General features: G+C 39.1%; 2 protein-coding genes across 4 annotated transcripts; one reads left to right on the forward strand and one right to left on the reverse strand.

Annotated features, from left to right (window-relative positions):
• The first annotated feature begins 11,198 nt into the window (after window positions 1-11,198).
• Window positions 11,199-15,144, forward strand: LOC104231540 (calcium-dependent protein kinase 11-like). Its single transcript, XM_009784552.2, has 7 exons — window positions 11,199-11,910; window positions 12,422-12,565; window positions 12,695-12,847; window positions 12,931-13,046; window positions 13,766-13,933; window positions 14,099-14,323; window positions 14,829-15,144. The coding sequence occupies exons 1-7, from the start codon at window positions 11,355-11,357 to the stop codon at window positions 14,967-14,969; spliced, it is 1,503 nt and encodes a 500-aa protein (XP_009782854.1). The 5' UTR covers window positions 11,199-11,354; the 3' UTR covers window positions 14,970-15,144.
• A 561-nt stretch (window positions 15,145-15,705) lies between these two features.
• LOC104231541 (uncharacterized membrane protein At4g09580-like) lies at window positions 15,706-21,184 on the reverse strand. Of its 3 annotated transcripts, none has more exons than XM_009784553.2 (4): window positions 20,543-21,184; window positions 17,063-17,333; window positions 16,785-16,955; window positions 15,706-16,199 (listed from the first exon to the last, which is right to left on the reverse strand). In XM_009784553.2, the coding sequence occupies exons 1-4, from the start codon at window positions 20,812-20,814 to the stop codon at window positions 16,068-16,070; spliced, it is 846 nt and encodes a 281-aa protein (XP_009782855.1). In that variant the 5' UTR covers window positions 20,815-21,184; the 3' UTR covers window positions 15,706-16,067. The 3 variants fall into 3 exon arrangements, with proteins under 3 accessions (XP_009782855.1, XP_009782856.1, XP_070028148.1); XM_009784554.2 differs by having other exon boundaries at window positions 20,678-21,177; XM_070172047.1 differs by lacking the exon at window positions 15,706-16,199 and adding an exon at window positions 16,236-16,366 and having other exon boundaries at window positions 20,543-21,178.
• Window positions 21,185-72,089: the final 50,905 nt, after the last annotated feature.

The raw sequence follows: 72,089 nt of genomic DNA on the forward strand, positions 1-72,089 counted from the left end.
GCTGCATTCATGGACCTCATGAACAGAGATTTCAAGCCATTTCTTGATACCATTATTATCGTGTTTATAGACGATATTTTGGTATATTCTAAGAGCAAGGATGAGCATGATGAACACCTTAGGATAGCCTTGCAGACCTTGAAGGAGAATGAGCTTTATGCCAAATTTTCAAAACGTGAGATCTGGTTGTATTCAGTGACATTCTTAGGCCATGTGGTATCTAGTGAAGGCATAAAAGTAGACCCTCAGAAGACAGAAGCAGTCAAGAACTAGCCTGGGCCGACAACGCCAACCGAAATCAAGAGTTTCTTGGGGTTAGCTGGCTACTATAGAAGGTTTGTAGAGGGGTTTTCCTCACTTGCAGCTCCATTTACTAAGTTGATTCAGAAAGCAGTTAAGTTCCAGTAGTCGGACGCTTGTGAGCAAAGTTTTCAAGAGTTAAAGAAGAGGTTGACCATTGCACCTGTGTTAACCTTGCCGACATGTTCAGGTGGGTTCACAGTGTATTATGATGCCTCCAGAGTGGGCCTTTGTTGTGTTCTTATGCAAAATGGAAAAGTTATTGCTTATGCTTCCAGGCAGTTAAAGAATCATGAAAAGAACTACCCCACACATGACTTGGAGCTTGTAGTAGTGGTGTTTGCATTAAAGGTATGGCGACACTACCTTTATGGCGAGCATTCTGAAGTGTTTACAGATCACAAAAGCCTCCAGTACATTTTCAAGCAAAAAGAATTAAATTTGAGACAGAGAAGGTGGCTCGAGCTATTGAAGGATTATGACATCAATATCCTTTATCACCCGGGTAAAGCTAACGTGGTAGCAGATGCACTTAGTAGGAAGTCAATGGGTGTCTTGGCCCATCTTGTAGTACAAAGGAGAATTTTGGGTAGAGAAATTCAAAAACTAGCAAATGATGGAATTAGATTGGATGAGACCGAAGAAGTAGGTATAACTGCTTATGCCTTAGCACAATCCTCCCTTGTTGTGCATGTTAAGGCTAAGCAAGACGAAGATCTGTACTTAGTGAAGTTAAAAGAAGGAGTCAGAAACAAAGAAATCACCGCTTTCACTCTAGGAAGTGACAGAGTTTTGAAGTTGAATGATCAGTTATGTGTGCCTGATGTAGATGGACTTAGGAAGGCCATAATGGAAGAAGATCACAGTACGAGGTACTCTATCCACCCAGGTGCTACCAAAATGTATCTAGATTTGAAAGAATTGTATTGGTGGAAAGGCATGAAGAAGCAAGTAGCAGATCATGTGGCTAAATATTTGAATTGCCAACAAGTCAAAGCCGAGCATCAGAGGCATGGTGGCCTAACTCAAGATATAGAGATAACACAGTGGAAGTGGGAGATGATTAATATGGATTTCGTAGTAGGTCTACCTCGAACATACCGTAAGCATGATTCAATTTGGGTTATTGTAGACCGACTGACAAAGTCCGCACATTTCCTACCTGTAAAGATGACAAATTTTGCAGAGCAGTATGCGTAGTTGTACATCAAAGAAATAGTCCAATTGCATGGTATTCCAATTTTAATCATATCTGAAAGAGGCCCTCAGTTCACGGTGCATTTTTGGCAAGCATTTCAGAAAATATTAGGTACCAAGGTCAATTTAAGCACCGCTTTCCATCCACAGATCGATGGCCAGGCAGAAAGGACTATTCAAACTCTCGAAGATATGCTGCGAGCATGTGTTACAGATTTTGGAGGTAATTGGGATGATCACCTGCCACTTATAGAATTTGCTTACAATAACAACCATCAATCCAGCATTAGTATGGCTCCTTATGTAGCGTTATATGGGCGAAGATGTAGGTCTCCAGTGGGTTGGTTCGAACCAGCAGAAGTGCCTTTGATTGGTCCAAATTTTTTTTGTGAGGTCTTAGAGAAAGTCCAGCTAATCAGAGAAAGACTAAAAACGGCTCAGAGTCGTCAGAAATCCTATTCTGACAAGAGTCATCGTGACTTAGAGTTCATGGTTGGTGACAAGGTGTTTTTGAAAGTTTCACCAATGAAAGGAGTTATGAGGTTTGGTAAGAAGAGGAAACTTAGTCCTAGATTTATTGGACCTTATGATTATAGAAAAGAAGGGAAATGTGGCTTATGAGCTAGCACTGGCCGTTGAGTTTTCCTATGTTCATCCTGTCTTTCATGTGTCTATGCTTAGAAAGTACATTCATGGTGAGTCGCATATAATACCTGCCGATATCATAGAAATTAAAGAAGGCTTGACTTATGAAGAGGTACCTATAGAAATTCTCGATAGGCAAGTAAGAAAGTTGAGAACAAAAGATTTAGCATCGGTAAAAGTTTTGTGGAGTAATCATAATTCGAAAAAGGTTACGTGGGAGGTCGAGGAAGATATGAGGAAGAAATATCCATATTTATTTGAGTAACAAGGTATGTGAACCTAGGTTTGGCTTGACATTTATATTTCATTTATTAAATACAAGTTAGCAAGTGTTTATGTCCTTCCTAGATTATACTTAGTTGTTGTAGTAATTTAGTTTATGTCATAGTATATTTAACTCATTAAAGTGATTTACTTGTGCTAAAGTGTTGTGCTTTAGATTCTTGTTAGTTATTGTAGTACCTCCTTGCCGGAGTGTGAGCAATTAATTCATGAGTTGTGTATGGTGCCTATGAATGGCCTGTTATGATATATTTGGTTGTTGTTAGTGGAGTTGTGGTATTTGTGCCAGGGATATTTTTTTGGATAATCCAATTTACAAGGGAAACTCTACCGAAATTTTTGAAAATTTAGGGAGTTAGCCAAAATTTTGAGTCCCTTGGAAGAGTGGGTAGTGCTAAGAAAACTTAAGAGGTTCAAGGACCTAAGGAATAATTTTAGCTTAAGAATAAGGCCCTAGCAACATTCGATGACGAATGTTTTTAAGGAAGGAAGATTGTAACACTCCTCAAATCTATAAAGTTTCAAGACCCGCTAAATATAGAATTTAATTTTTATAATCTTAAATTATACTTCTATTACGGATTAAAATCCTTGTGATTGATTTTGAGTTGCTTCTCTATTTATAAATAAATGTATGTACAATTAGGGGAATATTAATAATTTTAATATTATTAATTATTAAAAGTAGGAATAATTAAATACTAGTTAAGTCAAAAGAAAAAAAGAAAAAAAGGGGAAAACAAATAAAATAATAAAACAAAACAAAACAAAAGCTTAAAGCCTTGGAACGAGAAATACGTAATTCTCATTCAGAAGGGCAGAAGCCTTATTCCACTAAAACAAAACAAAAAAAGGCTTAATGCCTTAGAGAACGCATAAACGCAGACGCACGGATCGAACAAAGGCAGCTTGAAATTGCTCGAAAATTCTAGGGTTCTTCATAACTCACTTATTTTTAAACTCAGGTATATAAAATTCCCTATTGTCAATTATCCTATAGTAGTAATAGGCAAGAATTGAATAGTTAATTCCCTTCTTCCTATGTATCAGCAGTAAGTTCCATATCTGGGTGTGAAACTTTGAAATTAATCCAAATGCACTAGTTGTTGTATAATCAATTGTTTGACGAGTATAAATTGGACTGGGGCCTACGTATTGGCTCAAGTAGTTTTGAGGTGAGTTGATATACCCCTTTATTAAAGTGGTTTAACTCACAGAAGCATGCATACAAGGTGTTTGATGAATTGCATAAAAGAGCTAATATATACTTAATTGGAGTGAGTAGGTACCTATTAGCTTAGAATTATTTTATAGCTAAAGTTTAGATGATTATTTTGATATATGTGCATAAATTTTCATATTTTTATGTTATTCTTATATGCCATTTTCATGTTGAAAATTCATGAAGAAGCAAGAATCTTTAAAAATAATTTTGAATGTTTGTTTCATTCTTATACCATACCTTACCTTTAAGGATTCCATAATAAGTATGTTTGAAAGATTTAAACTTGAAAAGTCACAAAAAGAAATTTTAGAAAGAAAAGATTTTTGGGAGTATCCTCTATCTGAGAAGGGGTCATCGTTCAGGCCGAGGGTCCTGACCAAGGCATTGATTTCCTAAAACTACTTGTGCCAAAATAGGGAGCACACGAGCCGAGGGTCTCGTTGCTGAGAATTTTCCTAGCCAAGCTAAGGTATGGTACATGAGCGCTGAGAACCATGAAGCGAGTGGAACCTCGTGGATTGGGCCTATTCGATCAGGTTGGGATCGAACCCGTGGCAATCAGACGGTGACTAAGACAGAAATAAGTTAGGATAGTTGGAACTCCCGAAGCACGAAGTAAAGTATTTTTTTTTTAAAAGAAAAAAAAGAACTTCTTTTAGAATATTCATAAAGTGCTATTATGCAATTATTTTAGAATTCTTCTTAGAATCTTTATGTTTACCATGCATTTAGAGTCTTTGCTCGCAATGTATATTTTATTAAAGTTTCGTCCCCTATCGTTGAGACTCACTGAGTACAATGGATGATATTGACGTTCTCTTTTGGGAACCTACGTTGGTCTGTGGTACAACGTATGAATCGGTTTTGCAGGCGGGCAGGCTACAGTTTATGACTTTCCTCCCTTCCAGTGCTATTGGTGAGCTCCGCTTTTGTTCGTAGAGTATTCCTTAAAGTCATTTTTATTTAGTTATTTCTTTGTTTACTTAGAGAACTATCCAGGAAATCTCATGTCCTGAGCAGTGCGTCAGTTTATCTGTAGAGGCTTCATAGACACAGTCGGTCGGTTAAGATTCAGATGCTTTTGGATAATAACTTAGTAGTATTTCAGTAGTTACTACGAATAAAGCTTTGGAGTTGATTCATTTTAAATATTTAAATTAATCAAATGTACTTGATTAAAGTATTGCCTTGTTGCATATAAAGTTTGATGATAAAATAGATTTGATAAGCACAGATGGTTCGCTCGGTCATGTTTAGTGATCGGGTGCCAGTCACGGCTTGTCCAGAAAATGGGTCGTGACAGAACTACTCTTTATTTTTGTTGTGAGGGCATATGATTTGCAAAAGGAAGGTAAAGTCTTTGGTATTTGGATTAGAGTAAGTGAGAAGGTTTTGAAAAAGCACGTGATGCTTGGGAGTGGGGTTTTAGGGCTGAGTGGTTACAGTATGGTGCTTCATTTGCTTTAATTATTTTTGGCATGATGAGTCAGGGAGGTTGTTTGATGAGAAAGTTGTCTCTATGTGAAGCGTAGTTTGATTGCTCGAGGATGAGCAATGGTTTAAGTAGGGGTGTTTATGGTAGGATAGAAACCCATATATTTAGTCGTATTTTGCACTCTAATTACTGCACTTTACTCGTGTTTGAGCTTAAATGATGGTGATTTGTATTTATTACGTGTTTTATGCATGCAAGAAACAATTCCGAGTTAAGAAGATATTTTGGAGCTAAATCAAATAATTAGGAGCTTTAAAGTTTGAGTAAAAGCTCAAGGAATTAACCTAGGATTGCGTTCGGGGTTGATGACCAAGTCTAGATATCAAAAAGTGAGAAAAAAAAGTCTACTCTGAGAACTTTGCACTACTGCACTGCATGGGGAGCCGCGAGGCACGACGCGGTAGTGCAATGGGCCTGCCTGACAAGAAACCTGCTCGCTGAACTTCTCCACTGGCGCGCACCCTGCATTGCACCTGTGCAATTTTGTCAGAGTATTTTTCCACTTAGGCTTGAAAAGGGTAGTTCCGTCTGAACCCGCATTTACATGATATAAATACATCAAATATATGATTTTGAGGGGACTTTTGACCCACGAAAGATTGGAAGAGCATTGGAGACTCGAATGCACAAGGATTCATCATTATTTCCTCAACTCAACACCCGAGTTTGGATTAAATTCATGTTTTCTTATTCTTTAACTCTATTTGTGGTGACTTTCTCCGTGATTAAGAAGTATTTTACTTTACAGTTTAACAAATACAGTATTTTGATTGATTTTTGTGGATTTTAACTCTAGTTATTTTGCATGAATTCGTTTATGGAGTTTTGAATTAATTGCAATTTTGTACACAAAATTATTTAATCAAAAGAGAAATATTTTGGGTGATTATCTTTGCATTATTTAGTTAGGTTTTAATGTAATGATTCTTTTAAGTAATCGAATTAGCTTGTTAAGTTGTTGATTAAATCAAGTTAGATAAATGTAATGACCCGACTAGTTGTTTTGTGTAATGTAGTCATGTTCCCCAATTTATTGCTTTTTCTATGTTCATTTGTAGTTATGTGACTTGCCAGGGTGGCTGGATTGGTTCCGGAATGGTTTCTGAGTGAATTGGGACACTTAGTTCCAAGGTTGAAAGAGTTGATCAGAGTTTGACTTTTATGTAGATGACCCTATAATGGAGTTTTGAAGGGTTCAATAGCTTTGTATGATGATTTTGGATTTAGGCATATGTTCGGATTTGGATTTGGAGGTCCATAGGTTGATTTGGTGCATTTTGGCGAAAGTTAGAAGGTTTGACCGAGAGTTGTCTTTGTTTATATAGAGGTTCAGATTTCGGTCCCGAGAGTTATAGTAGGTTCGTTGTGTCATTTATGACTTGTGTACAAAATGTGAGGTTATTCCGAGGTGTTTAGGCTTGTTCGCCATTAGTATTGATTTAGAAAATGTTCATTAGTTTATTAGGCTTAAATTGGAGTGTGATTCGTAATTTTGGTGTTGTTTGATATGATTTGAGGTTTAGAGTAAATTCGTATTGTATTTTAGGACTTGTTAGTATGCTTGGATGGGGTTCTAGGGGCCTCGGGTGTGTTTCAGACCATTTCTCCAAGTTTCGAATCGCTGATATCTGATGTCTGGTTTTCTCCTTCGCGATCGCGAGGAGTAAGACGCGATCAAGTAGAGTGTTCTGGGTGGCAGGCAAAATGTTCTCCACGTTCGTGAAGCTATGATGTGTTCGCGAAGCTTTGCATGGCAGTGGTCTTCGCGGCCGCGAAAGGGCGTTCGCGTAGTAGAGTGAGTTTAGCCGGGGTGTCAGGCATAAGCCTTCGGGATCGCGATGTTGTTTCCGCATTCGCGTAGTTCTAGAGCGTGTGGTGCTTCGCATTCACGACTCTGAGCTCGCATTCGCATTGAATCTTTTGGAGGAGCTAGAAGTTGTTCTTCACGATCGTGAGGGACTGTCTGCGGTAACGAAAGGCAAAATGCCCGGGCAAATTGTTTTTAAGCTCTAATTCGAGGGTTTAGTTATTATATCACATTTTGAGTTAGAAAGCTCGATTTTGGGCAATTTGGAGGGAACTTTTATGATTTGGATTGGAGTAAGTGTTTTTGACTCGGATTTATCCAGTAATCATGATTCCATTCATGTTTTTATCATTTAATTGGTGATTTGAAGTAGAGAAATTGGGGATTTTGTGAAAACTTTTCAAAAAAGAAATTTGAAGATTTGAAGGTCAATTTGAGGTTGGAATTGGATGATTTTGGTATGATTGGACTCATAATTAAATGGGTTTTCGGAATTTGTGAGTTTGATTGGGTTCCGAGGTGTGGACCCGAGGTTGACCTTTTGGGTTGACTTTTTGATTTTGGGTTAAATATTTTATTTTTATCATTTGGATTCTATTCGTATAGCTTTTATTGACTATATTAAGTCATTTTGACTAGATTCGGCTCATCCGAAGGTTGATTCGCGAGGGAAGGGCTTTTTGGAGTACTAATTTAGCTTGCTTGAGGTAAATATCTTACCTAAATTTGGTTGATGCACTAGTTGCCTGAGTTATTTATGATAGCTACGTGTAATGGGTGCACAGATGTGTGGGGTCTGAACCCATATGCACACACCCGGGTAATTATCCATGCTCAGGATAGTGCTTAGACTATGATATTCCTTGTTTTGACTGTTAAGCTTGAAGATGTGATCTTTCTCATATTTGTAACCTTGGTGTGACCTATTTGATCCATGTTTGAGGTTGCATAGTGGCTAATTTTCTAAACGAACTTGATGATTGCCATTATTGTGATGAAACTGCCGATTTGAGCTATGATAGCACACATATACTTGCCTACACTTTAGCATGTTATGATACCAGTCCATGAGCATAAAATTGATATTCATTCATCATATACATGTATTCTTGTATATTTGCTTCTGTGTGATATGATTTGGACTGGATGCTTGTGACCATGCCGGGCGGATTGTGATATTGGACTTGTGACTGTTCCATACAGATTGTGATTATTGACACGTGAATTGTCCATGCATCACGTGAGTTGTCCGTGCGAATCCATATATTAATATTATTGGAACGTGAGTTGTCCGTACAACATGTGACTTAGCGGTTGATATTATTGGCATGTGAGTTGTCCATGCAGCACATGAGTTATTCGTATGGTTGATATTATTAGTACGTAAGCTGTCCGTGCAGCACATGAGTTATCCATGCAACGTGTGGATATGGATCCATCCCCTAGGGTAACCCTCTCATTTTTCTTGCTTGATGGTGTACACCCGAAATTGAGAAACCTGATTAGTGATCTAGTGCGGATATGGAAATATGGAGGAAATCTGACTAGTGTTTGTTTTGGATATTGCATTTCATCTTTATTTGCAATTTCCGTGGTTAGTTATCTGATTTATTTGCATATCATCTTTATATATCATTGACTGAGTAGGGAACTTGAGTAATTGTGTACACATAGATGGTTCTTTTTGTGCTTTATGATTTGATCACATTGTTGTTCTGTACTTGTTATATTGATGAAACTGTACAGGTTATAACAAGTATTATTTATAGTTCTTGCTTCTTTCGCCCTGCTGAGGTTAGCTATGATACTTTCTGAGTACACTGAGTTGGTTGTACTCATACTATACTTTGCACTTAATTGTGTAGATTTAGGTGTCAGACCCAGTCATCAGTAGCCGAGGCTAGTGGCAAAGTTGACTGCTGAGGGATGAGGTAGAACTGCATTCTTGACCGCAGTTTTGGCGTCTCATTTCTTATGTAATGTTGTCTTTATTTCAGACATTATTATATTGGTCATTTCAGACTTGTATTTTTTTATTAGAGCTCATGACTCTGTATTTATCAGTTCTGGGAGAAGGGGGGGAGGGGGAGTTATCTTGTATTAGCACTATTATGTTATTTGAGGATTCAAATTTATATTATTTTTATAATTTCTGCTATTTTGGTTCTTTATTGTTATGTCCGGCTTGCCTTGAAAGTATGTTAGGTGCCCCCACGGCTGGTTGGGTTTTAAGTCGTGACAGAGAATATTCGAGAGACGATTTCCTAAAGACTAGTCCATTAACATGTTCTTGCATACCTTCATTGTGCTTTATATTAGTTTACCTAGTAGAGTTAGAATTTATAGAGAGAGAAATCTTGACTATACGATTGAACTAATCATCGAGTAAATTTGTGAGAACCATTAGAACATTAGAAGTGAATTTAACTAGAGTTAGATCCAAAATAGCTATCTTGCACCTATTCTGTCACGACCCTTATTTCTTCTGTTGATTATTTTTGTGTTTTTCAACTCTTGTGTTTCTGTAATTAATTGTTAATTGCTTTAGTTTTAATATTTAATTTTAGCTCATAATCATTTCAACCAAATTTTTAATTATCCTGAATAATGTCTAAGCCAGAATTACTTGAACATTATTTAAATTTAATCCCTGTGAAGACGATAATTAAACTATACTATCTTTGGCTAGAGAACATCAATGTCGTGCTGTGTTTTGTGCTCGTCAACCAATATGATTCATACTTTCAAAAATATGTAGATTTCCACTGTTGGTTGGTTCATAACCAGTAAAATTTATATCCGGCTGGTAACCCCTATGAAAGAAATACGAATTATTATTATTATTATTATTATTATTATTATTATTATTATTATTATTATTATTATTATTATTATACACATAAAACAACTAGTTATACTACAACAAAGTAAGTTGCCATTTACCACTCAGCCTATGAATTATGTAAACTTGGCAACCCTTCATGATGTTGCATTGGCGAGAATTTGTGTCCTTGCTCCTCGTTAATCTGTAGAGATAAGTTTAGACAAGGTCAGACTCTTTCATACGGAGCCTGTTAAGATAAAACAACTCCAAAAATACCTCCACATAATTGAGTGTTAGATGTAGTTTGCGGAACATTAGTCCTGTTGATGTCTTCGGACTTTACGTATATTTCTAACATGCTTATCACAAGAACATCCCAATGTTCATTTGTAGTCCTCAAATAATCTTGCAGAGTTTCATCATTATCGAGGTTAAACTCGGCATAATAAGCTATACCTTATGGAGTAAGCCAATACAGACATCTTTTGATTATCTTAAGATAAACCGAACGTTTACTCACACTTATTCTTTTACAAATCAGAGCTCCTAATGTGTGGTATTTTAATGTGAGTGGCAACTTAACAATGCACTGTGGAGAATAGCTATATTGTATTAAATTATTCACCACCACAGTCTTGCCGCACTAATATAATGCAACCCTAACTCTTCACTCATCAGACATTGCTGAAAGATTCAAAGAGAATTTTATATAGATTGATGATGATGAAGACGTATAAAGGATGCCGAAGAACAAAGTAAATTGGTTCAAATTCACTCAAGAATAATCTTTTCAAGTATGAACATTCGACCTTAAGCAAGCAAATATAAGTGCCTTTGGCACCTGAAAAATGTCGATACAAATAAGTGCTTGTCGTACAATTATTAGAGTTATCATTTAAAAAGTTAAAAAAAAATGAATATATAGCACATGTAATAAATGCAATATGTGTATAATGCATGTATTACATGCGTTATACTAGTGAATTATCATGACAGTCATTACATGCAAAATTGAAGTGCTTAGCACATGTATTACATGCGCTATAACGTATAGTATACGTAAAAATATGCGCTATGTATAAAATGATACACAATTTTTTTTATGCACCTATTATGTTCTCTTGAGTCTAAAAAGTTGCTACTTAAGTTCCAGACTCACACTAAAGTATTTAAATTAAAATTTGTAACTAGAATATATCTAAACTCTACCTTTTCTATAACGAAAAGTATACTTTCACATTTTCTCAGATAAAAACAATTTCCGATACAAAATATATACACAAATTATTTAAATAGTATACTATTCTTTAGATATTTTAAGTACAGTCAAACTTTTTATTTGTTACCTCACACGCAAATAGGAATAGGAAAAGAAAACAAAAAATATAGTGATTGATAATGGGACGTGACTCCCACCTAAACTGCCTTCCAATAAATAACACGACCCCAACCCAAGTCAACTATAGCCACCACATTCCACGCCAGAAAACCATTAACAAAGATCAAGAAAATAACAATTTTTCTCGTAATTTCCAATATCAAGAAACAAAAGCAGCTAGACATCAAGAATATTCATTCAATGGAAATCCCAAATAGCACAACAGAAATGAAGAAAGGTAGGGCATCTCAGAATGTCCTGCCATACGAAACAGCAAGAATAGGGGAAAAGTACACTCTTGGGAAGAAACTAGGGCAAGGGCAATTTGGGACAACATACCAATGCATAGAAAATGCAACAGGGGTTGAATATGCGTGCAAATCAATCCCAAAAAGGAAGCTATTATGCAGGGAAGATTATGAGGATGTGTGGAGAGAGATACAGATAATGCATCATTTATCTGAACACCCTTATGTAGTGAGGATTAAAGGGACATATGAGGACAATCTGTTTGTCCATATTGTTATGGAATTGTGTAAAGGTGGGGAGCTTTTTGATAGGATTGTTGAAAAGGGACATTTTAGTGAGAAGAAAGCAGCACAATTGATGAACACTATTGTTAAGGTTGTGGAGGCTTGTCATTCTCTTGGTGTCATGCATAGAGATCTCAAACCTGAGAATTTCCTCTTTGATACCTCTCATGAAGATGCCAAGCTTAAGGCTACTGATTTTGGCTTGTCTATTTTTTATAAACCTGGTTCGTTTCGATCATACTTTTCTTATTTTTGTTGATTGAACTCTGCCATTCACCTTCTATCAGATATAATACAACGCTCCTTCCTATATGTCGTTCATCTAAAATTAAATTTGCTGAGCACCTATTATTCTTAGGTGATCATGTCCTGTTTCCATTTTAGAATCGGATTTTTCGCTATGACTTCTTGTTAAATTCATTTGCTTTGTCTTTCAACAATGTTTTGAGATGTAATTGGAGCAAAAGCTTATATGCAAATTAGCAATGTAGTGGAAATTCGGGAGAAAGGAACCCTTACGTGAGTTAAACAATAGGGACATAAAGTCAACTGCATAACATTGAACCAAATATAAATTTCTTTATGAACTTTGTGTTAATTCAGTCTCGTCTCAAACATGGCATCGTTCCCTTTCAATGTATGATTCAATCATTTTTAGCTGATCGTCCGTGATTGTGGTGTGATATTGGACTATTTGAATGTGCTCTAACAACATAAACTAAATTTTTTTCGCAGGGCAGTATCACTCGGATGTTGTCGGAAGTCCTTATTATGTTGCTCCTGAAGTATTGCACAAATTCTATGGGCCTGAAATAGATGTCTGGAGTGCTGGAGTCATCCTTTACATCTTATTATGTGGGGTTCCACCTTTCTGGGCTGGTAAATTTTGCAATGTTGGTAATTTTGTATCTTCTTTCTTTATTAGACAGGAAGATCGAATGCTGATTGTCTACTTCTCTCTATCTAACTAAATTCCTTGATTTTCTTTTCTCAAATTTTGGCTTGCAGAGACGGACAATGGTATATTCCGACAGATATTGAAAGGAAAGATAGATTTTGAATCAGAACCTTGGCCTCACATTTCGAATAGTGCAAAAGATTTGGTAAAGAAGATGCTCACCAGGGATCCTAGAGCACGAATAACTGCACATCAAGTTCTATGTGTGTTAAGCTTTTAACGGAAGTTGCAAAATCAATATATAATTTCATCCTCAGCATGTTTATTTAATTTGTTCGTTGTTTAGGTCATCCTTGGATTGTGGACGACAACGTTGCTCCAGACAGACCCTTGGGTTCTGCAGTTTTATCGCGCCTAAAGCAGTTCTGTGATATGAACAAACTCAAGAAGATGGCTTTACGAGTGAGTATTCTTTTACTAGATTTCCTTCTTTTCTCTCAGTTAACTTTTTAGCTGTAATTTTTTGTTCTGCTTTAGTATATTTGATGCTCATATGCCGAGATTCTTAGATTTGAATAGAAACATAAGTATTGCAGCACTAGCAGTGGTATGAGGATATGTCGGGTTATTAATTTGGCCTCTTTATGTGGATTATGGATCATGTGTAGATATGCAAGTTGTTTGTGTTCGTCTGTTGTCAAGATAATTCCACTTGTGAATGGATCAACATGCTTACTCTATTTTATGATCTGTTCAACGTTGAAAGGGATGGAATTTGGATCGTGGAACTTGCGCAATGCTGTTCTGCACAGGGTACCTAAAAACAGCTTTATCATCTGCTGTTTGGGTTTTCCCAAGTGCGTTATCATTCGGGAATCTGAACTTGGTGTCTGTTTTCAATTAATGAGCTAAAAAAATGAATCATGAAAACTTTTGGACTTTAATGTGTATCTTGATATTGTAGAAGAGATCATGCAATCTGAAATATATGCAACTCCTATTGAAAAACCTGGTGCCATCAAGTATATTGCCTATTTCTGCATGATTCAGCAAGGAATCTACTTGAGATTCTTGGGACCAAACAAAACTAAAAACTATCTTTTATGAGTCAATTACTCTATAATACATGAAGTATACCTAGCTCAGACTCCGCATGCGTACACTGATTACTATATAAACAGGTCATAGCAGAAAGGCTTTCAGAGGAAGAAATAGGCGGCCTAAAGCAATTGTTCAAGATGATTGACACAGACAACTCTGGAACAATCACATATGAGGAACTAAAACATGGTTTGAAAAGAGTAGGATCTGATCTAACGGAGTCCGAAATCAGGGCCTTGATGAATGCGGTACTTGTTCTTTATTCTATCTCTTTATTTAACTCCATATCGACTATTCATGAAATTCCTTTAGTAGGTTTTGTTCAGTAGATAAAGGCAGGATTAGTTATCTCCCCCAGGGATTATAGTCCATTCACATAAGTGGCAAATGACATGCCACAATGTTTTCTGTAGGCTGACTTTGACAACAATGGCACTATCGATTATGGTGAATTCATAGCTGCGACATTGCATTTGAACAAGATGGAGAGGGAGGAGAATCTTCTTGCTGCATTTTCCTACTTTGACAAGGATGGTAGTGGTTACATCACCATTGATGAGCTTCAACAAGCTTGCCAAGATTTTGGCTTTGGTGACGCTAAATTGGAAGATATTATCAAAGAGATTGATATAGACAATGTAAGTCCCCATAACTCTAAACCACTCTTTTATGATATGACAAGACGTTAATGTGTTTGATTCTCAAGAGTTGATATATAATCCATGACTATAAAAGATATTTTATTTTTTCTTGAAACTCGATGGATAATGTGCTTGCCCATTTATCCTATCCATTTAATTATGCCAAAACATTTCATGCAAATAGAAAATTGGACAACTAATGTCCCAATTATGTGCAAAATTGGACAAATAAAAATATAAATTATGTCCATGCACTTCTTTAAGTGTTAATTAACCCATCGAGTTCGATGCACCCTCCCTCCTTGGGACCATGTTTGCAATTCTAGTTATTCCCCTAACACCCTAGGCTAGTTGACCAAAGAAGGTAAAAATCAGGATTAATTGTGAAACTATTCCAATAACTAGAATGTTAAATGCAAGAATCCAAACTTAAAGAGTGGGTTTTGAGGATTCCCTAGTTAATAATCTCTCTCTCTCTCTCTTTTTTTATATGGTTTGGCAGGATGGACGCATAGATTATGGGGAATTTGCAACTATGATGAAGAAGGGAAATACAGGACTGGCAGCCAGAACAATGAGAGGCAATTTAAATTTCAACCTCGCAGATGCTCTTGGAGCCAGTGACAGTGTCAAAGATCAATAGGAGATTGCTCTTCATTTTGTAATAATAGCTCCTTGAAATTTTAAAATGCAACACAAGCCTGGTATTAAGTGGAAAGGATAAAACGACAGGTTCATTGTCCACCGAATTTCGAACCTTGTGCCAACGACCCTCAAAGATTTCTTGATTATTAAAAAAAAAGAAATTTTAAACCCAATGTTTTTTTGTTTTTCAAATTCTACTTCTTATGATTCAGAAGCTCAAAGTCGGTTAAAGGAGTTAGTTATATACATAATGGATATTACCAACTTTATATTTGATTTGTTTTTCAGATATACTTTTTCCATACTATGGGGGTGTAATGTTTACTTCTTTAATTGCACCTTGTCAAATTAAGAAAATATGACGTGGATCATAGTACTTACATTCCTAAGAAAAAGCTTCATTTTTATCTTATTATTTCATCTAAGAATAATGATTTTAGCCTAAATCACAACCATATTCTCCTTTAGTATTGGATTCTCATGAAATAGACGACACAACACAAACACTTTACATCAATATTAGTGGCGATTCAATCATTTGGAGATGTTCAAATCTGTTACATGCATAATAATAAAGCAGCCATAAAACAAGCAACTGAGTACAATCCTTAACAAGCATTTTAGAGCATAAAAGGGATGTAATGAGCTCCTTGGCCAGTTGCTGCCTTTCACAGCTTCATGCATTTGACCAAATTTTGCAAACTTTATTGATCTATTTATCGAAAAATAATCCATAAGATCAAACAACACCGTGTTCCACTATGAAGGTAATTGCAATGACAATGTTTTCATCTTACAATCAGAATCTATTTACTGTCTGTTACTTTTGGCATTGCAGTAAATAGGGAGTAGTAGTATATTCTATCACTTCGGCGTCAACCGATGACAGGGAGTAAATGGTTAACATAAAAAATGGGCGAAGAACACAGTATATAACAATTATCAACCCTCCTGATTAAACCTGTCATCACATGAAACTGCCTTTCCACCGTACTGGAAAATGAAGGGCTGTACCTCGGTCCTGCCTCAAATTTGCTGTGAAGTCGTAATACATATGTTAAAGTTCCTTTACAAGGTGATCTGCTGGTCGAAAACTCTATTCGTATATTCGCTTCCTCTTCAAGGCGGTTGGCAAAATTATGAGAGCACCAATGAGGAAAAGCACAGACAACGTCTTGAAATCATATAGATCTTTGACAGACTTCAGTTCCCCAAGTGCTACGCCGGCCTGACAATGTGAAGAATGAAAGCAGCACTTATGAGGTTGCAGTCATACAAATGGTTGTACATCACAAGCAATTCATCTGATATCATCTCAACCAAAATGTTAAATGTGCCAGCTCAGCCTCGAGTCCTGCCCAAGTCTAGTTGGCTGCACTAGTTGGGATCTGCCGCCTGGATCAATCGCCAAATTATTCAACTAAAGAGTATTTTGACATATTTTTATGCCCTATATTTCTCAGTCCATTCACCCAGTATAGCTTACTATTTTGAGAATTACCAAACAAGACTCTTGATAACCTTACCTCATTCACTCCCATAAAATGTCACAAATTATCATATGACAGCTAACCCTCCTGCCAGCAAACAATTGGATTACAGTTTATCTTATACTCCCTATAAATATAATCTCTTTTTGGAGAACCACGTTACAGTTCTTTTCAACGTACCAATAATCTCTTCTAGGACACAATAGTCTAAACAACTTCAAGGAACAGAAAATACAGACAAGAAAGCTGAAGAGAAAGAGGGGAAGAAGAAAAAAAGAAAGAAATGGAAGATAGAAACCACTACTAACAGAAGAAAGACTTACCTTTACTGTAATATAAGCAGCTGGGATGAGACCAACTGCAGTGGCCAAAAAGAAAGTATGGAATGGTATATCCACAATAGGAGATGCCAAATTGATGAAAAGATTTGGCAATGTTGGAGTTATTCTCAAAAAAAGCATGTAATTGAGCAACTTATCCCGACGCTTGGCTATCTGAAACCACAAAGTTTCTCATTAGTGTGCACCAAATTGAGAGCTATGATGAATATAGTAGAAATAGGTAGCACATCACTAGTAATTACTTTCAGAAGATTACAGACCTCTGCCTGGAAAAATCTCAACTTTTCAGGCCACATCCAGTTAACTATAGGCCTGCCGATCAATTTAGACAGAAAATAGCAGGACGATGCACCAGCTGTTGCATTAAAGACAACCAAGAGAAGCCCTCTGAAAACGCCGAAAAGTGCTCCAGCAAGTAAGGACATGAAAATTGTCCCAGGAATCATAAATGTCTGCATGAATATGTATATTGAGCAGTAACCAAGAATGAATTTTGCCGGGTAGACTTCCGCATACATTCCGAGGTTATCCCTGAATGAAACAAAATAACCTAATGAGTCATGACATTCCAACAAAAATGGAACCAGCAGAAAAAATTAAGGACACACCTCGCAAAGCATGAGATCCAGTGTCAACAACTATAGGGGTATCAAGCTGTTGAGTCACACTATGAAGGTGTGGGAGAGGGTGGTGGAGCAGAGAGTGAGGACATGTATATCTATCTTTGAGAACCAGTTCGGATTTATGCTGGGACGGTCAACTATAGAAGCCATTCACCTTGTGAGACGATTGGTGGAGCAATATAGGGAGAGGAAAAGGACTTGCACATGGTGCTCATTGACCTAGAGAAGGCTTATGACAAAGTCCCGAGGGAGGTGTTATGGAGATGTTTGGAGATCAGCAGTCCCAGTGGCGTACATTAGGGTGATTAAGGACATGTACGAAGGTGCTAAGACTCGGGTGAGGACTGCGGGAGGAGATTCAGAGTTCTTCCCTATGGAGATGGGGTTGCATCAGGGATCAGCCCTTAGCCCGTTTTTGTTTGCCCTAGCATTGGATGTGTTGACACGACACATACAAGGGAGGGTGCCGTGGTGTACGTTATTCGCTGATGACATAGTTTTGATTGACGAGACGCGAGGTGGTGTTAATGCTAGGTTGGAAGTTTGGAACAAACGCTGGAGTCCAAAGGTTTCAAGTTGAGTAGGTCGAGTGCAAGTTCAGTGATGAGAGGCATGAAGAAGAAGTGGAAGTTAAGATTGATACTCAAGTCATTCCCACAAGAGATAGTTTCAAGTATCTTGGGTCTATAATCCAAGGCAACAGAGAGATTGACGAGGATGTTACTCACCGCATTGGAGCGGGTTGGATAAGATGGAGGCTAGCTTCGGGGGTTTTATGCGATAAGAATGTGCCGCCTAGACTTAAAGGGTAAATTCTACAAGGTGGTGGTTAGACCAGCTATGTTGTATGGAGCTGAGTGTTGGCCCGTCAAGAAGTCCCATGTCCACAAGATGAGCATGGCTGAAATTAGGATGTTGAAATGGATGTGTGGACATACCAGGAAAGACAAGATCGGGAATGAAGTTATTAGGGATAAGGCGGGAGTGGCATCAGTGGAAGCCAAGTTGCGGGAATCGAGGCTGCGATGGTTTGGGCATGTGAGAAGGAGAGACATAGATGCCCCGGTTAGGAGGTGTGAGAGGTTGACCATGGCGAGCTTGAGTAAGGGTAGGGGTAGGCCAAAAAAGTATTGGGGAGGGGTTATTAGACAGGACATGTCGGTGCTTCACCTAACTGAGGACATGACTAGCGATAGGGAGATGTGGAGGTCGATGATTAAGGTGGTGGGTTGACAGGTAGTTTTGAGTTTCTCCTAGGTTACCAGTAGTACTAGTAATATTCTTGTTGTTGGTTGAAATTTACTTCCTTTTAGTCTGTTATTATATCTGGTACTTAGCAAAAAAGTCCAATGTTTTTGTATGCTACTGGAAATTGTTGCTCCCTGATTATTACTATTTGATGCTATTCTTTCTCTCTTTTACTGGAAATTGTTGCTCCCGATTGCTACTATCTGATGTTACTTTTTCTCTCTACCTCCCCAGGTAGGGGTAAGGTCTGCGTACACATTACCCTCCCCAGACCCCACTTGTGGGACTATACTGGGTATGTTGTTGTAGATCTAGTGTCGTATCAAAATACTTTTACAAAAATTTAGAAAAGAAAACACCATTAGCAGAAATTACATGAAAGTTTCCAATCATTGAGCAACAGTACAAGCATGCGATGATGAAGAAATAAGGATAGCCACCAGTAAGAAAGATGCTACTATTAGACGCTAACTTACTTTTTTCTTTCTTTCTGGATAACAGAGTAATCCACAGTGTTGCAAGGTTTGAAACCCGGAGGATAACCATTCTCCACTTAAATAATAAGGTTTTTGTCTGAAATAGGGTTTGAACCCATGATGTGATGTGCACCTAACGCACACATCATGTGTTGTGCTTTTACCACAAGTAAAGCCTTGGGGGCGATGCGTACTTTCTCTCTTGCTACTCAACCTTGCAAATATTATAGTTATTCACGGAGCCAAACCAAAAGTTTGAGGGTCAATATGTATCTAGCCTGTTTGATTTTCTTAATATTACTTGCTTATATTTCGTGCCTCATATATTTTCATCAGAAAACTAAAGAGTGATCTCCTCTTCTCCAAAATATTTTCTGATGAGTCCAAGCTTTGAAACAAAATGATTGGGTAAGGTCTGCCTTCTTGAAGGTAGCGGTAAGGTCTGCGTATACACTACCCTCCCCAGACCCCACTTGTGGGATTACACTGGGTTTTTTGTTGTTGTAAATGAAAAACGTGCTACCCTAAACATCTTCAACAGAAAAACAAGGGTAATATATAGCCTCCCCCTACTTTCTTCTGTTTAAATTACTATCATCACTTATTGAGGGGGGCAGGGTGAATCTAAGGTGAATGAGAAACTCATAATCCATCCAGTAATCACTTGGGGGGGGGGGGTGTACAAATATTGAAACAAGATTTTCGTGACATCAACAATAACCACTTCCCAATACAAATAGGAACAACCAACAGAAACTCAAAAACATTTGAGGCCTAAAAAATGCGTGGATATTCGTCATACAACTTTAGAGCCAGTCTACTGCCATTGCAAACAGTTAGTGCTCTCCTGATAAGTTACAACTAGTAAAAAATTCGATCTCCAATTCACAGACTATCTCAACCTCTATTGTAACTTTCAAATGACTCTACATTTCCTTGAATAAGTTATAAAGTCGATTAAAAGAACCACTAACTTGCAGACTAGGCATATTTACAATAAAATCACTTGAAGTATGAATATAATTTTCCCTCAAATACAAAACAATACTCCTTTTGTTTCATTTTATGTGACACTATTTCCTTATTAATATGTTCCTAAAAGAATGACACGTTTCTATATTTGAAAATAATTTAACTTTCATTTTACCCTCAACGAGAAGCTTTTATAGTCACACAAATCTTATGGCATGGCATGTATAGAATTACGGCATGACATGTATCGAGTTAAGCTATGTCAAGTAAATTGTAATATCTACACAGAAAAATTCCTATTTGATTTGACAAGTAAAATAAATCAATTCCGTCAACTTCAACCCATAATTTCCAAACACAATACCTAAAGATCATAAATGAGGGAAGCACAGAGACAAATAATAGTGAAAAGTGAGACTACTTGAGAATGCGGAGATCAGAGATGGTACGAGGCAGCTTAAGTTGAGCATACTCAGGAGCTGGCATTGACAAGTAAATGCAAAGCAAGCCTGTTGAGAACACCAAAATAACAGCAAAAGCTGCTCCAAATTCCCACCTTGACAATGGAAACTTCCCTTCCTTGTACCTCTTTCCCGTCGGCGAATCCAATTCAGCTGCAACACACGACATATCCACCCTCTTCTCTTCATCAAACCGACCCGTATCCACCACTATACTCCTTGGTGCAGCCATTACCACAGCAAATATTGATCGTGACACTCTAATTCTGATTCATGCTGATCCAACTAGAAAAAACTTCAAATTCTAAGCGTTCTTGATTTCACAAATCTAACCAATACCTCCTCACCAAAATGCCCAATTAATTACAGGGACTTTTCAGGAATGGACTGATCCATGAAACCCAGATTTTGTAAAATATCAATAGAAATAAATTAAATGAGCAGAAAAAACAGAATTGGGAGCTTGGGGTTACAGCACAGAACACAAAGAAAAAAACAAGAGGACAAGGATTATATAAGTTAGGGATTTTGGGATACTTTCTTAGATTCTTTTTCGTTCTACATTTTTTTTTTTTTTTTTTTTTTACTTTTCGTTTCAAGCTAAGGACTTGCGATATTTCCTTGATATAAAAGGCATATGCTTTTCTTGATTTGGTGAGATTGAAGAAAGCGACAGTTGAGAAACGTTTTCAATTATCTAGTAGTATATACTAAAAAACACATGGAATCCATTTATTAATTTTGTGTAAACATAAGAAATTCTTTTAAAACTTGCTTGGTGTATTGGTAAAAAAGTGGACATATCACATGGCCAAATCAACTGATGACACATAGCGGGCGATGCCAAATTGAGTACGGAAACAATCGATGGATCTAGGAATGGCAATGGAGCGGTGCGGGTGCGGGACGGGTTTCAGCATTCGCGGGGAGGGGTGGGTTACATTGTTTGCGGAGGTGGGGCGGGGCGGGTTCTAATTTCTTTTTAAAAAATTAATGCGGGGCGGGGCGGGTCGCGAGTCAAGATTTTTATTTTTTTTGAGCTAAAACCGTATATAGGGTTGTAATTTACAAGCATTTTTCCTTTTCCTTTTTCTGCAATTTTTTTTTTGTTCAAGTCCTATATCTTCACAAATTAAAAAGAAAATATGTAATACCCCAATTTATTTTATTTTCTGTATTCTTGTTTTCAGAGATGTTGTAGTAAGCAGGAATATTCAATATCTTAAATTAGTTTGACAAAGTAAACAACTTGGAAGGTGTTGAAGGAGTTCGCAGAATTGTTTGTCTTTTTCAGTTGAGACCATTTCATTATGGCCTAAATATATTATTATTCTTCAGTTAAACATATTTGTCTTTAGTAAAATGGGCGGGGTGGTTTTTTGCGGGGCGGGGCGGGGCGGTTAAAAACAACAAATTTTGTTTTGCGGGGAGGGGCAAGGAGGCTTGGAGTCTTCGCGGGTTTGCCCCGCAACCGCCCCGCCCTGCACCATTTGCCATCCCTAGATGGATCGAAGGGTCTTTAGGTCATTTGAAGAATGGGTCGAGATCAATTGAGCCGAGATCTTTGATACCAAAATTGTTTATATGGGGTCAATTAAGGAGTCAACGCAAGAAGATTTTTCGTAAAGTCTCACATGTACGAATAAAGAAGAAGAATCGGTCAATCCCAAATAAGAAAAGATGTGGCATTACTTGCAGATCGGTTACAGATCATCTAGGCGTAACGTGCTGAAAAAGCGAGTAATGATGGCAACGTATAAGCGAGATATTAAGGGGACGGTTAATGGAAATCTTACTATTGAAACCCCCACTTCTCTCACTTTATATCCCATGAGAAGTACTCGAGAATACCTTCTAGTGTTATGCTGCATTGTTACTAAGAAAAGTGAGATCTTCAAGAAGAAGCAATTTCGATAAGAATTTCTCTTTGCCCTTGCTACATATGATATTTTCATTTATTTTTTTTACTGTTATTATTCAATTTTCTTTTATTTATATTTGAGAAAGACGAGGAAGGTAAGATATTGGTGGATGAAGCGTGTATTAAACTTAGGTGGTAGACATATTTCCATAATCTTTTAAACGACGATGGGGACATGAACATCGTGCATGGTGAGTTCGAAAACTCAAAACCAACGAGATTTTGGTTTTTGTAGGCGCTTTAAGGTTGAGGAGGTTGAGAGGGTGATGCGGAAGATGATCAGAGGTAAAGTGACTGGGCCGGATGGGATTCCAGTGGAAATTTAGAAGGAAGCGGGTCGGGCAGGCTTGGGGTGGCTTACTAGTTTGTTTAATGTCATTTTTAGGACGCAGAAGATGCCCAATGAATGGAAGTGGAGCTTGATGGTCCCAGTGTACAAGAATAAATGTGATGTCCAGAGTTGCAATAACTATAGGGGTATCAAGCTGCTGAGTCACACTATGAAAGTTTTTAGAGAGGGTGGTGGAGAGGAGGGATGAGTTGTCCAGTGATAAGTTGTACAGTGAGATTGAGCATTTGTGCCAAGAGGTTATGATTGTGACCTAGTATGCTATGAGATTTACAGAGTTATCACACTATGCAGCTCTTCTAGTTTCTATTGAGAGCAAGGGTCCGCAGAGCTCTGGAATATTTTCTCCTATTGAATTCACCTCTAAGATTGGCGACTTGTTTTCCATAATCTCTTAGTTTGCTACTCTATATTAGTTTTATTTAAATATTCATACTTTAGAATATCGCTTGAATAGATTAATTGTCTTAGTTAAATTTATTAAATAGTTAATCACAACTCCCTGTGGATACGATATCTTGACTTACAATCCTATATTACTTGTACGATTACATATACTTACGTGTGCGTTTGGGAGCAAAACTTGTTGCTCTCAAACGCACACGCAAGTATACGTGGTCGTACAAGTAATATAATGATAAGAACAATGTTGAACCCACAGAGACTTGTGTTAACTACCCACTAATTTCACCAAAATTATTATTTAGTCAAGTCAATCAAAGTTTAATAGTGTGATTATAACTGAGCAATGAATGTAATAAGTAACTAATTAATCAAGCAAAAAATGGTTGTTGAGAATTCAGTAGAGATGAACATTCTAGGGTTGTGATTGATTTACCAATCCTATTCTATTCTAATCAACTCTCCCTTTCATACAATTCGCTCATGATTGCTAATTAATCGAGTAATTGTTGAAGTTGTTGAAGGATTATGGTATAACTATTTTGTATCATCTGGGGAAGGCTAATGTGGTAGCAGACACCTTAAGTAGAAAGGCGGAGAGCATGAGGAGTTTCGCATTTATTCCAACTAAGGAGAGGCCTTTAACTATGGATGTTCAGACGTTAATCAATACATTGGTGATATTGGATATATCGGAGCCAAGAAGAGTTTTTGCTTGTGTTATTAGTTTGAGCGCATCAAGGCTAGCCAATATGATGATTCCTGTTTTCTTGTCCTCAAGGCCATGATGCATCAAGGTAGTGCTAAGGAGGTGACTATTAGTGATGATGGTGTGTTGAGACTTCATGGTCGTGTTTGTATTCCTAATGTTGATGGCTTGAGAGAGTTGATTCTTGAGGAGATGCACAGTTCGTGGTATTCTATTAATCACGAAGATGTATCGTGACATAAAGTATTATTATTAGTGGAGAAGGACATTGTTGGGCATGTTTCAGGGTGTTTAAACTTCCAACAAGTCAAGTATAAGCATAAAAAAACGTGTGGTTTTCTTTAGAATATTGATATACCGGAGTGGAAGTAGGAACACATCACTATATACTTTGTGATGGGATTGCCATGGACCTTGAGGAAGTTGGATACCATTTGGGTCATTGTGGATCGATTGATCAAATCGACACATTTCATTCTGGTTATGACTTTCTACGCTTCAGAGAGGTTGACCCAAATCTACATCAAAGAAATTGTTCGCTTTCATGGTGTAAATATCTCTATCATCTCAAATGGTGGCATTCAGATGGAGTTGAGTACTGCATTTCACCCTCAAACATACGGATAGTCCGAGTGCCCTATTCAGATCTTGGAGGATACGTTGAGGGCCTGTATCATTGATTTCGGGGGTCAATGGGATCAGTTTCTACCTTTTGCGGAGTTCGCCTACAATTATTATTCTAGTATCCAGATGGCTCTGTACGAGGCCCTATATGGGAGGTGCCGTAATTCTCAGATTGGTTGTTTAGAGCCCGATGAGGCTAGGTTATTGGGCACGAACTTGGTCCGTTATGATTTGGAGAAGGTAAAATTGATGTAGAAGAGACTTCACACAGCTTAGTCCAGGAAAAAGAGTATGCTGATAGGCAAGCCCATGATGTGGCATTCATTGAGGGCGAGAAGATTCTTCTTAGTGTATCATCTTTGAAGGGTGTGATAAGGTTTGGAAAGAAGGGCAAGTTGAGCCCGAGGTATATTGCTTCTTTTGAGGTATTAGAGAGTGTCTGCGAGTTTGTTTATAAACTTGTTTTACCTCCTAGTCTTTTGGGAGTTCATCTGGTATTTCATGTTTCTATGCTTCAGAAGTATCATGAAGATAAGTCACACATTTTGGACTTCAGCACAGTGCAGCTAGATCAGAATCTAGATTATGAGGAAGAGCCAATGACCATTTTGGATAGGCAGGTTTGGAAGCTCGGGTCTAAGGAGATCGCGTCACTAAAGGTCCAGTGGAGAGGTCAGCCGGTTGAGGTGGAGACTTGGGAGACCGAGCATGATATGCAGAGAAGGTACTTTCACCTTTTTGGAATTCTAGGTGTGATTCTAAACCCATTTGAGGACGAACATTTGTTTAATAGTCGGAGAATGTGTCACGACCTAAACCGGAGGGCCGCGACGGGCACCCGACCCTTACTTGCCAAGCACCAACATAATATATACTTAACCATAAAATCATGCATAAATAGGCCAGAAGGACCGTAATGAGATGACCTGAACATAAAGAATACTCAATAAAGGACAACCCTAAAATGATATACATGCGATACATATGCCTAAAAGGGCGAACAAAACATCTATACATATGACATCCATCTACAAGATTCTAAGGAATACATAAAAACCATAAGGATGGGACAGGCCCCGTCATACCCATAAACATATGTACATAAGTATATTGACTCGAAAGGCAATTCCGAGGCAATTGGAGTGAAACAACACTTCCTGTTGAACTGGTAGCCTACTAGGAGGACCATCAACCTGTCTAGTAGGATCTGTAGCACGACATGCAGCGTCCATAAATAAAAGAGACGTCAGTACAAATAAAGTACTGAATATGTAAGGCAGGAAGCATAGATAAGAACCATAATGTACGAGATATAGAATATACAACATGTAATATCTGAGTGCCTTTGAGGGCGACTGACATGAAATGCATGATACATACATATATATATATATATATATATATATATATATATATATATATATATATATATATATTCCTCTTGTTTCAATTTAGATGACAGACTTTCCTATTAGTTCGTTCCAAAAAGAATGGCACATTTCTATATTTAGAAATAATTCAACTCTAAGCTCTTCATTTTATCTATTTTACCCTTAATGAGAAGTTTTTATAATCACACAAATTTTATAGCCCCACAAAGCGTTTACCTCTTAAGCTTTTAAGACCACAAGTTTCAAAAGTCTTTTTTTTCTTCTTAAACTCTATACCCAGTCAAACTACCTCATCTAAGTTAAAACAGAGGGGGGTATGTGTGTGTGTGTGTGTGTATATATATATATATATAATAAAACCTATCAATGGTTGCACAATAAGTGTCGTACCCGACCAACTATAGCGCGACTCAGTAGAGTAAAATATGTACATATATATAATGCATGTTGGACTCATCGAATCACATTCTGACCCTTTTGGAGTGGCATATGGTCGGTAACTTCCGGAAACGTTATTAGAGCTAATTCGTCATCATGATTCTCAACATTTAATACATAAGAATAAAAGAAACAACATCAACATTAATCTTTCTATAAGAAGGGAAACAATGTAAGTACTGTTAGCTTCTAAGAGTGGAGTAGCTTTGGAAGCTCGTTCATTTACATTACGTACAATCGGAGTCGTGTAAAAGAAATAAAGGGACAGCCTCAAATACCTTGTATATATTGCCCAACCTCAAGCTATGCAAATATCATGGCTCCTTAGTCTACAATAAGAGAAGTGATACTATCGTTATCGTTTAAGCGTCGTGACTATTATATATCGACCACAACCTATTTTATGATAGAACGGGAAAAACCTCCACTATTTATATGACTTGCCACAAACTAGAACAATCACCAGACAACCCAAACAACATCAACAATACTCATATTAAGCTTCCCAAACAGTCCAACAATCAACAATAATACACCTATGATTTTCAAAAAATTGGGCAGCACCTATATCACTTTCTTTCCATTCAAAACAATACCAACAATGACAAGAAAAACATCAAAACAACACATCCAAGCTACTACATCAAGAACCAGAAGAAACCTAGATCAAAAACCTTCCAAAATAGTCCCATACGCATAATACCTCAAACATACTTCCAATTTCAAGTTTAATATGTTTTCCTTCAACGACTAGGCTTGCTATGACCTAAAACGACTCAACCCAAGGATAGGGGTAAAGAACATACTTATTTCATAGAAATCCCCAATTTTCATAGTTTAATTCGTTGCTAGACTCCTCAATCAGTCATGAAAAGAGAAAGCGGTAAACTATCAACTAGTTTAGGTTCCTAAGACTTGAATCCACTTGTTTCACCTTCTCCACCATTTATTTGGCTTCCTAACTCTACGGATATGTTTAGGAGGTATATATAGAGTTTTAGTTCTGATTTGGGTTGATGTATACGAATGCCACAACTTTATATATCAAAATAATCCTCAACCGACCTTGTGGGTCCCAAAGGGAGTTGCTTGTGCAGTCTTGCAAAAATGCAAATATCTCTCTACTATGATGTTGTATATATGAACGGCTTAATGATATGTAAAATAGACTTATAGATATTCAATTTGGTGGATGGATCACCCTGTAAATCTAAGTACATTGGGAGAAAAGTTCAGTAACATTAGAGCTAACTTTTCAGTAAAATTATGAACTTAACTTGCGACAATTTTTATCGATTTTTGTTTCATAAATCGTTTGACTTCAAAATTAACACAAGAATATCATAAAACAAAAATACCTCATCAAATCATCATCTTATCATGTTAATCACCCAATCTCACCCCAGAAAGTACGAGTTATAATATTCCCAAATTACCGACTTTCGATGAAACTTATTTGCTTCTATTCGTTTTAACTTCTAAACCCTCCAACATATTCTATGCATGGTTTTATACACTCATGAACTTGAGAATAGTATTGATTGTCGAGATTATGTCTAATACTTCATGACATACTTTGACGTGTAAAAATATAGGATGTAACATATGTAATGGCCGGTCGTATAGTGTATTTGAGCCCCGTTCCCTATTTGTTGCTTCCCTTATGCTTGATTGTTGTTTTACGACTTTCGGAGATGGTTAATTTAGTTCTGAGAAGGTTTTGAATTGGAACACTTAGTTTTATTATTGTAATCTTAAGTTGTAAGAGTTGACCAATATTTCACTTTGGTGTAAATGACCTCAAATTTGTAATTTGATGGTTCTAATGGGTTCGTATGGTGGTTTTAAACTTAGGCGTATGTTCGGATTTGGTTTTGGAGGTTCCAATGGTGATTAGGCTCTAATTATCGAAAGTTGACAATTTGAAGGTTTGGAGAGTTCCCAAGATTGACCAGGAATTGACTTCGATGGTAACTGGTTCAAATTGTTGTTCCGGAACTTGGAATTGGTTTGTTTTGTCATTTGAAACTTGTGTGCAAGGTTTGGTTGCCTTCTAAGTTGGTTAGGGATGAATCAGATGCTCGATTGAGAATTATTGAAGTTCTTGAACTTGAAGGTAAGGCTGTATTGTGGGCCAGACCTGGGCCTAAATGGGCCGGGTCAAATGGTCCCAGGCTCTAGCAGGCCGATCTATGGCGGTCTGGGGTCAAATGGTCCCGGGATTAGCGGTCATGGAGGGTGGAACTGGCCCACTATGGGCCTATGCCCACATGGTCCCGGGCTAAATGGGCCGTACCCACGGGCCTAAGTGTTTCGGGCTATTTTTTTTGAATTATTTTTATCTAAAGCAATTTCTTGTAAATTATATATATATATATATATATATATATATATATATATATATATATATATATATATATATATATATATAAATATACTATATAAATTGTTTAAATGTATATATAATTACTCTATATACTATATATGTCACGACCCGAATTTCCCACCCTCGGGAGTTATGATGGCGCCTACTAATGTGAGCTAGGCAAGCCAATTCTTAACTGCTACTTCATTAACAAATTACTTCTTTTGACAATTATCAGTAATATCATAAAAACAACGGAATTAAATAAATATGCGGAAGATGTAAATTAAAGAAACTGAACAATAATGCGGAAATCAATATATGCCTCTACCCAAGAACTGGTGTCACCTTACTCACGAACTTCTAAGAGTACTAAATACAATCGTTTGAAAGAAAAATATAGACTGTTTGTCTCGGAAACATGAGATAACAGACTGAAATAAAAGATAGAGGAGACGTGCGGACGCCTGCAAGGCTACCTCGGTGTCTCACTGGACTGAAGGCTGGCTCCCGCGCTACTGCTGCTTTCCAAGACTTGTATCTGTGCAAAAGAGCACATAGTGTAGTATCAGCACAACCGACCCCATGTGCTGGTAAGTGTCCAGCCTAACCTTGGCGAAGTAGTGACGAGGCTAGGACTAGACTCCAAATAAACCTGTGCAGTTCACACACACACACACACACACACACACATATACAGCGGAAAAGAGATACATGAATAACCAGTCAATGCGGGAAGGGGAAACATGATGTGGGGGTGAATATAGTTTCGAATAGAAAGACATCAAGATAGAAAAGAAACAACATAACTAGAATATCAACAAGAAAGCAGAAATCAACAATTTGCACGACATCACCCTTCGTGCTTTTACTCTTGTTCTCACCAAAACAATACACGACATCACCCTTCGTGCTTTACGCTCTTCCTCACCCAAACAACAATCACAAGGCAAATAGGGTAAGGAAATCTAATACCTCGAAGTAAATCAAATAACTACAAGTAATGAAAGAAACAACAAAACTCGGATATCAACAAGGAAATCAGAAATCAACAAATGCACGACATCACCCTTCGTGATTTTACTCTCGTCCTCACCAAATCAATCGTATCTTAATAATGTGCACGACATCACCCTTCGTGCTTTTACTCTATTTCCTCACAATATAGTCAATGAATATCGGTACAGAATGGTACATCGTACGACACGACATCACCCTTCATGCTTTACAGTTTTTCCTCACAATAGCAAACAATGCACGACATCACCCTTCGTGATTTATCGCTCTTCCTGACCCAAACAACAATCACCAACAATGGGCAATGGATTAAACAAATAATAATAATAGAAATCCCGACAAGGGAATACAATTAAACAGCTAAGTCCCGGCAAGGGAACAATATCAATAAATCTTAACATCCCGGCAAGGGAGATAATCAACAAAGCAACAGGCATCTCGGCAAGGGAACAATTCAATAACTCTTTCTCTTTCTTTCACTTCTTACTTTATAACTCACTTTACCACTTGAGCCAATGCTCCAAAGGGTTCCATTTATCTCAATTACTTTCACAATTCGTATTACCACTCGAGCCAATGCTTCTCGAAGTTCAAAGATCACAATTTCTTTCATATGCTTTTTACAACATATAGAAATCATCATTAAGGCATGAAAGATACAACAAGATCAGAATATTCGCAACATAAAGACTCACGGTCATGCTAGACACCAATGTATAGATACTCGTCACCATGCCTATACGTCGTACTCGACAATTAACACGTAGCAAGGTTAGACCAAACACTTACCTCGAAGCTTTGAACACCACTCAAGCCTCAATTATAGGTTTACCCCTTGATTCCACCACTAATCCGCTCGAATCTAGTCACAAGTTACTTAATTACATCAATAAGTGTTAAATGAATCAACCCCAATGCATAAAAATGATTTTTCCCAAAGTTTTACCCAAAGAGTCAAAAATCACCCCCGGGCCCACGTGGTCGAACCCGAGGTTCGGACCAAAACCCGATTACCCATTCCCCCACGAATCCAAATGTATAATTTGTTTTGAAATCAGACCTCAAATTGAGGTCCAAATCCCCAATTTTTTTGGGAAACCTAGGTTCTACCCAAAACACCCAATTTCCCCCATGAAAATCTTTGATTTTAAGTTGAAACCATGTTAAAAGATGTTAATGATTGAAGAAAACTAGTTAAAAATGAGTTATAGTTGATTTGGAGAAGAAAAGTTGTTTGAAAAATCGCCTCTTATATTTTTGGGGTTTTGAAAAGTGAAAATTACTGAAAATCCCGTCTATTTATACCCCTCTCAGACCCTCACCGTGGATCGCATAAAAAGGACTGCGGCCGCGGAGCTCCACCGTGGACCGCATTAAATGGACTACGGCCGCACAGGCCTCCCTGAAGACCTGCAGTTCAGCACCCTATGCGGACCGCACAAAGGCGACTGCGGCCACACAGTCTCCACCGCGCCTCGCACAAAGGCGACCGCGACCGCGCTGGCCCCTCCGCGGTCGCACGCGATTTCTCGCGGACCGCACTAAAGGGTTCAGAGGCCTGCAACTTCCTGAACCTGCAACATCTGACTTTCTAAGCCTAAGGCATCCCGGAACCTGCTCGAACTCACCCGAGCCCTCGAAACTCCAACCCAAGTATACAAACAACCTCAAAAACATCCTACGGACATATTCGTGTCAACAAATTACCAAAATAACATCACATTTCTCAATTAAGGTCCGGATCGCGTCAAACGAAGTCCGTTTTTAACCAAATTTTACAAGAATGACTCAAGTCATATATAAGACCTGTACGGGCCCGATACCAACTCGTTCTAATCAAATTTCATTTCAATTATCTTAGACATTTTTAGAAAAATAATTTCCTTAAAAAATTCACTTCTCGGGCTAGGGACCTCGGATTCCGATTCCGGGCATACGCCTGAGTCCCATATTTTCCTACGGACCTTCCGGGATCGTCAAATCACGGGTCCGAGTCCGTTTACCCAAAATGTTGACCGAAGTCAAATTTATTCATTTTAACATCAAAACTTAGCATTTTTCACAAAATTTCATATTTAAGCTTTCCGGCTACGCGCCCGGACTGCGCACGCAAATCGAAGTAACTCTAAATGGGGTTTTCAAGGCCTCGGAAGCACATAATGAGTAAGAAAATAGGTGAGGACCCTTTGGGTCGTCACATTCTCCACCTCTAAAACAACCGTTTGTCCTCGAACGGATAGAAGAAGGAAGTACCTGAGTCGGGGAACAAATGAGGATAACGGCTCCGCATATCGGACTCGGACTCCTAGGTCGATGCCTCAGGAGGCTGACCTCTCCACTGAACATGAACAGAAGGGAAACTCTTGGATCTCAACTGACGAACTTGCCGGTCTAGAATAGCTACTGGCTCCTCCTCATAGGACAAGTCCTTGTCCAACTGGACAATGCTGAAATCTAACACGTGGGATGGATTGCCGTGATACCTCCGAAGCATGGACACATGAAAAACTGGATGTACGGCTGATAAGCTCGGCGGCAATGCAAGTCTATAAGCCACCTCTCCCACTCGATCAAGAATCTCAAACGGACCAATGAACCTAGGGCTAAGCTTGCCCTTCTTCCCAAAATCTCATCACGCCCTTCATAGGCGACACTCGGAGCAATACCCGCTCACGAACCATAAAAGTCACATCTCGAACATTGCGATTTACATAGCTCTTTTGCCTGGACTGGGCTGTACGCAATCTATCCTGAATGATCCTGACCTTGTCCAAGGCCTCCTGAACCAGATCCGTACCCAACAACTGAGCCTCTCCCGGTTCAAACCATCCAACCGAAGATCGACACCGCCTACCATATAAAGCCTCATATGGAGCCATCTAGATACTCGACTGGTAACTGTTGTTGTAGGCAAACTCAGCTAAAGGTAAAAACTGATCCCACAAACCTCCAAACTCAATGACATAAGCTCGGATCATATCATCTAATATCTGAATAGTCCGCTCGGACTGCCCGTCCATCTGAGGATGAAATGCTGTACTCAACTCAACCTAGGTGCCTAACTCTCGCTGAACTACTCTCCAGAAACACGAGGTAAACTGCGTACCTCGGTCCGAAATGATAGATACCGGCACACCATGAAGGTGAACAATCTCCCAGATATAGATCTCAGCTAACCTCTCGGATGAATAGGAGACTGCCATATGAATAAAATGCGCCGACTTGGTCATCCTATCAACAATGACCCAAACTGCGTCGAACTTCTTCCGAGTCAGCGGAAGTCCAGTAATAAAGTCCATAGTGATCCACTCCCACTTCCACTCGGGAAGCTCAATCCTCTGAAATAAACCAACAGGCCTCTGATGCTCATACTTAACTTGTTGGCAATTCAAACACCGGGCCACATATGCAACGATATCCTTCTTCAATCTACGCCACCAATAATGCTTCCACAAATCTTGATACATCTTCGCGGCGCCCAAATGAATAGAGTACCAGGAACTATGGGCCTCCTCTAAAATCAACTCTCGAAGCCCATCCACATTAGGCACACAAACTCGACCCTGCAATCTCAAAACTCCATCAGCATCTAAGGTAACCTGCTTGGCACCTCCACGCTGCCCCGTGTCCCTAAGGACACACAAATGGGGATCATCAAACTGCCGATCACGAATACGCTCCAATAACGAAGAACGAGCGACCGTGCAAGCTAATACCCGCCTAGGCTCAGAAATATCCAATCTCACGAATCGATTGGCTAAGGCCTGAACATCCAAAGTAAGTGGCCTCTCACTGACTGGGATATAAGTAAGACTGCTCATACTAGCTGACTTTCTACTCAAAGCATCGACCACTACATTGGCCTTTCCCGGGTGATATAAGATAGTGATGTCATAATCCTTCAACAACTCCAACCACCTCATATGCCTCAAATTCAACTCCTTTTGCTTGAATAAATACTGAAGACTCTTGTGATCAGTGAATACCTCACATGCCATGCCATACAAATAATGCCTCCAGATCTTAAATGCGTGAACAATGGCTGCCAACTCCAAATCATGAACCGGATAGTTCTTCTCATAAATCTTCAACTGACTCGAAGCATAGGCAATGACCTTGCCATCCTGCATTAACACTACACCAAGCCCAATATGGGAAGCATCACAATAGACTGTGTAAGGCCCTAAACCCATGGGCAACACTAACATCGGTGCCGTAGTCAGAGCTGTCTTGAGCCTCTGAAAGCTCGCCTCACACTCGTTCGACCATCTGAACTAGGCACCCTTCTGGGTCAACCTGGTCATCGGGGCTGTGATAGATGAGAACCCTCCATGAACCGACGTTAATAGCCTGCCAATCCCAAGAAACTCCGAATATCTGTAGCTGATGCTGGTCTAAGCCAGTTCTTGACTGCTTCAATCTTCTTCGGGTCAACCTGAATACCCTTTGCTGATACGACATGACCCAAGAATGCAACTGAACTCAACTAGAACTCACACTTTGAGAACTTCGCATATAGCTGACTATCCTTCAGAGTCTGAAGAACCACTTTGAGATGCAACTCATGCTCTTCCTGGCTGCGGGAATATACTAGGATATCATCAATGAAGACTATCACAAACGAGTCCAAATAAGGCCTGAACACTCGGTTCATCAAATCCATAAAAGGTGTTGGGGCATTTGTCAACCCAAATGACATGACCAAGAACTCGTAATACCATACCGAGTGCGAAAAGCTGTCTTAGGGACATCGGGCAATCCTCAATTGATGGTAGCCAGATCTCAAGTCTATCTTTGAAAATACCTTGGCACCCCGAAGCTGATCGAACAAATCATCAATCCTCGGTAGTGGATACTTATTCTTGATGATGACCTTATTCAACTGTCGGTAATCAATGCACATTCTCATCGAACCATCCTTTTTCTTGACAAACAACACCGACGCACCCCAAGGCGAAATGCTGGGTCTACTGAAACCCTTCTCAAGCAAGTCTTGCAACTTCTCCTTCAACTCTTTCAACTATGGTGGGGCCATGCGATATGGCGGAATAGAAATGGGCTGAGTGCCCGGAACCAAATCGTTGCAGAAATCAATATCCCTGTCAGGTGGCATACCTGGTAGGTCTGAAGGGAAAACATCAGGAAACTCACGAACCACAGGCACCAAATCAATAGAGGGAACCTCAGCACTGGAATCGTGAACATAAGCAAAATAGGCCAAACACCCCTTCTCGACCATACACCGAGCCTTTACGTACGAGATAACACTGCAGGTAGAATGACCAGGAGTCCCTCTCCACTCTAAACGGGGCAAATTCGGTAAGGCTAAGGTCACAGTCTTGGCGTGACAGTCCAAGATGGCGTGGTACAGGGATAACCAGTCCATCCCCAATATAATATCAAAGTCGACCATGTCTAACAACAACAAATCAACACGGGTCTCAAGAACCCCAATCACCACAATACAAGAACGATGAACTCGATCGACCACAATAGAATCACACATCGATGTAGACACATAAACCGAAATACTCAATGAATCACTAGGCATGACCAGGTATGGTGCAAAATAAGATGACACATACGAATACGTAGACCCTGGATCAAATAACACTAAAGCATCTCTATCACAAACCAGAATGGTACCTGTAATGACTGCATATGAAGCCTCAGCCTCGGGCCTAGCTGGAAGGGCGTAACATCAGGGCTGTGCCCCACCACCCTGAACTACCTCTCTGGGACGGCCTGCTGCGGGCTGGCCTCCACCTCTAGCGGCATGAGCTCCACCTCTAGGACCTCTATCTCCACCTCTAGCACCTCTACCCCCACCTCTAACTGGCTGGGCGGGCTGTGGAATGCCTGGTGCCTGTACCATAGCACGAGAACCCTGATGCTGAGAGCTACCTGGTGCTTGAGGGCAAAACCTGGTGATGTGACCGGGATCACCACAAGTGTAACAAGCCCTCAACTGCTAATACTGATGGCCCTGTCGACCTGAATGACCACCTTGGAAACTCTGAAGCGATGGTGCACTGATGGGAGCTGGTGGTGCACTATAAGGCCGCTGATCAGAATAGTGCGTCTGAGAACCACGACCACCTGAAGTACCATGAGAGACCTGAAGATCTGACTGAAAGGGACTAGTAGGATGACCTCTACTATATGAATCTCTACCTCCAAACGAGGTACCACTGAATCTGCCTGAATGACGGGGCCTCTTATCCAACCCATGACCACCTCCCTATAACAGAACCATCTCAACTCTGTGGGCCACATTGGCCGCCTCCTAGAAAGTGATCTCACTCCCGGACTCCTTGGCCATCTTAAGACGAATCGGCTGAATAAGACCATTAATAAACCTCCTCACCCTCTCTATCTCGGTGGGAAGTATGACAAGAGCATGGAGAGCTAGATCGATGAACCTGGTCTCATACTGGGTGACCGTCATGGAACCCTGCTGGAGGCGCTCAAACTGCCTCCGAAATGCCTCTCTCTGAGTCACGGGGAGAAACTTCTTCAAAAACAACGCTGTGAACTGCTCCCAAGTCAAAGATGGTGAACTGGCTGGTCTAGCTAAGCAATACTCCCTCCACCAAGTCTTGACGGACCCAGACAGACGAAAGGTAGCAAAATCAACTCCATTGGCCTCAACAATCCCCATGTTCCGAAGAACCTCATGACAACTATCCAGATAACCCTGAGGATCCTCAGTAGATGCACCGCTGAATGTAGAAGTGAAGATCTTGGTGAATCTATCCAGCCTTCACAAAGCATCGGCGAACATAGCCGCTCCATCACCGGTCTGAGCTACTACACACGGCTGAACGACCACAACTGGTTGAACCGCTAGAACCTGAACCTGGGGAGCTACCTGCTTTGGAGTACGCGTAGCAAGAGTCTAAGCCCCTCCTCCAGCCTGAGAAGTGGCTGGTGCTACGGGAAGCAAACCCGCTCAGGTGACACTCTCCATGAGGCCCACCAATCAGACCAGAGCGTCGCCTGAGCTGGGCCCACCGGAACTGCTGGGGCCGGAACCTCCTCCTCAAAATCAACCTAAGGCTCCACCACTGGTACTGCTGCTCGAGGCTGAGCTCTGCCCCTACCTCGGCCTCTAGCACGGCCTCGACCTCGCCCTTTGCCCCTGGTGGAAGCTGCTGCTGGGGGCTCAGGCTGCTGAGCGGTAGATGAGGAAGCGCGTGTTCTCGCCATCTGCGATAGAATAGAGTAGAAATCCAATTAGCATTTGAGGAACAAATCCGCAAGACAAGAAAGAACAAGTGTGAAATTTTCCTAACTCTATTGCCTCTGGGGGATAAGTATAGACGTCTCCATACCGACCCTTCAGACTCTACTGAGCTTGTTCGTGAGTTATGAGACCTATGTAACCTAGAGCTCTGATACCAACTTTTCACGACCCGGATTTCCCACCCTCGGGAGTCGTGATGGCGCCTACTAATGTGAGATAGGCAAGACAATTCTTAACTGCTACTTCATTAACCAATTACTTCTTTTGACAATTATCAGTAATATCATGAAAACAACTGAATTAAATAAATATGCGAAAGACAAAAATTAAAGAAACAGAGCAATAATGCGGAAATCAACATATGTCTCTACCCAAGAACTGGTGTCCCATTACTCACGAACTTCTAAGAGTACTAAATACAATCGTTTGAAAGAAAAATATAGACTGTTTGTCTCGGAAACATGAGATAACAAACTGAAATAAAAGATAGAGGAGACGCCGGGCCTACGGACGCCTACAAGGCTACCTTGGTGTCTCATTGGACTGAAGGCTGGGTCCCGCGCTACTGCTGCTGTCTAAGACCTGGATCTGTGCAAAAGAGCACATAGTGTAGTATCAGCACAACCGACCCCATGTGCTGGTAAGTGTCCAGCCTAACTCGGCGAAGTAGTGACGAGGCTAGGACCAAACTCCAAATAAACCTGTGCAGTTCATATATATATATATATAGGGGAAAAGAGATACAAGAATAACCAGTCAATGCGGGAAGGGGAAACATGCTGTGGGGGTGAATATAGTTCTGAATAGAAAGGCATCAAGTAAGGAAGGAAACAACATAACTAGAATATCAACAAGAAAGCATAAATCAACAATTTGCACGACATCACCCTTCGTGCTTTTACTCTCGTTCTCACCAAAACAATACACGGCATCACCCTTCGTGCTTTACGCTCTTCCTCACCCAAACAACAATCACAGGCAAATAGGGTAAGGAAATCTAATACATCGAAGTAAATCAAATAACAACAAGTAATGAAAGAAACAAGATAACTTGGATATCAACAAGGAAATCAGAAATCAACAAATGCACGACATCACCCTTCGTGCTTTTACTCTCGTCCTCACCAAATCAATCGTATCTTAATAATGTGCACGACATCACCCTTTGTGCTTTTACTGTCTTTCCTCACAATATAGTCAATGAATATCGGTACGGAATGGTACATCGTACGGTACAACATCACCCTTCGTGCTTTACACTCTTTCCTCACAATAGCAAACAATGCACGACATCACCTTTCATACTTTATCGCTCTTCCTCACCTAAACAACGATCACAAACAAGGGGCAAGGGAGTAAACAAATAATAATAATAGAAATTCCGGCAAGGGAATACAATTAAACAGCTAAGTCCTGGCAAGGAACAATATCAATAAATCTCAACATCCTGGCAAGGGAGATAATTAACAAAGCAACAGGCATCTCGGCAAGGGAACAATTGAATAACTCTTTCTCTTTATTTCACTTCTTACTTTATAACTCACTTTACAACTTGAGCCAATGCTCCAAAGGGTTCCATTTATCTCATATATTTTCACAATTTGTATTACCACTCGAGCCAATGTTTCTCGAAGTTCAAAGATCACAATTTCTTTCACATGCTTTTTACAACATATAGAAATCATCATTAGGGCATGAAAGATACAACAAGATCAGAATATCCGTAATATAAAGACTCACAGTCATGCTAGACACCAACGTATAGATACTCGTCACCATGCCTATACGTCGTACTCGACAATTAGCACGTAGCAAATAAGACTCAACTCCTAATCCCTCAAGCTAAGGTTAGACCAAACACTTACCTTGAAGCTTTGAACACCACTCAAGCCTCAATTATAGCTTTACCCCTTGATTCCACCACCATTCCGCTCGAATCTAGTCACAAGTTACTTAATTACATCAATAAGTGCTAAATAAATCAACCCCAATGCATGAAAATGAGTTTTCCCAAAGTTTTACCCAAAATATCAAAATCACCCCCGGGCCCACGTGGTCGAACTCGATTACTCATTCTCCCACGAATCCAAATATATAATTTGTTTTGAAATCGGACCACAACTTGAGGTCCAAATCCCTAATTTTTTTGGAAAACCTAGGTTCTACCCAAAACACCCAATTTCCCCCATGATTTTTTTGATTTTAAGTTGAAACCATGTTAAAAGATGTTAATGATTGAAGAAAACTAGTTAAAAATGACTTACAATTGATTTGGAGAAGAAAAGTTGTTTGAAAAATTGCCTCTTATGTTTTGGGGTTTTGAAAAGTGAAAAATAACTAAAAATCCCGTCTATTTATACCCCTCTCAGACCCTCACCGCGGACCGCATAAAAAAGACTTGCGGCCGCGGAGCTCCACCGCGGACCGCATTAAATGGACTGCGGCCGCACAAGCCTCCCTGAAGACCTGCAGTTCAGCACCCTGTGCGGACCGCACAAAGGCGACTGCGGCCACACAGCCTCCACCGTGCCCCGCACGCGATTTCTCGCGGACCGCACTAAAGAGTTCAGAGGCCTGCAACTTCCTGAACCTACAACATCTGACTTTCTAAGACTAAGGCATCCCGGAACCTATTCGAACTCACCCGAGCCCTCGAAACTCCAACCCAAGTATACAAACAACCTCAAAAACATCCTACGGACATATTCGTGTCATCAAATTACCAAAATAACATCACATTTCTCAATTAAGGTCTGGATCGCGTCAAACGACGTCTGTTTTTAACCAAATTTCACAAGAATAACTCAAGTCATATATAAGACCTGTACCGGGTGTCGGAACCAAATACGGGCCCGATACCAACTCGTTCTAATCAAATTTCATTTCAATTTCCTTAGACATTTTCAGAAAAACAATTTCCTTAAAAAATTCACTTCTCGGGCTAGGGACCTCAAATTCCGATTCTGGGCATACACCTGAGTCCCATATTTTCCTATGGACCCTCCGGGATCGTCAAATCACGGGTCCGGATCCGTTTACCCAAAATATTGAACGAAGTCAAATTTATTCATTTTAACATCAAAATTTAGCATTTTTCACAAAATTTCATATTTAAGCTTTCCGGCTACGCGCCCGGACTACGCACGCAAATCGAAGCGACTCTAAATGAGGTTTTCAAGGCCCCAGAAGCACATAATGGGTAAGAAAACAGGTGATGACCCTTTGGGTCGTCACAATATATATAGTGTATATATATATATATATATATATATATATATATATATATATATATATATATAAGCAATTTATATAGTATATGTAAGGCAATTTCTTGTAAATTATATATATATATATATATATATATATATATATATATATATATAAATTGCTTATGTGTGTGTGTATATATATATATATATATATATATATATAAAAGATATATAATTTACAAGAAATTATCTTAGATAATTTTTTTTTAAAATAGTCAAGGCCCGTTTCTTCTTTATTTTAACAGTACAATACAAACACAAACACAAACACAAACACAAACACAAACACAAACATAGAAACTTAACATAACTTAAATTCAGTACAAGTAATGAAAACACATGACACGGGAAAAATAAAGATACACTACTAGGCTCAACACGTACATGTCATTGTTTAGTCACGACCGCCTAGTATTCTCTGCTCCAACCACTTAAATTTGTCTTCCAACTTATTTTTTTCTTCTTCTACCTCTTTGAGTTTCTCCTTCAACTACACAACTTCTCATTTGGATTGTCGCTCTCTTTCCCACTGCTTCAAACACAAACAATGAAGATACTGCAACTTTTTTTTGTAGTATTCTTGCTGACAGGGTTCATCAATCCATACCTCAAAATTGTAAACAGGTTCATCGGGAACCCTATAGAACTTGTTCATACATGCCCAGTAGCGGCGTCCAGCTTCACCATCATCCCAACAGTCTTACATCATGCATTTTTTGTCGCACTCGCACCTTGGCACATAAAGGGGTTCAAACATTTGTTAAAGTGTAAAGAAAAACCTTGCTTTTATGGAAATATTTGCTATTGGGTATTATTAAGCGCAGAAAATAACTAGAATGCGCCCATCATTTGTAGACAAGCCAACACACAAAATGTAGTATTGTCCAACGCTATACATATTCACTTTTTCTGAAACTAAACAACTTTTTTGCAGTCGATTATCTTTTCAGACCGACAAGACAACACACAAAAAGTAGTTCCACTACCACTACCTATACATATTCACTTTTTCTGAAATGAAACAGCTTTTTTGCAGTCGGTCAGCTTTTCAGACCGACAAGACAATACACAAAAAGTAGTCCACCACCACCTATACATATTCACTTTTTCTGAAACGAAACAGCTTTTTTGCAGTCGGTTAGCTTTTCAAACCAACAAGACAACACATAAAAAATAGTCCACCACCACCTATACATATTCACTTTTTCTGAAATGAAACAGTTTTTTTTGCAGCCGGTCAACTTTTCAGACCGACAAGACAACACAGAATTTATGCTATTAAGTTGATTTGAGACATTTTGTGTTAAATTATATAGCTTGTATATATATTTTATAGCTAACGTTATATCGAAATTCGAATATAGCTTATATACTATACACTTAGTAGTTAGTATATTGCCGTATATAGTATATTGCCTTATATAAGATTGTATACATTAGCTATATTAAGACGTATATATATATATATATATATATATATATATATATATATTAAGATAAACTCGGTATCAAAGCTGCAAACAAGTTTACATTTAATACTTCAAATTAAAGTTCAATGCCTTTAACATAATACTTCAAATTAATCTAACAAACTAAAACATTTAGCATAATACGTCTAATAATTTTAAAATAACACAAATTGTCTCAAATCAATTTAAAATCTTAAATACAAATGTCTGGAGAATGCATAAGACAACTCTTTATGTGCCTCCTTAAACTGCCTGTGCCCTCCTTTGGACGATGAGTGTAGACTTAACCACAGTTCTTGCACTTTATTATGTAAACTTCTTCATTTTTTTCTACCACATTAAAGTGTTCCAAAACAAATGGGTGCAATCTGAATCACCGGGCATGATTTAACTTGAATTAAGAATTTGAGTTTGAGAAATGAGAGATGAGTGAAGACTTGAAGACTTGAAAACTTCAATTTGAGTTTGAGAAATGAGAGAGATTGATGATTTTGTGAGTAAAAATGAAAGAATGAGGGGGTATTTATAGTTGAGAATAGGGAAAAAGTGTGATTATAAAAGGTTTGGGGTTAAAACAAAGTTTGGGGGCCAAATGACTATTTTTTAAAAAGCCAAACGGCTAAAATAGCAAGCCAACGACTAGTTTTTAAACTTCTAACTGTTGGCTTTTTAAATTTTTTTTTTGAAAAATAGCCGCGGTCACTTTTGGGAGGACCGGCCCACAGTGGGCTTTTAGGACCATTAGGGACCGACCCATTTGAATCGGCCCGTTTGGCCCATTTGCTAGAGGTCCCGGACCGGTCCCGGGCTGGGCCCAGCTCACAATACAGCCTTAGTCACAATTGCGACATCTGCTTTTGCAGTAGGAGCTTTGCATGTGTGATGGTTGGTCACATTCGCGAGTTGTTGATCGCATTTTCGATGTCTGCTACTCAGGGGCTTAGTTTGCATTTGCGAGCCCTATATCGCATTTACGAACCTCTTGTCACAAATGCGACATCTACAACTAGTTATTATGAGGCATTTCGGGATTTTTTACTCATTCTTTTATTTTTGAACACTAGACTTGGGAGAGACAATTCTGGCTTGGAGATTTTCACACAATGCTTTGAGTTAAGTGATTTATACATATTTCTTTTTGTGTTTTTTCAAGAATTTACACGGATTTAACACTCAAAATATGGAATTTTGGGGAAATTTGGGGGATTTTCCTACATCTTAAAGAAGTAAAATTTGTGGTTTGAGCTATAATTTAGAGTTGGTTTTGGAGTCTAATCATATATTTGGACTCGTGGGGTTATGCGTAGTCGGGATCTATCACTTAACTCGGGTTTTAACCATGTGGGTTCGGAGTTGGCTTTTGTTGAAATTTTGGGAATTGGATAAAGATTGAAGCTTTATTATTTGGAATTAATTTCTATAGCATTGTTATGTTATTGAGTTGTTGTAGTTAGATTCGAGCCGGTTGGAGGTGATTTTTAAGGGAAAGTCGATTTTAGAGGGTTGGCTTGGGCTTGTTGAGGTAAGTATCTTTCCTAATCTTGTGTGAGTATATAACGCTTAAGATTTGACCTTATTTTTCTAATTGTAATGTATGTAAAGTGACATATATGCGAAGTGGTGAACGTATATGCGAGTGCTATGTGCGAAAATGATCGGATTCAGCTTTAGGCTTCTAGTATGCCTTAATTTGATTGTGTGCTCTATATGATACATGTGTAATCCTTTGTATGATTGTGTGATCTTATCCTTCCATGCTAGAGATTATGTTTTAGGATTATTATTTTCTAATTAGCCAAGATGGAATTTGTGGAAATATTTTACATTGATTTAGCCATAGTCATATTTTATATCTTGAGCACACATCTGCACTTTATTGTTATTATATCCTTGTGCACATTATTGATGACTTGTGAGTATATGTTTCTCTGATGCTAAATTGTTATCTTGGATTGTTCTGATTTTGGCATATGGACATGTTAAGCGGATTGGTTGGGTGTTGGCACGAGGTCTCTTTCGTGAGGATATTGTGATGTGATGATGTTGTGGCATGAGGCCTTAGCTGTATAATTTAACGATATTGTTGTTGATATGGAACGAGGTCATTGCCGTGCGGTTATTGTTAAGGCACGAGGTCAAGTCGGGTGACACGACCCGACTGGTCGTTTCGAGATACCAGACTTCATTTCCCTATTTGATGTTTCCTACTGGTGCATCCGAGGATTCATGACTTGCATGTGATTTGGTCCCAGAGAAGCTCGAGAGTGATTTTGGATAGTTGGTTCTTGTTGATACCCAATTTTGTCCTCATATTTTATAAAGTGCTTCATGTACTTCCAAAATATCATTTTGGACTATTACCCAACTTATAAGGGTCATTATAAGTAATTTCTACAATTTTTAAAGCTTTAAAATTGATTTCTTACCTTTTAATTATTCAAATATTTATTAATTATCTCTTCAAATTATTCTAGGACGATTTAATCATCCAAATTTATTATTTATACCCACATGCATGTTTTACTTCATTAATACAATTACATTTGTATTTTTATACTATTTACACATTATTTGCATTAGTAGCCTATACTTTACATATTAATTGCATTTATTATTTTATTTGGGTCAAATTAACTTTTTTTTTTGTTTTTACAATATTTAGTTATTATTTTTAAAATATTAAGTTGCATAAATAGTATATTTTAGTTATTATATTAATTTATTTTTCCCTTAATTTCTTTTATTTAAAATCTGGCCCAAACCAGGCCAATTTTCGGACCAGCTACCAGGCCCAGATCTCCCAAACCCTGGCCTAATCACCCCAGCCAAAATCAAATGACCCATTGTGACCAACCCGGTCGGAACCCGTTCAAATAACCCGCCCCTCTTCCCTTTTGATCCTGGTCGTTGATCTTAAATGATCAACGAGCTATAATACACCTACCCGCCTCCTTATATCCCCATAACCCAAACCTTAACCCAATTTCCACCCCCCAGATGCCCTCATACGCTCTCAACTTCGTCCTCTTCTCTGTAAAACCTTAGCAGCTGCCCAACCCAATGTTTGGACGTGGCCCCGAGGGGCTCGGGTGAGTTTCGGACCTTTTCGAAATTGGTTGCATTGCTGGTTTTTTGTTGTTATCTAGTGCCTCTAGTGGTCTTCGCGATTGTGAAGTGTGTTTTGGTCCTCTGGTGGTTTGAGTCATTTTATCACATTTTGAGTTGGGGAGCTCGGATTTGGGCTACTTCAGAGATAATTTTCACCACAGGGATTGGGGTAAGTATTTCCTACTCGGTTTTAATTATATTCCATGATTCCATCTTCGATTTTGGAATTTGATTGATGATCTAAAAAGAAAAATTGGGGTTTTGGTCTAAATTTTCCTAAAGTGATTAATTGAGTTTTGATCATCGATTAAGAGTTAGATTTGAATAAAGTTAGTATGGTTGGACTCGTATTCGAATGAGTTGTCATAATTTTTGAGTTTTGACGAGTTCCAAGGTATGGGCTCGGGTTTGATTTTTTGGTTGACTTTGAGTATTGGATTAATGATTCGCCATCTAATGTTTGGGTTAGTTTTCTTTGGTATTATTTGATGTTTTGAGTTTCTTTTGACTAGTTTCGAGTCGTTTGAATGTTGATACGTGCGGGATGGCATTTCTCGAATATTGTTTGGCTTGCTCGGTATTTGTTTTGGCTTGTTTGAGGTAAGTAACATATCTAAACTTGGATTTGAGGGTAGTTAATCCTTGGAAATATGTTATATAAGATGTATAAGGGTGACACACATGCTAGGTGACAGGCGTGTGGGCATGCACCGGCATAATCATGATTCAAGTTGACTTTTAGACTATTGCCGGACGTGTTTTGCTGTTATATCTTGTTATATCCGTGTTATTTTCACTTGTTTCTTTATCCGAGCTGCGATTCATATTAGAAATCATGTTTAGGCTATGTGATTATATGGTTAAGACCTATTGAGATTAGTTCTATTGTTTTGGGCTATCTAATTTAACTGTAATTATACAGTCAGTCGTGATTTTGCATATCGTATCTCAGTCTCTATTCATTGTTCGTCGTTACATCATACGTTGCTATTATTTTTCATATACAGCACCGTTTGGGATGAGTGATATGAGATTATGAGCCCATGAGACTTGAGTGGTTTATGACTGAGGTGGACCTACGAGGCACATTGAGAGAGTGTTATGTGAATCACATTGCATGCCACAACAAGCCATATTAGCTTTCTATTAGAGCTTGGGCAGGATGCTCCCCTCTAGAGTCTGACATACCAAGAGTGACTGCTGGCACAATGATATATATACACATGCTTTGGTGAGGGGCTTTTGAGCCAGGTACCCATACAATGTTGAATGATTATGTGTGTGTGATAGAGTGGGGGCATTGAGCCAGGCATCTTGAGTGGGCTGGGAGTGAGGGTACTTGATGATATCCCCGTGAAACCATTTATGACATGTATATTTGACATGTAGCAATAAATATATATTTTTCTCATGCTAGATATTATATAACATTTTATTACTTGACATGTATATTGACATATGAACACACTGATGTACTTCCTCATGCTATTTGTCGCGCCCCCTTTTTTCCCTTTTGCGGGGAAGTGCGGGTTTCGATATTCATGGGGGGAACAACTCGCTTCCTTTTGGGAATTTGGGTATTTGAAGAGTCGCCACCTAACGTATTATGGTGCGTTAGAGCACCTAGAGTAATTAGCTCTTGTGACTAGTTTGCATTACTAGAGATTAGGGTAAGGGCTCGAAATAACCTTGAGGGGAAGGTGTTAGGCACCCCTCGCGGTCCACAATGGTGGGTCCCGATCGAACTTAAACTATATGAATTAGTCAATTATCAAATAAGCAAGTATTTGCAGATAAAGTAGCTTTCCCCTGCATATATGATCAAGGAAGTTCAGATAATGAAGGTAAAGGGATTTGGACCGCTTATGTATGTAAAGGAGGTTCAGGGAATTTAAACACTTATGGAAATTGGGAAAGAGGAGTCCTAGGTTGGTTAGCCTACAGGATCCTACCCATGCAATGCCCGATAATCACTCCTCAATGAGGGGCTACACGTGATATTAGCGTGCGGGTCATCATATTCTTACTATCCAATTCCCTCTCCTTGGTCATGGCCTAATGCATTCTAGCAACCTTAAGATATACCCTAGGCGTGCACTACCCGTCCCTTCCTTGTGGCCCTGAGGTATTTAGGACCTCTAATTTAGGTAGTTCTAGACTATCCTAAGGTACGTAAAGGAGAAAAATCTTGGCAACAACCAAAACAATTAGGACTGGACCAAAGATAGAACAATTAAAGGCTCAAGTTTTACCTTCACAAACTATGTAAACAAGTGCACGTCTTAAACACAATTTCAGATATTTAAGAGAAGCCCTAGAACAGGATATCTGGGTGAGCAGAGAATATGCAGTATTAAGTTAAGGCCAAAGTGTCAAAAACCTATTCAGTTTGCCTACTAACATTAGACCTGTTGAATATGAGCAGTCACAAATAACAAAGCGTAGTTTTATAGTTACAGGATTTTAGTCGCCCTACCGGCTTGCCTAGGCATGTAATAGTGATGTCCTATGAGCATGGTATATAATCATTAATTAGGAATGCAGGAAACCGGTAAACAATTTCAAAGCAGGAAATTTGGATCCTATAGGCATGCTTTCTAGTGATATTAATTAACACAATGTTGAAGACTATTAAAGAAACGAGTAGGTTAGTTAATTAAACTGATTCAGAACCTACATGTATGATTTCTAATTAACTGATTTTAGATCCTATAGGCATGATTTCTATCATTAAAGCTAATTTTTAGATCCTATAAGCATGATGTCTAGTCATGTAAAGTAAAGTAAGTAGAACTTATTTCAACCAGAGCAAATCCTATAGGCAGGTTGTCTAACATAACACATTTAAACCAAATAAACTCTATAGGCATGTTATCCAACAAAACATATTTGAACCAAAATGTACCTTATAGGCATGTTATCTCCCAAAACACATTTGAACCAAATGAACCCTATAGGCATGTTATCTAAGAAAAACCTAAATGAATCCTATAGGCATATTATCTACCCAACTTTACCCACAGTATACAGCTACCCTCCTTTTTCACTAGTCACCCTAATATTGTTTACAATTAATTATTACAGACCGAGGATTGAATAAATTACATAAATATAAATATACATTAAGCTATAAGGAGCCTTAAGTAGGCCCAAAGTAATTTCTGGTGTACCAAACCTTCAGTAGTCTCAAATGCCCAAAGTTTAATAGCCAATTTCATGTCTAGGTGTGTCAGAGTTCCCTAAGGACCTCAAAGATTCCGGGCAGTGCTCACACCCAGACATTCCTCAAATAAGGACTGATTTATGTGCAGTGTGGAAGTGTCAGCCCTGATATGCCAGAGTTCAGAGAGATCTCAGGGACCTCTAAGCAGTACACATACCAGAGGGGAAGAACTTAATAACCTAAGAATAAGTGAGAGTGCTTGACATGATTTGAAAGAGTTTGGTAAATAGTATAAAGAAAGGTCTTAGGAATGGAAAGATTTTCTGAAAATCAGTACTAATTTAGTGGTAAAACAGCAGTTGGAGAAGCATGGGAAACAATTTGCAATCAGAACACAAGTCATAGAACAAACCGCTTTAGAAAACACTTTGGTAAACAGTTTCCACACTAGGAAAGAGGGGTTGGGGACACATAGAATACACCTTGGTGGAACACATAAACAACATGGTACATAGAGTTCTCAAGGGGGTTCTACAGAACTAATAGGTTAGATATAATGTAAGTCATTGAAACATGAAGCAAAGATCACAGAAGAAACATGTTGAGGGCACATAAACAACATAACTAGAGTTGCACTGGAGAGACTAGATTACTTAGCAGAAGTAAGGTAGAATAGGCAAGAACTGAAATGGACATGCTAGGAAAGTATTAATAAGTGTAGGCGTGCTAATCACATACTTACAAAAAACAAAATTTTAGCATGCTAGATAAATAGTAGTCAGGCAAACAGGCTAGTCACATGTGGAATAAGACAGTGTAAGACATGTTAAACAAGATAGTAGACATGAAAGTAAAGTGGAGACATACTAATAACATATTTGAATAAGACAGTATTTGGCATGCTAGGTAAACAGTAAACAGAAGCAAGAATGAACTCAGATCTGATGAACTAAGGCAGTAAATAAACACATAGGTTTAGATTCTTAAAAATTAATCAGAAGCATACCAGTTAGAGAAAGAAAACACAAGATGTAAGACATGTGTTGTGAAATTTCCAGCCTTGGCTTGCAGCCAGCTAGACTAACAAAGATCACAAGTAGCAAAGAGAGCAGAGAGCTTTTTAGAGTGTAAAAGTAGTGGTTGATGAACTAATGTTCGTGTCCAGAAGTGAAAATAAAGGAGAGTATATATAGTAGTTAAGAGCAAGGAGAATAAGGTAAAGGAGATCAATCATTCAGCAAATTGAGGAAGCAACAGAATCAATTACACACAAATTAGGATAATTTTCCCTTAATTAAAGGTAATTACCCAATAGTAAAGGCAAAATATATTTAAGGAAAGAAGAATCGATTGAAACTTAAGCATATAATGTGTAATTGAGGGTAAATAATAGGGGTTTAATTAAGGAAATAATTAGTAAGAATCAACAAGTATCGCAGACAATTCAAATAAGACTAGAAACTAAATAAGGCTGTAAATAAAGGAATAGTCAAGACTCAACATGTAGGTTTTAACGAAACAAATTGGTAAATCAAGAATTCAAAACAACACTGATTTAAGGAGAAAATATAGGTTTACCATGAATAGACAAAATGAATATAGACACATAGAATGAGTCGAGAAGTCGAACCAAGAACCTTAGTAGAGGCACATTAGGATAAAGATCACAAGACATATAATTAAGATAACGAAAAATCACAGGAACCAAAGCATAGAACGAATTCGATGCACAAGTAACCCGGAAAAAATCAGAATCCAAACAAAAGGTCGCAAAATTGGGGTTTTAGCATAAACTAGTTAGGGTTGAAGCAAACTTTACGAAATCGGTTAAAAACACATAAGAATAGAAGATTGAATACTCAAAATTAGCAAAATGTTTTGAAGAAAGAAATTTTCGGGAAACTATAATTTAGGAAAATGGAAAACAACTCGAAAATTAGAAGTTTTTTGTAAAACTCATGTGAAATAGGTTCGATCCATCTCAGATCTTGCATAGATCTGAGAAGTTCAAAGGACGAATTTAGGGTTTCGAGAAAAACAACACAGAGATGAAGAAGTAGGCTTAGAAATCCATAGGTCTAAGGCGAAATAGGAAGATCTTATCGAAATCGAACTGGAACAGCCTGAAACAGGTAAAAAAGGGCCATAGGTGTAAGCGGACTGACCCTGGTCCCTGGAGGACCTTAGAGATGGCGATAAAAACATAGGAGAGGCCATGAGAGGTCTGATGGTGGTGAGAAGCCACCATGAACGGCAGCAGATGAGTGGCGATTAGGGTGAGTTAGGGTTAGGATTTGAGAGAATTTGAGAGGAGGAGAGGTACAAATGACGGCGGTGAGAGGAGAGGAAATGAGAGGTTTGAGGGGAGGTCATTAAGGTTTAATTTAGGTAAGGGGAGATCTGGACCGTTGATCAAAATGATCAACGGCCAGGATTTAACAAGAAATGGGTCGGGTTGATAAGGGGCTTGGGTTGGGTAGATTTTGGGCCTGGTTTAATTGAATTGTTGTCGAAATTGGGCTAGGTAATTAGTTAAATCCGAAAATAAGAGGGAATTTGTTAAATACCCAAAAAACAATTTTTAAAAATAACTAATAGGTTGTAAAAAATGATTTTCATGCCTGGAAATATTTAAAATAATTATTTAATATTTTAAAAATATAAAAATCTATTTTCTGATAAAATAATATAATAATGCATGCATAGGATATAATTGCAAAGTAATCGCAATTACCTCCTAAAAATATAAATGTGGCTATTTGTGCAATAATTGAAACTTATTACAAATCAAAATAATAAAATTAAGCCACAAAAATTATTATAAGACTATTTGTGATGCAATCAGTGATTGTTTTATAAAATAAATGCTGGGATAAATTAATTAAAATGTTTTAAATTGTAGAAATTGTATGAAAAATACTAGTTGATGCCAAATCATAGTTTTGAAAATATTTTGGGGAAAAATTGGGTATCAACAGCTGCCCCTCTTTACCCGAAAGGATTAAAGAGTTTTTAGGTAAAGAAATGATGGCCAATTTTGACCGAATGGGATGCTTTGAAAGATAGAGGCCGGATCTGGCCTTTGAGCTACCTAGAAATCTCTGGTTTTATAGGAATCATGCCATGTGTAGTTTTGGATCCAACAAAGGAATGTATCGATGAAGTCATTACAAAAACGGATACGAGATTTTGGAATGGACGTAGGAGTGGTTATAGTGAACAATCAAGTTTGAGATAGTTGAAGGAACTGGAGCGAGGTCGTTCCTGCTAGGATAACGGCTGCTTACTGGTCACCTGCAGATAAAGAGATGCTACAAACATGTATTTGTGCAAAACATTAAACATGATGCAGATTCCCTTTGGACCATGAAATTTGTCTTCGGACGGTTATGGATGACGTCCTCAGACCATGATGTCTTAGGCCATGAATTATTGAGTGAGGGATTTGCAAACCATGAAATGATGTTCTCAGGCCATGAAAATGGTGCCTCCGAACCATGACGCCTTTGAATAATGATATGCAAATTTGAGAGATCCTCAGGCCATGGCATGGTGTCTTCCGGCTATGAGGATGATGCCTTTTAGACTATGATGCCTTTGGATAGATTGTCAATATTTCAGCCTATGAGATGCAATAATATGATGTTAACAAGACAAGGCTTAGTCTTGTGAAATGAAGGGCAGAGCTTAGCCCGATCGAAAAGCAAATAGATAGTACCAGAAATGAATGATGTTTATGCAATTAGGGACAATGCTTAGTCCCATACGAATGTGGAGGCAGGGATTAGCCTCATGCAAGTATGGAGGCAGGGATTAGCCTCATGCAAATATGGAGGCAAGGATTAGCCTCATGCAAATATGGAGGCATGTATTAGCCTCATGCAAGTATGTAGGCAAGGATTAGACTCATGCAGATATGAAGGAAGGGATTAGCCTCATGCAAATATGGAGGCAGGGATTAGCCTCATGTAGATATGGAGGCAGGGATTAGCCTCATGCAAATATGGAGGCTGGGATTAGCCTCATGCAGGTGTGGAGGCAGGGATTAGCCTCATGCAGATATGGAAGCAGGGATTAGCCTCATGCGAGTATAGAGGCAGGGATTAGCCTCTGCGAGTATGGAGGCAGGTATTAGCCTAATGCAGATATGGAGGCAGGGATTAACCTCATACAAATATGCAGGGACAGTGCTTAGTTCCATGCAAAGAATGAGTAGCAAATAAGGGTAGCATATTTCTTAGCTGGAGATATATTCGGTGTTTGGCGGCCCGATTGATAGTGATCTTGTTACGTGTATATATTGTTACCATTACATCAGATGTGCCTGCGCTCAAAGAAAGATTGTAAGTTTTGTGAGCAGAGGTAGGTTCGTGCCTTTGTCCGCTGGCCTTGCTTTTCTCCGTTCCGTAGGTCTCGTTTGAGTTTTCCTGGGTAACACCTGATGGTTACAAAAATAAAGTTTTTGAAAATATGCAATTATTGATAAAAATAGAGTTATTTTAGAAACATATTGAAGTATCAAGTAGTTTTTTAGATGAACTAGTGACTATAATACATTTCAGAGACATTACAACTTTCCCATGTTAGAATTTTGAGGGTCCTCCTCAAAATTCTGCCCTAGTTTAGTGGATGATCCTTTGGCCGTTTACGAGTAACGAGACTTGTCGAACCTTCTTCAAAATTTTGAGAATCCTTCTCAAAATTCTGCCCCAGTTTCTTATCAATTTCTGACTTTCTGGCATGCGATGGTGTCGGCTGGACTTGCTCCGGAATTTTGAGGGTCCTCCTCAAAATTCTGCCACAGTTTCTGATCTTGGGGGAAATGAAAATTTTATTATGATATGACAGAACCCACATCGTTACCTATGTATCCTCTCTTAAAAGGGAATCAGGTCAAGCATAGTTCAATTACATCAGATGAGGAAATGTAAATAGCCTAAGCATAGTATCTCTTGACTGCGTCTGAATTGATTGGTTTTGGCCAAATTTCTCCGTCCATTTCTGCAAGTATGAGTGCTCCTCCTTTTAGCACCCTGTGGACTATATAAGGACCTTTCCAATTGGGAGAGAATTTCCCTTTGGCTTCATCTTGATGTGGGAAGATCTTCTTCATTACCAACTATCCTGGTGCAAATTGCCTTGGTTTGATCCTTTTGTTGAAATCACTAGACATTCTGTTCTGGTAAAGCTAACCGTGACATACTACGCTCATCCTTTTTCCATCTATTAGGGCCAATTGTTCATAGCGGCTCCTTATCCATTTGCATCACTAAGTTCAGCTTCCTGTATGATTTTTAACGAAGGAATCTCTACCTCGACTATGATGATAGCTTCGGTACCATAAACCAACATGTAAGGAGTTGCCCCGGTTGATGTGAGAACTATAGTACGTTATCCTAACAAAGCAAAGGGTAGTTTCTCGTGCCATTGCTTGTGGTTTTCTACCATCTTCCTTAGTATCCTCTTGATGTTTTAGTTGGCGGCTTCTACGGCTCCATTCATCTGAGGTCTATAGGTTGTGGAATTCTTGTGCTTGATTTTGAAAGTTTCACACATGGCTTTCATCAGATCACAATTGAGATTGGTAGCATTATCAGTAACAATGGACTCGGGAACTCCGAATCGGCAAACAATACGATCTTTGACAAAGTCTACGACGACTTTCTTGGTTACTACTTTGTAAGATGCAACCTTTACCTATTTTGTGAAGTAATCAATGGCTACCAGAATAAACTTGTGCCCGTTTGAAGCAGTGGGCTCAATCGAACCAATGACATCCATTCCCTAGGCGGCGAATGTCCAAGGTGATCATGTTATATTGAGCTCGTTTGGAGGCACTTTTATCATATCGGCGTGCACTTGACATTAGTAGCATTTGCAAACATACTGGACGCAATCTGTCTCCATGGTCATCCAAAAGTAACATGCCCTAAGTATCTTCTTGGCCAAGACAAAACCATTCATGTGCGAGCCGCAGGTCCCATCATGTATGTCCTCAAGTAGTTTAGAAGCTTCTTTTGTATCGACACATCTAGCAATCCTAAATCAGGAGTTCTTCTATACAAATTTCCTCCACTGTGGAAGAAGTGATTGGACAATCTCCGGAGTGTGCGTTTTTGAGTGTGGTTTGCATGCTCCGGATATTCTCCTTTCGCCAAATACTCCTTGATGTCATGGAACCATGGTTTTCTATCTGTTTCTTCTTCAACATGGGCACAATATACCGACCGATTATGAATTCTCACTAGGATAGGATGAATGAAATTCTTATCTGGATGTTGTATCATGGATGACAAAGTGGCCAATACATCGGAAAACTCATTCTGAATTCTAGGCACATGCCGGAACTCTATCTTCGTGAACCTCTTTCTTAATTCTTGTACATGGTACAGATATGGCAATATCTTGGAATTCTCGGTGGCCCACTCTCCTTGTACCTGGTGCACAAGCAAATATGAATTACTGATTACCAGTAACTCCTAAATATTCATGTTGATTGCCATGTTGAGTCCTGGTATGCAAGCTTCATATTCTGCCATGTTCTTGGTGTAGGGAAATCTGAGTTTAGCATATACCAGATAATGTTGACCCGTTTCTGATACCAAAACTACTCCAATGCCCACTCTTTTGAAATTTGCAGCTTCATCAAAGAACATCCTCCAACCATCGTATGCTTCGGTAATGTCCTCTCCTACGAATGACACTTCTTCATCAGGAAAATACATTTTTTGGGGTTCGTATTCTCCTCCCACCGGATTTTCAGCAAGATGGTCTGCCAATGCTTGTCCTTTGACCACCTTTGAGTTACGCAGATGATATCGAACTCACTTAATAGTATCTGCAATTTGGCTAACTTCTCGGTTGGCATAGGTTTCTGAAATATGTACTTCAAAGGGTCCATCTTGGATATGAGGTATGTAGTATAGGGACAGAAGTAATGCCTCAACTTCTGGGCCATCCAGGTCAAAGCACATCAGGTGCACTCTAGCAGAGAGTACCGTGCTTCATAAGGTGTGAACTTCTTACTCAAGTAGTATATGGCCTTCTCCTTTCTCCCTGTCTCATCATGTTGTCCAAGAACACATCCAAAGGCTCCATCCAACACAGATAGATAGAGTAGCAAAGGCCGTCCTGGTTCTGGCGGGACCAGAATGGGTGGTGTGGATAGGTACTCCTTGATTTTGTCGAAAGCTTTCTGACAATCCTCGGTCCAGCTTGTCTCGACATCTTTGTTCAGCATCTTGAAGATAGGTTCACATATAACTGTGGACTGTGCTATGAAGCGACTAATATAGTTGAGACGGCCTAGGAAGCTCATCACGTCCTTTTTGCTCCTAGGTGGCGGTAATTCCTAAATAGCCTTAACTTTAGATGGATCTAGCTCGATCTCTCGACGACTGACAATGAATCCTAGTAACTTTCCTATGAGAACCCCGAATGCGCACTTTGCGGGGTTCAGTTTCAAGTTATACCTCCTTAACCTGTCAAAGAACTTGCTCAAGTTCGTTATGTGATCCACGGACCTCTTGGATTTGATAATGATGTCGTCCACATACACCTCTATTTCTTTGTGTATCATATCATATAAGATGGTTGTCATGGCTCTCATGTAAGTATCCCCAACATTCTTTAGACCAAATGACATCATTTTGTAACAGTATACCCCCATGGTGTAATAAAAGCGGTTTTCTCTGTGTCTTCTTCATCCATCCAGATCTGATGATAACCTGCAAAGTGATCCACAAAGGATTGGAGTTCATGCTTGGTGCAATTATCGATCAGGATGTGTATGTTTGGCAGTTGAAAGTCATTTTTAGGACTTGCTCTGTTTAAATCCCGATAGTCAACACATACTCTGACTTTCCCTTCTTTCTTCGGAACTGGCACAATGTTGGCTAACCAGGTTGGGTACTCAACAACCCTGCGAACTTTGGCTTTGATCTGCTTAGTAATTTCCTCCTTGATTTTTAGGATCATATATGGTTTGAACTTTCTGAGTTTCTTCTTTACTGGCGGACACATGTGATTAGTAGGCAACTTGTAAGCCACTATGGACGTGCTCAAACCGGCCATGTCATCATATGACCATGCAAAAATGTCCTCATATTCCTTTAGAAAATGGGTGCATTCTTCTTTCTCTGTCGGCAATAAGTGAATGATGATGCAAGTCTCCTTGACGGTCTGGGCGTCCCCCAAATTTACTGCTTCGGTTTCATCTAGGTTGGACTTAGGCTTATTCTCAATGTTTTCAACTTCCTTGACAACTTCCTCAGGTATCTCATCTTCTTCATCCGAATCACTATTCTCATGTTGCATTGCCTCATTACATGTCACAGTCACCGACTCATCAGCAAAAGTAATAATAACACTGTAGAAAGAAAAAATGTGGAAGATAATAATGAATAATAAAGAGCAATGCATTTGATTAAAACTGAAGCATCCAAACAAGTACGGCTTGATGAATCGAACATTTATTTTGAAATGAGTAAGTCTGTAAAACAGAATTACTGAAAATCTTAAATGCCTAGAATGGCTATAGAAATAAAATGTGCCAAGCTACTTAGGGACTCGGCGAGCCTAGGATGGTGTGGCGGTCCAGTTCTTGAGAACAACTCCCTTCTCCACAGTCTGAATAGTGAGGCCTTTTTCCTCCTCCTCCTCAATTATTGCACTGCAGTCCATGTCTTCATCCTCCAAAAACAGATTCCTCAGCCCAACTAATGCTTCTTCTTCTGCAGTTCCCCATATCGTATCAGCCTGGTGAAAAACTTGATCCATATGTGGCACTGGTTGCTCAAGAGGGTAATACAGTCCACGCCATGGAGGCGACCAATCATTATACTCTTGCCACGTATACTGGTATCCGAGCCCGAAGTTAGTACCATAATGCTTTAGCTGTATCGGTTTAGTAATACCCTAGAGATTCTTCCCAAGCCCTTTGCCGGGTTCATACCCAGACCATACCAGTATGCTTTCTATTTTGCTACTCCACTATTTGTCTTTCTCAATAGCATTGACACATTCGATGTAATGATAGGTTTCCCCTTCTAACCTTCTTCTGTTTCCAATAACCGGGATAGTTTGACTGGTGTAAAAGGGGTTACTCCCATCTCCGTGAATGATCACCTCCTCAAGGTTAATCTCCCAATCGTAGCCCTTTGAGACCCATCGAAGGCTTTCACGTTCATGCTCCTTGCCCGTATTTCATGGAAACCTTTGCCCAGTCTTTTCAGAGTATCCAACAGACAAATATTAAGGCTTGAATCTCCATCAATCAAGACCCTGGAAATGAATTTATCTTCAAATTGCACTGTGATATGCAATGCTCTGTTGTGATTCAACCCTTCACGTGGTAGCTCATCTTCATGAAGATTATTTTATGACTTTCCAGTACCTTCCCTACCATATTACCATCTCTCCGCAGGTGATATTGTTGGGCACATAAGCTTCACTCAACCCCTTAATCAAACATTATTATGTGCCTCTGAATTTTGCAACAGTGACAGTATGGATATCTGAGTTGGGGTTTTGTTCAAATGATCAATGATGGAATATTCCTTTGCCTGTACTTTCCTCCAAAGGTCTCTGGTCCTGTTTCAATGATAGGTTTCTTAGTAGCGGCATCCTTACTTGGTCTTCCTAAGTGTTCAGGCATATAGATTCTCCTAGTCCTAGTCATTCCTTCCGCAGCATCGGATTCCTCCATCTTTGCCTTTTCTTTTCGCCTAGCCTCGACAACATAATCTCAGGGTATTACTTTTGAGTTGAAAGGAGGTGTGGTTGATACTATCACGATGAAAGGTGTGGCCACTTCCACTTCAAATGGAACAGGGGTGGCCGTAGGTGGAGCTACCTCTACCTCAAATGGAACTGATGTAGTTATCTCAACTTCGATCGGTGACTGAGTCTGTACTACAATGGGAGTAAGTGTGACTGTAGGTTTAAAGTCATCGCCTTCTCGAATAAGCCCAATTGACCGTTCAGGTTCCCATTCTTCATTCATCTCTATCACATGTATCCCGCTACCCCTATGATCCAGGAGAGGATTGTTGCGGATGTTGGGTGAAACTTCTTTTGCATGTATAACCTTGTAGTCAATTAACATCTGGATTTTATCTTTCAACGTTCAGCACTTGTCAATGGTGTGCCCTTTCATACCAAAATGGTATGCACAAGTTTTGTTTGGGTTAACCCATTGGGATGGTTTCTCTAATGCCACAACGGGAATTGGGGTGACGTAACCAGCGATTTCAACATTTCATACATCTGATTGATGGGTTCAGCAATGGCGGTATATTTTCTGGGTGTCTTGTAGTCAAAGTTTGGTTGTGGTCTTGTATAATTTTGGCAAGTTGGAGGTGAATGAAAATGAGATGGTTGGGAATTATAGGTATGATAGGCAGTGGCTGGTTGGGAATATCTGGGAGATGAAGGTTGATATGTGGGTGACGGTGCTTGGTATGTGGGAGGAGGTGTTTGATATGTGGGTGGAGGTATTTGATATGTGGGTGGAGGTGTTTGATATGCAAGTGGATATGTTTGATATGTAAGTGGAGATTTCGGGCTTTGAGCCACCATTACTATCCCAACGTCTCTTTTTTTCGATATGCCGCCTGATTGTAATGCCTTGTTTGTGGCCTGTAATGCCTCAAAGTTTGTCACCATCCGGCTCTTGATTCCTTCTTCGATTCTTTCTTCGAGTTTGATGATATCAGAGAATTTATTATTTTCAATAACCATCAATCTTTCATAATATTGTGGATCCTGTGCTCTGACATAGAACTTGTTCATCGGTTCCTTGTCCAAAGATCACCTGACTTTGGATGCTTCTGACCTCCAACGAGTAGCGTACTAGCGGAAAGTTTCGGTGGGCTTCTTCTTAAGGTTCTGAATATAGAAAACATCGGCTGCATTTTCTGTGTTGAACCTGAATCGGTCTATGAAATCAAACACCATACTCACCCAGTTGGACCATTTCTTAGGATCCTGGCTGATGTACCAAGACAAAGCATCTCCCGTAAGACTTCTCATAAAGAGCTTCATCCGGATCCTTTCATCCTTTCCGACCCCAACAAGCTTGTCACAATAATTCCTCAAATGAACCCTAGGATCACCTGTACCATCAAACATCTCAAACTTGAGAGGTTTGTAACCCTCTAGCAGTTCTACATCTGGATGTATGCATAAGTCTTCATAGTTCAAACCTTTTATTCGTTTGCCACCTTCGACACCTTGAACCCGGCTTGTTAACTTCTTGAGTTCTTCAGCCAAGTTTTTAATGATGAGGTCCTTCTCGGAGGATTCTGATGTATAGGAGGTTGGTTGGATAGAGTAAGGTACAATTTCTACGTATATAGGGTTGTTTTGGTGCGTGCCGGGTGCCTGGGTGTAATGGTGGTCATTGGTTTAGTTTTGAGGATCCGGAATAGGTTATGGTGTATTCCGGGGAGTGTGATATGTGGCGGTTGGTAGGTATTGAATTGGTTGATGGTGATGTTGTGGCGGAGTTGGTATTGGTAGGGGATTGAGATTTTGGGATAGGGTTGCGTATTGATGCAGTGCAGACGGGTTTTGTTGATGTTGGTTTGGTGTGTTTTGGGGAGGTGCTGGGTTCTTTGTGTTTTGTTGTTTGATGTCGGTGACATTCAGGGTGAGTGATAAGTTTGCCATGTTACGGACCTGCTCAAGCTCTCCCTGTAGCTCTAATATCTTTTGTTCCAACCTCAAGACTAGATCAATTGGTACCGGAGTACTCCAACCATCCGAAGTTTCTACGTTCTCAACATTCTCCTTTCGAATACCACTTAAGTCGTCCATTTTTGCTTTTCCTTTGCCTTTTGTATTACTTGGAAGAGGAGAAGGTGGAGGGCCTCTAGATCTGGTGTGATATGCTAATGATGCCAGTATGAGCGAACCAACCTTAGTGGATGGAAATAAAGAATAAGGAAAAACAAAAGGTAAACAAGTCAGTAAGGATTCTGAAATGTTTGCAATATTTAAACACATATTGCGGGAATGTAAATTCGTGTCCTGATTTTGGAACCTCGTTGTGGCAGAGGTAGGCCTAGCGACCAATAAATTTGGAGAAATTTAGTGCCAATAATTGCCTCATTTCATTAATGTAAAAGTAAACAAACCAAAACGAAACTAAATAAGATAATGTTGCTAATGGAACTTGGCCTTATTACATTTGAAAGGAAAGCAAGTAAATATAATCTACTTGATCCCAGAAGGACCCTCTCCAGACCGGATGCTGTTGTTGATCAACTCTCCAAACTCGCGCTGTAGGAATGCCCTTGCTAGATGCCCTCCATTTCCTTCAGTGTTCTGGCAGTTGGTGACCCTCTTACTCATCTTCCCCTCCAATTCCATCAAGCTGTACTCCAGATATTCCAGAGCCTAGCTAGATTTGACAGCTTTTTCCTTCCACTCGTTAATCATCTCCATGTCAGCTTTATGCTGCGCCACAACTTCAGGATCTCAAACACTTTTCCATACCTTGTTGTACTTCACCTCTGCTTTAGCAACCTCATCTATGACCCTATTTCCTGGCCCAGCCTTTGGCTCAAAGACCCCAGCTATGTTGTCTTCCAACCACGAAGGGTAAGGTATGAGTGGCCCATATAATATGGTCTGGCTCGATAGTATCCTTCTCCACAATAATATTCAAAGTCCACATATGTTGTGATTCATTCTTATACGAGATGGCATCACCTTGGAAATCGGCTCTGAAGTGACACATCTTAGCGACCCGTGGTATGATCTGTTTCCTGCCTACTTGTCTCATAACCCTGAGAGGAGTGTAAGTATATATGCCCCTTAAACTAATCAACACCAAGTGTGGAAAATCTCTGGATCTGATGATGAACTCATCAGTAGGGAACCACTCGAACATCCACTGGACCTGATCCTCGGTCAAATTTTCGAAAAACTGTACCCATCCCACAGCGTCCTCTGGTTGAGCAAACATGTCTAGAATATAGTTCATTCTTTTGGGATGATGGAAGGCTAAGTGATCAATCCACGGCCTTCGCGGATATTCTTGACGGTATTGTCCCTTTTGGAGATGTTCCAACAACCAGATTTGTAAAAGAAAGTTGCAATCCTCGAAGAACCTGAACCCCTTTTGACATTGCTCCAAAACCCAGTACATGTCTTCCATGATCATAGGGACGATAATGTATGTCTCCCCCTCGATCCCATCCATCAGAGTTTTGGTCACCATGGCCAGCCTAGTATGGATTTTATCCCCTTATATTGGGAATACCAGCATGCCCAAGAAACACATAATAAACACGAAGACCATGCGATCGACCCAACCCAAAGAAGTGATTGATAACTCATCATCAAAAATACGGTAAGAGCTACTGTGACCGTATTTTTCATAAAGGAAATCAAAAGGTATGTAGGAGTCCTTCAAGCATTTCAAGTTGTCATTTTTCTTCAGTCCCATCATCTTAAGGAACCCTCTGGTGGTACAATTTTCAGGTGCTAACAGATTAGGGCTATCCCAAGGCAACCCACCAAATCCTTCTGTTTCTTCTAGAAGAGGAGTCATTTCTATGTTCCCAAAACGGAACACAGCCCTTTCCTTGTCCCAAAATATAGTTGCAGCCTCGATCAACATTTTGGTGGGCTGAAGATCCAATAAAAAAGGCAAGTTTTCTAAGACTCGTTTCACATGGTTTTGGTCACATGAAGGAAGATCCCTCCACCAATATAGCAAAAGTGAGGGTATGCTACCGACCATTCCAAATCTGGGGACTTCGTGCCTTATTTTCTGTAAAACAAAAGAGAGTTAGGCCCTTTGTCCCTCAAAGTTCGTCTATTTATACAGTAATGATTAGCATATTGACACTTATTTCTCCAAATTAATGCACATAATCGTGGTTACTGTTGATACCCAATTTTTTCCAAAATATTTTCAAAATTATGCCTTGGCATCAATTAGTATTTTTCACACAATTTCTGCATTTTAAAAATATTTTTATCAATTTATCCCAGCATTTTATTTACAAAACAATCATTGATTGCATCACAAATATTTTTTATAATAATTTTGTGGCTTGATTTTTTCATTTTCATTTGTACAAAGTTTCAATTATTACACAAATAGCCACATTTATATTTTTAGGTTGCAATTGTAATTATTTTGCAATTATAGCCTATGCATCCATTATTACATTATGTTGCTAGAAAATAATATTTTATATTTTTAAAATATTAAGTAATTATTTTAAAAAATTTCTAGGCATGAAAATCATTTTTTACAACCTATTAGTTATTTTTAAAAATTGTTTTATCAATTAAATAGGGTATTTAACAAATGACACTCTTATTATTGGATTTAGCCTAATTACCTAGCCCAATTTAACCCCAATTCAATTAAACCATCCCAAATCTACCCAGCACAAACCTACAATGTCCAACCCGGCCCCAAATCTTTTCAATCTTGACCGTTGATCACAAAGATCAACGGCCACCATTACCCCTTTCCTTTTTAGTTCCAAACGACCCCCCTAAACCTGGCCATTCTCACTAAACAGCCGCCTTGAAACCCTCTCCTCTCCGTTCTCTCTGAGACCTAAACCTAAACCTAGCCGTCTCCACCTAAAATCAGCCCTAATACCTTAATCCCTGTCTGATCTATGGCTTACCATGGCTGTACGAGGCCTCTACTTATCTCCTATCTCCCGTAATCGCTCGATTGTGTGATTTCGTGGAAGGATTTCGAAGAGATCTTGTCCAAATCTCATTTTAAGCTCTTTTAAAGTTCGTCTATGGTCCGTGAATGATTTCTAGATTCATAGGCTAGATTCTCTTTACCCTTTCTCTTTTCTTCAAGAAAGCTAATGTTTGGACTTGAATCGGTTCAGATCTCCGTAGATCTGGAGTGATCCTGAGTTCATCGCTGATTTTCCTATAAAGTTCCCTTATTTCTTTACTGGTTAATCGATTTCTGAACATTTTTGTTTGTTTTCTTGTTGTTTGTTGGTCGAACCTCTGGGTATCTGAAGCATTTTCAAACTTCCATGGCTATTCTTTTGGGTTCTTTTACTTCTTTACTACTAACCGATTTCTAAATACTACGATACTTCAGGTTTTGACTTCTATGATTTCTGTTTGTTCGAATCTCTGTGTGTTGACATGCTTTCAAGTTTTTCTTCTTTAAGTGTTTTCAAATTAGAGTTTCGAATTATTTTCCGTCTAATTTCTCTGTGTTCTTAAAAGCTTTACTCAACCTATTTGTTTATGGGAATTGATACGTTCTTTCCAGAATTGTTGAGTGATTTGCTCCGTTAAAATTTGTGTGCATGATTCTTGGTTGTTTCCATGTTTATGACCTTAACTAATCGTTCTTGCCTTATTTGATCGCTGTATATTTACTAATTCTTTACATGATTCTTTCCTTAATTAAGCCCTTGACTATTTTATTCTGAAATTCTTTATTTTGGTTTGATTTGAATGCCTTTCCTTAATAAGGGTTTTGACTCTTACTTCTTTACTCAGTCTGATTGAACCTCTTGCCTTAATTAGTTTTTGTCATTACCGTTGGCTAATTTTCCTTAATTAAAGGAGAAAACTATGCTAAATCTTTGTGTGACTGATTCTAAAATCCCTTAATTGCTGATTATTGATTACTTTACATTATTTGCTCTACTCTTGAACTACTATATAAACTCTCTTTATTTTAACTTCTGACCCACGAACATTAGTTCATCAATTACTACTTTTACACTCTAAAAAATCTCTCTACTCTCTCTGCTCTCTCTGCTACTTGTAATCTTTGTTAGTCTAGCCGGCTGCAAGCTAAGGCTAGAAATTGCACAACATTTGCCTTACATCTTGTGTTTTCTTTCTATAACTGGTATGCTTCTGATTAAATTTTTAAGAATCTAACCTATGTGTTTATTTACTGCCTTAATTCATCAGACCTGAGTTCATTCCTACTTTTGTTTACTGCTTACCTAGCATGCCAAATGCTGCCTTATTCAAATATGTAATTAGCATGTCTCCACTTTACTTGCCTGTTTATTATCTTGTTTAACATGTCTTACACTATCTTATTCCACATGTGACTAGCCTGTTTGCCTGACTACTATTTATCTAGCATGCCTAGACCTTGTTTTGTAAGTGTGTGATTAACATGTCTACACTTGTTGATACTTGCCTAACATGTCCATTTAAGTTCTTGCCTGTCCTGCCTTACTCCTGCTATGTTATTTAGACTCTCCAGTGCAACTCTAGTAGTGTTGTTTATATGCCCTCAACATGTTTCTGCTGTGATCCTTGCTTCATGTTTCAATGACTTACATTATATCTAACCTATTAGTTCTGTAGACCCCCCTTGAGAACTCTATGCACCCTGTTGTTTATGTGCTCCACCAAGGTGTATTTTATGTGTCCTCAACCCCCTTTTCCTTGTGTGGAAACTGTTTGCTAAAGTGTTTTTCTAAAGCTGTTTGTTCTGTGACTTGTGTTTAGATTGCAAATTGTTTACCATACTTTTCTAACTATTGTTTTACCACTAACTTAGTACTGATTTTCAGAAAATATTTTCACTCCTAAGACCCTTATTTATACTGTTTACCAAACTCTTTCAAATCATGTCAAGCACTCTTACTTATTCTTAGATTATTAAGTTCTGCCCCTTTGGTATGTGTACCGCTTATAGGTCCCTGAGATCTCTCTAAACTATGGCATATCAGGGCTGGCACTTTCACATTGCATATAATCAGTCTTTATTTGAGGATACTCTGGGTGTGAGCACTGCCCGAGATCCTTGAGGTCCTTAGGGAACTCTGACACACATGGACATAAATTGGGCTATGAAATCTTGGGAATTTAAAACTAGTGAAGGCTTGGTACACCGGGATTTGCTTTGGGCCTACTTCAGGCTCACTATAGCTTAATTTCTATTCTATTTATGTATTTTTATTCAATCATTGGTTTGTAATAATAAATTGTAAACAAATATTGGGGTGACTAGTGAAAAGGGAGGGTAGCTGTATACTGTGGATAAAGTTGGGTAGATAACATGCCTATAGGTTTTACTTTGGTCCAAATGTGTTTTGTTAGATAACATGCCTATAGGATTCATTTTGGTTCAAGTGTGATTTGTTAGATAATATGCCTATAGGGTTTTGCTTTGGTTCAAATAAATTCTGTCTACTTTACTTTACATGATTAGACACCATGCCTATAAGATCTAAAATCAGTTTTAATTAGAAATCATGCTATAGGATCTAAAATAAATTTTAATTAGAAATCATGCCTATAAGATCTAAAATCAGTTTTAATTAGAAATCATGTCCATAGGATCTAAAATCAGCTGTAATTACAGAAATCATGCCTGTAGGTTCTGAATCAGTTTATTAATCATCATACCCGTTTCTTTAATAGTCCTCAAGTTGTGTTAGTTAATACCACTAGAAATCATGCCTATAGGATAAAACACTTCAAAAAATGTCTTCTTAGAATTGTGACTACATATACGCAGCAAGCCTTAGGCGGTTAAATAATTGTGAAACCAGTTCTGTTTATATGCGAAATTATCCAGGTTTACCAAGTTGTAAAACCAGTTAGGATCCTGCCATTTCCCTAAAAGACAAACACTGCATGTTCTGTTTTTGTGATGTTCATCTAGATATCATGTTCTTATGATTTCTGAACTTCTTTTGAAAATATGTGCTTTAGACGTGCTATTAGATTGTCTATATGCATGCAGAGTAAATATGAGCCTTCTAACTATTTGTCCCTATTTGCTTGTCCTACATGTTATTTGCCTATTGCGTAGATTTTTACCTTTTAAGAACCTTAGGTTGTCTAGAGCTGTCCAGATTTAGTGGTCCCAAATTCCTCCAAGACCATAAGGAAGGGACGGGTAGCAGCACGCTTAGAGGTCATAAATTAAACTTGCTTATATAAGCACTAATTAGAGGGTAATGGGTAGTAAAAGGATATGATGACTTTACGTTAATGTCACATGTAGCCCCTCATTGAGGAATGATTACCGGGCATTGCATGGGTATGATCCTGTAGGCTAATTAACCTAGGACGTTCCTTTCCCAATTCCATATGTGTTTAAATTTTATAAACTTCTTTTTCTTTACATATACATGTGCAAGTTGTTCAAACCTCTCTCTTGCTCCCATTACCTGAATCGTACATGTATTAGAATGTCAAAACATGCCTTTATTTGTAAATATGTGTTTACTTATTAAGATGACTAATTCACATAGTTTAAGTTTGGCCAGGACCCACCGTTGTGGACCGCGAGGGGTGCCTAACACCTTCCCCTCAAGGTTATTTCGAGCCCTTACCCTAATCTCTGGTAATGCAAACTAGTTACACGAGTTAATTATTCTAAGTGCCCTAATGCACCGTAATCTGTTAGGTGAAGACTCTTCAAAATACCCAATTCCCAAAAGGAAACAAGTTGTTCCCCCATGAATGTCGAAACCCGGACTTCCCTGACAAAAAGGGGCAAAAGGGGTGCACGACAGCATGGAGACTCTGTTGGGGATATTTTAGGCTCTTATCATAACGAACTTATTTTGTGAATTAGTACAAGAATGCTCTATCCCACGTACCCTTTCCCCTTATTTGAATTTAACTGTCTATTTCAAGCGTTTATGATTTCTTTATTTTCCAGAAATTGACTTGTCTATTTGTTTTTGTTTCTGCAACTGTCTTTCAATTATTTAAATACTGCATTTATTATTTCTCTTACGTGCAAATACTTGACAACATGCTATTTATTGCTACATAAATCATGTTCAACATCATATTCCACTCGTGCGTAATTAATCTTATAGCAACGCTTGATGAGTGTTTGCGCTTTTCCTATATATCACCTTTTAAATTCGGAAAGGTGTATTTGCGGTAAAACTAGTCGATCAGCGGTGCGTTCGACGGTTCCGTGCCTTTCCCCCTCAAGTTTTCCGCTTGAGGGTCCGAGTCTAGACCTCTATAGCAACCTTACTCTGATTAATTGTGCATGCATCATGGTCAAACCTAGCCGGGTTAATATGTTGTCCGCATAATAACCCTTTAAGACAAGCCTTGTCCAAAAGTCCATAGGATTTTTCATAATCCCAACGGACGTAACCACGATTATGTGCATTAATTTGGAGCTAATCATTACTGTATAAATAGACGAACCTGGAGGGGGAAAGGGCCTACCTCTCTTTTGTTTTGCAGAAAATGAGGCACGAGGTCCCCAGATTTGGTATAGTTGGTAGCATCCCCTTGCTTTTGCTACATTGGTGGAGGGATCTTTCTTCATGTGACCAAAACCATGTGAAACGAGTCTTAGAAAACTTGCCTTCTCTGTTGGATCTTCAGCCAAACAAAATGCTGATTGAGGCTACAACTATGTTTTGGGACAAAGAAAGAGCTGTCAAATCTAGCGAGAGGCTGGAATATCTGGAGTATATCTTGATGGAATTGGAGGGGAAGATAAGGAAGAGGGTCACCGACTGCCAGAACACTGGAAGAAATGAAGGAGGGCATTTGGACAGGGCATTCCTACTGCTGAACCTACGTGAGTTGGGAGAGTTAATAGACAACAGCATCCAGTCTAAAGAGGGTCCCTCTGCGATCAAGTAGAGTAGAATTACTTGCTTTCCTTTCAAATGTAATAAGGCTAAGTGCCATTAGTAACGTTATCTTATTTAGTTTCATTTTGATTTGTTTACTTTTACATTAATGAAATGAGGCTATTATTTTCACTAAATTTCTCCACATTTATTTGTCACTAGGCCTACCTCGGGCACAACGAGGTTCCAAATTAGGACGCAAATTTACATTCCCGCAATATGTGTTTAAATATTGTAAACATTTCAGAATCCTTACTGACTTGTTTACCTTTTGTTTTTATTTATTCTTTATTCCTATTTCATAAGGTTGGTTCGCTCATACTGGCATCATCAATATATCACACCAGATCTAGAGGCCTCCACCTCCTCCTCCTCCAAGTAATACAAAAGGCAAAGGAAAAGCAAAAATGTACGACTTAAGTGGTATTCGAAAGGAGAATGCTGAGAACGCAGAAACTTCAGACGGTCGGAGTACTCCGACACCAAATGATCTAGTCTTGAGGTTGGAACAAAAGATATTGGAGCTACAGGGAGAGCTTGAGCAGATCCACAACTTGGCAAACTTATCACTCACCCTGATTGTCCCCGATATCAACCAACAAAACACAAAGAACCGAGCACCTCCCTAAAACCCACCAAACAAACATCCGCAAAATCCTCCTACACCGCATCAATATGAAACCCCACCCTAAAATCTCAACCCTCTACCAATAACAACTCCGCCACAACAGCACCATCAACAAATTTAGTACCCACCAACCGCCACTTATCACACTCCCTAGAACACACCACAACCCAATCCTGATCATCAAAACTTAGCTAATGACCACTATTACACCCAGGCACCCGACACTCACCAAACAACCCTATATACGTAGAAACCGTACCTCACTCTATCCAACCAGCCTCCTATACACCAAAATCCTCCGAGAAGGACCTGCTCATTAAAAACATGGCTGGGGAAATCAAGAAGTTGAAGAGTTGAGTTCAAGATGTCGAAGGCGGCAAAGGAATAGAAGGTTTGAACTATGAAGACCTATGCATACAGCCAGATGTAGAACTGCTAGAGGGGTACAAACCTCCCAAATTCTAGATGTTTGATGGCACAGGTGGTCCCAGGGTTCATCTGAGGACCTATTGTGACAAGCTTGTTACAATCGGAAAGGATGAAAGTATCCTGATGAAGCTCTTTATGAGAAGTCTTATGGGAGATGCTTTGTCATGGTACATTAGCCAGGACCCTAAGAAATGGTCTAATTGCGTGAGTATGGCATCTGATTTCATGGACCGATTCGGGTTCAACACAAAAAATTCACCAGATGTTTTCTACATTCAGAACCTTAAAAAGAAGCCTACTGAGACTTTCCACGAGTATACTACTCGTTGGAGGCCGGAAGCAGCCAAGGTCAGACCATCTGTGGACGAGGAACAAATGAACAAGTTCTTCGTCAGAGCACATGATCCATAATATTATGAAAGGTTGATGGTTATTGAAAATCATAAATTCTCTGATATCATCAAAGTCGGAGAAAGAAACAAAGAAGGAATCAAGAGTGGGATGGTGAAAACTTTGAGGCATTACATGCCACAAACAAGGCATTACAATCAGGCGACATATCGAAGAAAAAAGACGTTGGGGCAGTAATGGTGGCTCAAGGCCCAAAATCTCCACTTACATATCAAACACCTCCACCCACATATCAAACACCTCCTCCCACATACCAAGCATCACCATCCACATATCAACCTTTATCTCCCAGATATTCCTAACTAGCCACTGCTTATCATACCTATAATTCCCAGCCATCTCATTTCCAGTCACCTCCAACTCACCAAAACTTTCCAAGACCACGACCCAATTTTGACCGCAAGCCACCCAGATAGTACACTACTATTTCTAAACCCATCGACCAACTGTATGAAAGGTTGAAAGTCGTTGGTTACGTCACCCCAATTCCCGCTGTGGCATTGGAGAATCCATCTAAATGGGTTAACCCAAACAAAAGCTATGCATACCATTCTGGTATGAAAGGGCACACTATTGACGAGTGTCGAACGTTGAAAGATAAAATCCAGATGTTGATTGACAACAAGGTTATACAGGCGAAAGAAGCTACACCCAATGTCCGCAACAATCTTCTCCCGGATCATAGGGGTGGCAGGATACATATGATAGAGATGGATGAAGAATGGGATCCTGAGGGGTCAATCAGGCTTATTCGAGAAAGAGATGACTTTAAACCTGCAGTCACACTTACTCCCATTGTAGTACAGACTCAATCATCGATCAAAATTGAGATAACTGCATCAGTTCCATTTGAAGTAGAGGTAGCTCCACCTGCGGCCACCCCTGTTCCATTTGAAGTGGAAGTGGCCACACATTTCACGGTGACAGTATCAACCACACCTCCTTTCAACTCAAAACAATACCCTGGGATTATGTTGCCGAAGCTAGGCAAAAAAGAAAGGCAAAGATTGAGGAATCCGATGCTGCGCAAGGAATGACTAGGACTGGGAGAATCTATACACCTAAACACTAGGGAGGACCAAGTAAGGATGCCGCTACCAAGAAGTCTGTCATTGAAATAGGGCCAGATGACCTTTGGAGGAAAGTAAAAATAAGGGAATACTCCGTCATCAATCATTTGAACAAAACCCCAACTCAGATATCCATACTGTCGCTGTTGCAAAATTTAGAGACACACAAGAATGCCTTGATGAAAGTGTTGAGTGAAGCTTATGTACCCAACAATATCACCTGCAGAGAGATGGGCAATGTGGTAGGGCAGGTGCTGGAAAGTCATAAGATAATCGTCCACGAAGATGAGCTACCACTTGAGGGGTTGAATTACAACCGATCATTGCATATCACAGTGCAATTTGAGGACAAATTCATTGCTAGGGTCTTTATTGATGGGGGTTCGAGCCTCAACATTGTCCGTTGGACACTCTAAAAAGATTGCGCAAAGGATACCATAAAATACGGGTAAAGAACATGAATGTGAAAGCCTTCGCTGGGTCTCAAAGGGCCATGATTGGGAAGATTAATCTTTGTCAACAGATGGGCCAACTTGGTTCGACATTAAATATCAAGTGCTCGACATATCAGCCTCATACAATCTTCTGTTGGGCCGACCATGGATACATGCCGCTAGGGCTGTGGCTTCCATACTACATCAAGCCGTGAAATTCAAATGGAACCATCAGGAGGTGATCATTCACGGAGAAGGGAGTAACCCCATTTACACTAGTCAAACCATCCCCGTTATTGGAAATAGAAGAAGGCTAGGAGGGTAAACCTACCATCATATCGAACGTGTCAATGCCGTCGAGAAAGACATATGGTGGAGTAGCAAAATAGAAAGCATACTGGCATGGTCTGGGTATGAACACGACAAAGGGCTTGGGAAGAATCTCTAGGGTATTACTAAACCGATACAACTAAAGTGTCACGGTACTACCTTCGAGCTCGGATACCAGTATACATGGCAAGAGTATAATGATTGGTCTCCTCCATGGCGCGGACCATATTACCCTCTCGATCAACCAGTGCCACATCTGGATCAAGCTTTTCACCAGGCTGATACAATATGGGGAACTGCAGGAGAAGAAGCATTAGCTGGGCTGAGGAATCTATTTTTAGAGGATGAAGACATGGACTGTAGTGCAATAATTGAAGAGGAGGAGAAAAAAAGCCTCACTATTCAGACTGCGGAGAAGGGAGTTATCCTCAGGAACTGGACCGCCACACCATCCCGAGCCCGCCAAGTCCTTGGGTAGCTTGGCAGATTTTATTCCTATAGTCATTCTAGGAATTTAAGATTTTCAGTAATTTTATTTTTTTAAGACTCACTTGTTTCAAAATAAATGCTCGATTCATCGAGCTGTACTCGTTTGGATGTTTTAAGTCTTAATCAAATGCATTTATCTTTATTATTTATTATTAACTTCCATATTTTTTCTTTCTACAGCGTTATTGTTACATTTCCTGATGAACCGGTGACTGTGATATGTAATGAGGCAATGCAACATCAGGACATTGATTTAGGTGAAGAAGATGAGATACCCGAGGAAGTTGTCAGGGATGTTGAAAACTTTGAGAATAAGCCTAAGTCCAACCTAGACGAAACTGAAGCAGTAAATTTGGGAACACCGAGACCATCAAGGAAACTCGTATCAACATTCACTTATCGCAGACAAAGAAAGAGTAATACATCTATTTTCTAAAGGAATATGAGGAAATTTTTGCATGGTCATATGATGACATGACCGGTTTGAGCACGCCCATAGTGGCTCACAAGCTGTCTACTAATCCCATATGTTCGTCAGTGAAGCAGAAACTCAGAAAGTTCAAACAAGATATGAGCCTGAAAATCAAGGAGGAAGTTACTAAGCAGATCAAAGCCAAAGTTCTCAGGGTTATTGAGTACCCAAC

Source organism: Nicotiana sylvestris, chromosome 4 (assembly GCF_000393655.2).
Source record: "Nicotiana sylvestris chromosome 4, ASM39365v2, whole genome shotgun sequence".
NCBI classification, from domain to species: Eukaryota; Viridiplantae; Streptophyta; class Magnoliopsida; order Solanales; family Solanaceae; genus Nicotiana; species Nicotiana sylvestris.

What these genes read in the sequence shown, in the direction of transcription:
- LOC104231541 (XM_009784553.2), bottom strand. Translation starts at nt 20,814, where the DNA reads ATGGCTGCACCAAGGAGTATAGTGGTGGATACGGGTCGGTTTGATGAA. An exon ending in TGAGATTTTTCCAGGCAGAG is followed by an intron (nt 16,956 to 17,062) that starts GTCTGTAATCTT and finishes TTGTGGTTTCAG; the next exon opens with ATAGCCAAGCGTCGGGATAA. An exon ending in CTGCTTATATTACAGTAAAG is followed by an intron (nt 16,200 to 16,784) that starts GTAAGTCTTTCT and finishes TCACATTGTCAG; the next exon opens with GCCGGCGTAGCACTTGGGGA.
- LOC104231540 (XM_009784552.2), top strand. Translation starts at nt 11,355, where the DNA reads ATGGAAATCCCAAATAGCACAACAGAAATGAAGAAAGGTAGGGCATCT. An exon ending in TCAAGAAGATGGCTTTACGA is followed by an intron (nt 13,047 to 13,765) that starts GTGAGTATTCTT and finishes CTATATAAACAG; the next exon opens with GTCATAGCAGAAAGGCTTTC. An exon ending in TCAGGGCCTTGATGAATGCG is followed by an intron (nt 13,934 to 14,098) that starts GTACTTGTTCTT and finishes TGTTTTCTGTAG; the next exon opens with GCTGACTTTGACAACAATGG.